Source organism: Arachis hypogaea, chromosome 6, assembly GCF_003086295.3.
Source record: "Arachis hypogaea cultivar Tifrunner chromosome 6, arahy.Tifrunner.gnm2.J5K5, whole genome shotgun sequence".
Taxonomy (NCBI): domain Eukaryota; kingdom Viridiplantae; phylum Streptophyta; class Magnoliopsida; order Fabales; family Fabaceae; genus Arachis; species Arachis hypogaea.
In genome coordinates this window covers 104,019,034-104,090,193 of record NC_092041.1, presented here as the reverse complement: position 1 = coordinate 104,090,193, position 71,160 = coordinate 104,019,034, and the positions used below count along the sequence as shown (strand labels likewise).

General features: G+C 34.0%; 5 protein-coding genes and 2 pseudogenes across 5 annotated transcripts; 5 read left to right on the top strand and 2 right to left on the bottom strand.

Annotated features, from left to right (window-relative positions):
* The first annotated feature begins 10,770 nt into the window (after positions 1 to 10,770).
* Positions 10,771 to 17,617, top strand: LOC112697262 (uncharacterized membrane protein At3g27390). Its single transcript, XM_025750363.2, has 10 exons — positions 10,771 to 11,401; positions 11,981 to 12,089; positions 12,189 to 12,384; positions 12,475 to 12,611; positions 15,012 to 15,300; positions 15,822 to 15,928; positions 16,021 to 16,162; positions 16,256 to 16,451; positions 16,532 to 16,772; positions 16,871 to 17,617. The coding sequence occupies exons 1-10, from the start codon at positions 11,308 to 11,310 to the stop codon at positions 17,103 to 17,105; spliced, it is 1,746 nt and encodes a 581-aa protein (XP_025606148.1). The 5' UTR covers positions 10,771 to 11,307; the 3' UTR covers positions 17,106 to 17,617.
* Positions 17,618 to 19,296: 1,679 nt separating this feature from the next.
* On the top strand, positions 19,297 to 20,283 carry LOC112697261 (ubiquitin-like protein 5). Its single transcript, XM_025750362.2, has 3 exons — positions 19,297 to 19,443; positions 19,525 to 19,844; positions 20,086 to 20,283. Exon 2 carries the CDS (start codon positions 19,608 to 19,610, stop codon positions 19,827 to 19,829), a length of 222 nt encoding a protein of 73 aa, XP_025606147.1. The 5' UTR covers positions 19,297 to 19,443; positions 19,525 to 19,607; the 3' UTR covers positions 19,830 to 19,844; positions 20,086 to 20,283.
* Positions 20,284 to 21,249: 966 nt separating this feature from the next.
* LOC140173504 (uncharacterized membrane protein At3g27390-like) lies at positions 21,250 to 22,927 on the top strand (annotated as a pseudogene).
* A 711-nt stretch (positions 22,928 to 23,638) lies between these two features.
* LOC112697260 (uncharacterized) lies at positions 23,639 to 26,418 on the bottom strand. Its single transcript, XM_025750360.2, has one exon. It carries the CDS (start codon positions 26,194 to 26,196, stop codon positions 23,869 to 23,871), a length of 2,328 nt encoding a protein of 775 aa, XP_025606145.1. The 5' UTR covers positions 26,197 to 26,418; the 3' UTR covers positions 23,639 to 23,868.
* A 968-nt stretch (positions 26,419 to 27,386) lies between these two features.
* Positions 27,387 to 34,155, bottom strand: LOC112697259 (NAD kinase 2, chloroplastic-like; annotated as a pseudogene).
* A 23,545-nt stretch (positions 34,156 to 57,700) lies between these two features.
* On the top strand, positions 57,701 to 61,165 carry LOC112697258 (succinate dehydrogenase [ubiquinone] iron-sulfur subunit 2, mitochondrial). The gene is made up of 2 exons (XM_025750359.3): positions 57,701 to 59,131; positions 60,655 to 61,165. The coding sequence occupies exons 1-2, from the start codon at positions 58,470 to 58,472 to the stop codon at positions 60,824 to 60,826; spliced, it is 834 nt and encodes a 277-aa protein (XP_025606144.1). The 5' UTR covers positions 57,701 to 58,469; the 3' UTR covers positions 60,827 to 61,165.
* A 1,026-nt stretch (positions 61,166 to 62,191) lies between these two features.
* On the top strand, positions 62,192 to 66,549 carry LOC112697257 (cystinosin homolog). Its single transcript, XM_025750358.2, has 8 exons — positions 62,192 to 62,701; positions 62,783 to 62,915; positions 63,388 to 63,477; positions 63,590 to 63,714; positions 64,720 to 64,762; positions 65,025 to 65,142; positions 65,228 to 65,277; positions 66,159 to 66,549. Exons 1-8 carry the CDS (start codon positions 62,583 to 62,585, stop codon positions 66,312 to 66,314), a joined length of 834 nt encoding a protein of 277 aa, XP_025606143.1. The 5' UTR covers positions 62,192 to 62,582; the 3' UTR covers positions 66,315 to 66,549.
* Positions 66,550 to 71,160: the final 4,611 nt, after the last annotated feature.

The window sequence follows — 71,160 nt, the reverse complement described above, 5'->3', positions numbered from 1 at the left end:
CAAGCATAGAATTTCTTTGAACAATCATCAATCCTATTTTTTAGGTCAAAATTCATAAACACATCAGCACCTTGTATACCAATGCATGAGTCTTCTCTTCAATTATAGAATCCTCCCTTAAACTTGTAACAACCCAAATTCTAGCCCGTCATGACCAAGGCTAGTAGCTAGGCGCTACTATTCAGTTGACTTTAGGGACTCTAGATCATATATTAAGTACATACATATGAGTCCATTGCGTTACTCGAGAATGTCGTATCAAGTCAAGCATGTGGAAATAATTGTAAGTTAAGTAGATAACACAAGGAAGAGATAAGCATCGCAAAGCATAATCATATCATACATAAAATGCCCGTAGGCTTAGTTGATTATATAACCCAAGTTCATACTAAACTGCTTATTATAATATGTACATACTCCATTATTTATACTTACAAGTCCCGGCTCACAAGAGCCACCCTAGTCCGAGACCCGCTCTACTTATTAAATATATATAAAAGAGCTAGCCCTCCAAAAATTCTATCCATAGCGAGGGCAATGACCACTACTAATATGACTACTACCACTACCACTACCACTACCACTACTACTGATATTGGATATCTGGAGGTTGCTAACACATTATGCTGAAACGAGAGAATCACTCTGACGTGTCCGTGATGTTGTTGCTGCTCACATCCTCAGTAGAGTCCTCCTTCCCGGTCTCGAAAGAACTAGAGTATAGGTCCACCATCAGCTGATCGATCCACGCCTCTGAGCTATACTCTGATGAAGGTATGGACCTAGAGCTCTCGAGAATCCTTGGCCCATTAAACCCTAGCTCGGCTGTGGGGGATGGTGGTAGAGCGTTGGGCATAGGTATATCGGAGACCACTTGATCCTCATTAGGGTTAAACCATGGTTGGTACTTGGGTATATCAACGATCGGGGACTCCGGTATCAGCTCTGCCACGTTCAGAGGATAAGGCGAGAAAGGTTACTAGCTTCTGCCGGGGTGAAGCTTGGATAGCAGTGTGTCATAGGGCCTATCAGGATCAAAACTCCTGCCTTAGCAAAAGGTGAGAGAAAGAATGGTCGGGAAGATAGTAGTTATGTGTACGCGAACTATCCCAAAATACCACGGTCCCCGTTTTGGGATCCACGTAGTTGCTGTACGTTGGGTACTCAAAGAAGATCATGCCGGTCCCCATCTGCGGAAATGAGAAAGGGGGTGAAAACTTAAAGTTTCCAGCAAGGTACTATACGAAAAACCTGAGGGGTCTGTAGTCCAAGTCTAATCTTTTACAAGGTCACAGCAGTAATCAGTCATACAAACAAATGCAACCACAAGTATTTAACAATATAACATTCACATATACAAGTAAACAATCACAAGCAGATATATGCAGCAACTAATTATGATGCATGTCTTGTCCTACGCAGGTCATGAGCTCATGCGTCGGTTGGCTACTCGCAACTCGACGTTACCCGGACCAAGTCCGGATATGGCTACTCCACTGGGTCGGTCGCGCACCGGTGCCTGAAATACAGTCGCGGTACTAGTAAAGAATGGCCCAAAAAATACAAGGTGTTCCTGTAAGTAACAGTTCGTATGGCAGACGTTTCCACGTTCATATAGTCTCTGGCCATGCAGGATGGAAGTTCGCTCTGCCAGGTATCTCTTAGCACCTTGGAGTTTACAGTTTCTTTTTTCGCGGCACATCTCAACAAAATTTATTTCTAAGGGAATTCTCTACCCTTATTTTATAAAAACTTGTGCATGGTTCTTTCTTAATGTATCTCAACCTTGTCATATTTTAACATTTTGTCCTTTTTACTTAATTTCTCTTTTACCGTTTTTGTTAGGTTTCTAATGACGCTTTTACCACTAATGTTATTATTTTACCATTATATCTTCATATTTTTCTCATAGACCTTATATCCTTCGTTAAGTTGATTAATTATTTTTATTTTGTGCTTTATACCTAAAAATTTTCATTTTTGTCTTAAGTGTTCTAGTTTTACCGTTTAACCTTTTTAGCATCAAAATTTTACCGAATTAATTTTAATAATTTTCTATAACCAAAATTACTCCTAAAAAGGCAATTTTTACCATTTAGGAACCTAAAAACTAATTTACCCTTTATTAATTTATTTACTGGCTCTAATTATCGTTTTTTATCGTTTTAATCCTAACTTTTACTAAAACTTTTATTTAGGTCTAAAACTTTTATTTTAAATATAATTTTAACCCAAATAATTTATACAATTATTATTTGATTCCTAAACCTATTAAATTTAGAATTTTACTTATATCTTGTCTATATTATATTTTTAACCTCCTTTTTACTCGAAAGTGACCATAACACTCGTTTTATTTGTACCTACTTGTTCCATAGGATTAAAAATATTTTTCTAACTACTTTTAAACTCTTTTTTACTATAATTTTCGTACTCTTAGTGATTAAAATTTTCAGAGGTACAATTTTTGCATTTTTCTTTACTTTTGTGACATTTAAAGCTTGAAACGTAAACCTCAAGTGCTTCCATATTTTTTGCTGTTACCATACAAAATATTGAGGTAATTATATAATATATTACACATGTTTAGCAAGACAAAATAGCGGTAACTCACAGAATTTTTAAAATTTTAAAATAAGCACAAATTCCTTTCAAAATGGCTCACATAAATGCCGAAAATAAGTACAAACATATTCTAACTAATCTTAACCCTTAAGTTTTATTTAATTCAGTTATTAAACATTTCAAATGCTAGAAAATGTGCACACAAAGGCAAAAACACAGCTAGTCGTAGTGCAGTTTTGTTTTTTTGGCTGAAAGTGTCGCAAAAACGTTAAAATTCAACCACTTTGAGCTCAAATTTTTTTAACTCCTTAGGTGTGCTTTAAGAGGAGTTTTCTATACATGGAGGAGAGTAAGAATTTATCATGGCCATTGTTGAAAAAAATAGAAAATGAAAGGAGAAGGAACAAGAATCTACTTGCTGAAATTTCGGTATAAACACAAGAATTAGCGAAAATGGGCAAAGGTTTGTATTTGTATGGCTTGAGTCTTTGAAGAACACTTGAAGAACAATGTAAGAACAGTGAGAAATAAGGGCTGGGATGTGGAGGAGAGGTGCAGAATTTACTCTCTCTTTCTTACTCTAAAACATGGTAAAATGGTAACAAAATGCATAAAGTGTTTTTGAATTTTGTGACTAATGCTTCCTTAAATAAAAAATCAAAGTCTTGATGAATTTATAATGGTAAAAGAGGCTGAAGTTTTTGTGGTCAAGGGTTCGGATTTAATGAATAAGGGGCATGAAAACGAGGAAACTTGGTTAGCATTTGCGGATCGAGCTTATATGCAATGAACCGAAGTTAGTTACTCGGGGTTAAAAACACAACAGGGAGGAGTGAGAGGCTGAGATAATCTCGTTCTAGAGGCTAAGAGAGAGGAGAGTATTTTTTGGAAAACAAGTAAGAGGATTCGAAGTCTCTAGGAGTCGTTTGCAGAATACTAGCCATAAATTTGGTTCGGGTAACTTTTATCATACGGTAAAATAATTAATGACTAATATTTATTCTTAAAGAAGTAAATCATGGATGAATGATTAATATAAGTTTAGAGACACATTTACATGGGTAGAAATTATTTTTACCACTGGTTCAAAGGTTTTCAATTACTAGAGTTCTTCTCGATGTACGCAAAACCGTCACTAAAAGTGTTTTCTCAACTCAAAAAGCCTCTATGAGAAAAACATGCCAATTGTAAGCTAATATTTAATACCAAATAGTCATATTTGACTTAGAGAGATTAATTGTCGTCATAAAGGTAATTCTGACCTTATTAATGGTCTTTTTTATTTAATTTTTTATTTTTTTTTCACTTTTTAATCTTCGTTTTTTTACCATTGGATCTGCCTCACTATTTTTTACTGAACCGCGGTTCAGGATTTTGCAGGATAAATTTTAAAATAATCAGAAAAGTCTATTTACCAAAAATTAGGTTCTTACAAAATCAGCTCATACACAAAGAGCCTAAAAGATATGCTGAGGCCATCTGTGATTAAAATTGGCAAGAAGCAATTAATGTGAAACTTGCTGCTTTGAAGTAGAATAATACTTGGACTTTAACATCATTCCCTGTTGTCAAAAGAGTATTAGGCTGCAAATGGGTATTTGATAAACCACTATTTTATGGTTTATATTGTATTTAATTGAGTGGTTTTATCAAGCTTTTCACCCACTTATTCATAGGATTTGCATGATTTTATAATTCCTTCCTAGTTTAGTTCTATGATCGAAAACATGCTTCTTTAGTCTTAATTTAGCTAATCTTAATCCTCTCTTATTACTATTCGATGCCTTGATCTGTGTGTTAAGTGTTTCAGGCTTCATAGGGCACGAATGACTTGGAGATTGGAAAGGAAGTTTTCAAAAATGGAAGGAAACGCGGACGCGTGACGTGCGCGATCTGCAGAATTATAAAAGTCGCTGGCAGAGATTCTGGGCTGCATTTCAACCCAGTTTTTGGCCCAGAAACACAGATTAAAGTCAGGGAACATGCAGAGACTCAGGAGTTTTTTTGATAATTCATAATTTTTAGTTTTAGATGTAGTTTTTAGAGGGAGAGGTTCTCTCCTCTCTCTTAGGATTTAGGATTAGAATTAGGATTAGGATTTCTTTTCACTTCAAGATTATTTCATCTTCATCTCAGGTTCAATGTTCTTCTATTTATTGTCTCTTTTATTTATTTAATGACATCCATGTTATGATTTTCTTATTTAAATATAATTTGAGGTATTTTCAGATCTATGATTTGTTTCTTTTATTTATATAAATAATTTAGATTTTTCTCTTTTGGCTTTGGTTGATTAATTGGTAACCCTTGAGTTGTCAAACTCATTGTTGACTGAAAATTGGAATTCTTCTAGAATTAATTCAAGTTCCAATAACTCTAGCCTTTCCCAAGGAAAGACTAGGACCTGAGGAATCAAAAATTAATTCATCACTTAACTTACCTTCATAGTTAGAGGTTAACAAAGTGGGAGAAAAATCCAATTCTCATCACAATTGATAAGGATAACCGGGATAGGACCTCCAGTTCTCATACCTTGCCAAAAGCTTTATTAGTTATTATTTTAACGACTTGTTATTTTACATTACTTGTTCAACCATTTTTAAAACCCCGATTTACAATCTTCATAACCAATAATAAGAACATACCTCCCTGCAATTCCTTGAGAAGACGACCCGAGGTTTAAATACTTCGGTTATCAATTTATTTAGGGATTTGTTACTTGTGACAACCAAAACGTTTGTAAGAAAGGTTGATTGCTTGGTTTAGTAACTATACTTACAACGAGAGTTTACTATAACTTCTAAACCATCAATCTTCAGTTCTTCAGTATTCAAGTTGAAATTGAGAGCTGATGGTTCCATAGAAGGATACAAAACGAGGCTTGTTGCTCAAGGCTTTACCCAAACGGTTAGTATTGACTACTTTAAAACTTTTAGTCCATTCATAAAAATGAATACACTAGGCATTATTTTGTCCATTGCTACTGTAAGAAACTGGTTTGTGGACCAGATAGATGTTAACACAGTTTTCTAACATGGATATTTAGTTGAAAAGGTCTACATGAGCCCCCTCCCCCTAGGCTCCCTCTTCCAACACCAAACATGGTTTGCAGATTAGATCATTCGCTTTATGGGCTGAAACAGGCAAGCAGGCAATAGAACACTAAACTCATCTCTACGTTACTGAAGGCTGGTTATGCTCAATCCAAACATGATTACAGTTTATTCACCAAATTTTTTAGTTCTGGTTTGATTGCAATTTTAGTGTATGTCAATTATCTCCTCTTAGTAGGGGATGACATGAATGAAATTACAGCTTTAAAATAGCATCTCCATAACTTGTTCAAAATCAAGGACATTGGAGAATTGAAGTTCTTCTTGGGATTAAAGGTGGATCAATGTAAGAGGGGGATTCGGCTATGTTAAAGGAAGTACTGCCTCAATCTAATCAAGGAATATAGCTTGCTGGACACTAAAGCCGCCTCAACTCCTATGGACTACACTAAAAGTTGGCAAAGACCTCAGGAACACCACTCACATTAACTATTGAATATAGAAGATTGGTTGAAAAATTGATTTATCTAACCAACACTAGACCAAAAATTAGTTATGCGGCAAGATAGTTGAGCCAATTTTGAGGCAGCCCTTTGAGCATTGAAATACCTTAAAGGGACACCATCCTTGGGGTTAATATTTTCTGCTCAAACTGACATGGAACCAACATGTTTTTCTGACAGTGACTAGAGAATCTGTCCCGACCATGAAGATCGATATCTGGCTATTGTTTTTTTTATAAGAACCTCAATAATCTCTTGAAAAAGTAAGAAGCAAGGGATAGTGGTAAGCTCATCATGTGAAGCTGAGCATAAAGCACTTATCATGACAATTAGAGAAGTCCAGTGGATCACATACATACTAAATGATTTGCAAATTGAACTAAGAAAGTCGATTGCAATGACAGCCAATCGGCCCTTCATGTTGCAGCCAATCTAACATTTCATGAGAAGACCAAGCACATAAAAATGGATTGCCATGTTGTAAGAGACAAATGGCAAGAGCAAGTGACCAAATTACAACTGATTTTGACTACAAATCAGACAACAAATATTGGGTAAGATAAACCTTCTATTATAGTAGCTGAGTTGTTGTATAGTAGTTAAGTAGTTGTATAATTAGTTGGTTAGAAAAACTGATGTGGCAAGTTAGTTATTGTACCAAAATAGGGAGAGTTAGTTAGAGTTCTTCTTCTAGAAGGTTAGTAAGCACTGAACACTATTTATATCAGAATGTGTAAACAAACTCAGTTAAAAAAAGATTCATAGAAATGAAGTATAGTGATTTAAACCTTCTCTCTTTAGTCATGGTTCTTCACAGCAATATTTTTCATGAAGTTTTTTTTCACTAACTCTATGGAGTTCACCAATTTTAACACATGATACAAGTATTTTAGATATTAAATTGACACTACTAGAAATGCAGTTTTTATTGTGAGATTTTTTGTCAAAAAATTTTTTTCTATTACAATAGAAATTACTGTTAGAATTTCTTATGATAATAATAAAATTTAGAAAGTAAGAGAAATTATCACTGAAATTAAAAATTTGACATTAAATCCAACAAAATTTTAGCACCAAAATGCTTCCACTTAATTTGATGCGAGTATTACCATCAGAGTTTTAGTCAAATTTCTGACAATAATAATGAGACAAATTTTTTCGGGCTGTCTAATTTTATGCGATGTTAAGATAAAATGATAAATTTCATTTGATAAAGCAATTATCGTCATATTTTTTTATTAGGGTAAATGATCAAATTAGTCCCTGAAAGATCACTTGTTCTTTAAATTGATCCCTGAAATATTTTTTTAATCAAATTTATTTTTTAAAGATTTTAAATTAGTCATATTAGTCCTTCCATCATTTTGTTTGTTGATGGTGTCAAAATTTGTTAATGTGTCATATTAAGTGACACCCCAACACAAATCTAGGAGTTTTAATTGATTATTAATATGATTAGTTTATGAAATTAGATCAAATCAAAACCTAATTGAGAAGAGAACTTGAAGCATTTGAATCCCTCAATTTGAGGTTATTTTGATCTAATTATAAACTAATCATGTTAATAGTCAATTAAGACTTCTAAGTGTGTGTTAGAGTGTCACTTAATGTGTGACATCATTAGTAAATTTTGACACTATCAACAAACAAAATGACAAAAAGACTAATATGAGTAATTTAAAATCTTTAAAGAACGAATTTGATTAAAAAAAAATTTTTAGGGACCAATTTAAAAAACAAATGATTTTGTAAAGACTAATTTAACAATTTACTCCATTAAAAAATTACAATAACAATCATAAACTTAAAAGAAGCACACTTCCTCTTCATTCTTGAACCCTCGCTTCTCAAGCCGCCTCACTTCATTGTTGAAATTTCCACTTCTTCCCAAAATAAATTACTTCCAGTCCCACTGCCATTGCGTCGTTGAAAACCTCCTCTTTTTTTTGCCCCCTCTCTTTCCTCTCTTCAAAATAATATTATTACATATTATATTTATAATATTATCGATTAATTTATTAATAAAAAGCTTAGTATTTAAAATTCAAGATTTATGATTAGATACTTAAGATATATATTTATTTTTTTTATAATTTTTATATTTATAAAATTTAATGTAATATTAGTGCATATTATATCTTTAATATTATTAATTAATTTACTTATCTAAATTTTAGGATTTAGAGTGGTATATTATTTAAGACTTAGGGTATAGATTTTTTTTTTAAATTCATAAGATTAATGTAATATTAGTACATATTATATCTATAATATTATCGACTAATTCATTTATCAAAATGTTATTGTTTCACTCGATTTTTAGTAAACTCGACAGGGTGTCGAATCGAGCATGTATCAGGATCTCAATTTGAAGAGCAGATACGACTCCTTTAAAAAGAGAAAGCTCAACCCAAGAATTATTTAGTGTTTGTATCGAGACGAACTGCGTCAAACTATTAGTGGCAAGTTATAACAAATAAAATGAAAATGTGTGAAATAAATAAAAGAGAACTTTGAATAAATAATGTAAGTGAAATGGAAATTAACAGAACAACGAATAACAATGAAATATTTAATGATAATAAAATAAAACGGGTTCCTAACACTTACATGCACTTGCACTCCATGGTCTTCCATTGCGTCAGTGAGACTAAGAATTTTGACAGAGTTTTGTGTAACGATCTAGTATTTTTTTTATTAAAGTCCCTGAACTCTTCTGGATTCTTCCTATTTATAGATCATAAGGATAAACTTACTTCTGAAGGATCTTGACCACAACCTAGTTCCTCATTTTTCTTAGATCATGACTTTGTCTTGACCCTGAAAAACCTTCATAGTGGCTTCCCCATGTTCTGACTTGCCTTCGCCTCTAAACCCCACATTCTTACATCATGTCCACTTTTAACCACGTGGTGTATCTGGTTTCAACCCCATTGCTCGACTTTTCTCAAATCATCAAATCCTCGACTTCGATTAATTTCCATCGTAGTCAAAGGTGGATCTAGCTATAGCCAAATATTCGAGTCATTAATTGTATTTTGACCTCTTATGAATCGTAGTCGAATTTTTTCATAAGTCAAAATTCGTACTAATAGTTATAATTTAGGGTTCGATAATAACAAGAATTTGTTATTTGGTATCTAGGATATATAGATTTGTTATGAAAGTTTAATTTTTAAAGTTTATTTGATATTTTTCTAAAGTTTAAAATAATATTAAGGGCAGGTGTGTGGCCGAAGTGGCCGACTATTCAGGAGGGAAGGGACAGGCAGGCAGCTGAGGGTGCCCTGCGTCCAGGGAGTTCGGGGGCTGCCGTGGTTTTTGGAGGCCGTCTGTCAGGAAAAAAGGATGGGTGGGCTGCCAAGAGAGCCGATTGTTCCATGGATAGGAAAAGGACGGGTGTGTGACCAAGGTTGTCGTTCGTATGAGGAAAAGGGGGGTGGGCGGGTGGTTGAAGGGGCCGTTTGTCTGGGAGGAAGGGACAGGTGGGCTGTCAAGGGGGCCGAATGTCTCGGGGAGGGGCGAGGTGGCAAGGCGGGCAGGCATGCAGCCGAGTTTGCCGTCCATTCGGAGGTGGGAGAAGGAGCGACTTGACAGACAAGTGAGTTGTCCGTTCGGAGGGGAGGGGACATGAGGAAGATCTTCATTTTAAAGTCTTTAACGAGATGTTTGAATTTTTGGAAAATGAGGAGAAAGAAAATATAAAGAAAAAAAAAGAGTAAAAAAGTAAAATTTTTGTTGTGTTGGACAAGGAGTAAAAATCGGGTGAAAAAAATATAGTGTGAGTTTTAAATCTCTTCTCTCCGAAAATGAGATGAAAATAAAAAAAATAGATAAATATTAATAAAATTACAAATTTACCTTTTGATTAATAAAAAAATAAATTATTTAAACATATTAATGTAATTTTATTCTTTTATGATTTTCTCTCTTTTAATTTTTTTCTTCATCTAAATAAAAAAATCACTCTAATTTTTTCTTTTAATTTTTTTTTATCCACACAATACATAAAAAATATATTTTTCATCTTATTTTTTATTTTTTTATTTTCTTTTTTTTTATTTTCTATCATTAATCCAAAAAAATGTATAAATATCACATTTCTACCCTTTAGACGAATATTATTGTGGTGCTATCTGATATATATATATATATATATATATATATATATATATATATATTGTAATTTATTTATTTATAAAATTAAAATTTAAATGATGTAAAATATCATTTTTACTATTCAACAATAATATTATTTTTATTTTATGTTCAATGATTTTGTAAATACAATTTTTAATTAATTATTCATATTATCAACAAGAATTTAATACGGTTGAACTTTTATTTATTTTTTATTTAGGTCATAGTAAATGTTAAGAATTAGAACATTTTTTGTTGAACATTTTAAAATTTCTTAGATCTTATGTATATATTTATTATTCTATTTGTTATAAATTTAATTATTAATATTGTCGACAGTTTTAAGTTTATTAACATTTTTTATATTATCTTTTATATTTTTCATTTTATTATAATTTTCTATATATTTACTTAATTATTACTTGATCAAACAATTTGACCAATAATCTGACAGTTGAACCTCTAATCTAAATATATAATAAATTTAACTTTTAAAATTTTTAACAAATGGCTCACACGTGACTGGAAATTCCGGACAGCGCAACTCCCTTCTTTTTCTTCAACTCTTATTTGCTTTCGCTCTAAGCACAAAAAGAATAATAATTATGGTTTTTTTTTTTTTCCTTTTAATAAGTCCCTGAAGCAATGGCTAGGAGTTCGTTAGGAGGATTAGGCTAAGCATATTATGAGATACTGATTCCTACAATAAATTTTCTGTTCATATTCCTCTTGTACTTTTCAGGTCCAAACCGCTATTTCCAGAGTACCAGAATAACTACAATAATAGTATAATAATACAACTCCTTTGTGCACCCTTCAAGTTATAATAAAGATTGCAGATTCAACTACACGCCTGTTGTTCTATCTTTACTGCAAAAGAGTGGTTTCTTGATTCTCAGTTTTCAGTTTTCAACTTCTTTTACTGCCACTGAAGGGAAATAGTTCGGAGTTTTGGATTTCCTTTTAGCAGAGTTGAATAACAAATTAGCAAGATGAGGGGCAGTTTGTGAGTGTTCTGGTTTTTCCTTTTCGAGATCTGGGTTAAAATGGAACCTCCTACGGGATTCTGTGCTACTTTGTGGAGCTTCATTCGGTTTCTTCCTTTCTTCATTGGGCTTTTGCTTCTTGGCACCATCAAAGGTGAATCAGTCTTATCACACTTGTTCTTGTCTTCTTACTTTTCTATTTTTAATGGGTTATGTTTGTTCCCTTAATCCCTTTTGTCTTTTTGTTTTATGACAAATTGTTATTAAATTAATGGGAATCAAGCATAATACTGTGAATGAGCACAAGAGATAATTGAATAGAAACACATTGTTTTACTAGAAGAGTAATTTCGTCATAGTAGAAGTGAAATTAGGGGTTCAAATCTTAATCTTAGTAAAAGACTAAGAATAATGATTGACAAACATGTATCTAATGTTTCTGGATCAAATTATTTAATATTTCAGGGTTAGTTTTTACATTCTCTGTTGAGCAAAGCTAAGGAATCTTAATGAGTTTAATTTCTATGTAGTGTTACATTGACGTCCTGTTAAGTGCTGCCATGAATGCAAAAGTAGTTTTGTTTTTATATCTTAACATCTTGTTTGCTTGATTCATTCCACAAGTAACTGAATGTGCAAAAAGCTACTTCCATGATGTATTAGGAAAGAATCGAGTGAAGAATATGATTGTAAGTTGTAAGCCTTACTTACCAATGCTTGAACTGAACTTCAGGAATCCTTCTCTGCCCATTGATATGTCTACTAATGACAGTTGGGAACTCAGCTATCATTCTTGGACTCTGGCCAGCACATCTTGTTTGGACATATTACTGTGTTGTGAGGTGCTTTTCTTGGTTGCCACTTTTTCAAACTCTTTCCATTGATAAACCTATTATATGTAATTTTAATAATTTTCTGATACTGATTTCCCTGATGGACAGTGCTAAACAATTAGGGGCTGTTCTGAAGCTTGTTATTTGTATATCTGTGCTACCGGTGCTGCTTATTTCATGGCCAATTGTTGGAATTGTTGGAAGTTTTGTAGCTGGAACAGCCTATGGATTTCTTTCACCAATATTCGCTACCTTTGAAGCTGTAGATGAAGGAAAAGAGGACAAACTTTTCCATTGTTTTGTTGTATGTTTTGTCCTTTCCCTGTAAAAGCTGTTTTGTTGTGAAGACTGTGATCTTGTTATCAATTATGAATACTTCATGCTACGTTCCCAGGATGGCACTTGGAGCACTATTACAAGAAGTTGCATGGTTGTCAAGGATGTAAAAGATGTTTGTTTCCATTCTTATTTCTCGGTTATGGACGACCTACAACAAAAGGGACCACCAGATGTAAAATACTATGAGATCAGGTTTGGTCATTGTATCCACTCTATCTGTTTACATTTTTGTTATTATGTCTCAGATTTTTTCTGAATCATTGTACTTCTACACACATCTGAGTCCTGCTCTTGGCTGCATGATGAATGTAAGACATCTTGATATAGATCTGTTTTTAGTTTATAGAGAAATCTTTTGCATTTAACTAGTTTATTTAATGTTATTACTACCAGTGTTCGGTATTTAGCTTAATCTAGCCTAGAGGTAGCCCTTTCCATGGCACCGACAACCAGGCTCTTATACCATTGTTAAGTATCAAAGGAAAGTGGGAAACCACACCTTAAAAGCTAGCTGTTAAGGAGGAAGAAGAAGTGAAGAACCACTCTCTTTAAATACAACATTAAGCATCCCGTACCACCCGATGTGGTACTTTGCACACCCCATAATACCCAAATCCCTAACACTCTTGAAGGGAGATTTTGCTTGTAGGCCGCTCCTAAAACTTCCCAGTATCTTATATTTTCAAATTTAGTATTGTTTGGGACTTGGGTATTATGGGGTGCCCAAAGTCCCACATCAAGTACTATGGGATGCTTAATGTTGTATTTAAGAGTGGTCTGTCCCCTTTAAAGGCTAGTTTTTAAGGTGTGGTCTCCACTTTTCTTAGATTCTTAATAAGGGTACCATAGCTAGGTTGTTGGCAGCACAGAAAAGACTACCTGTAGACTGGATTAAGGTAAATAATGAATATTGATAACCAATAGGTGATTGTGATCACCATATGGTGTGATCAACATTAAGTGTGATCTCCGTCCCACCTATGGTGATCACTCTCTCAAGTGAAATCCAAAATTTAGAGGATCCAAATCCCTCTAGGCCAAAGTCGACAGAATGAAGCCACCATGGACGTCGGCTCTCTAGGGCCAGTGTCTTCTTAGGGACTTGTGGTATTAAGGGACGCCCAAAATCCTATGCTTGATATTGAATTTAGGAAGAGTGGTTCTTCCTCCTTAATAGCTAGCTTTTGAGGTGTAATTCCCACTTTTCTTACGTACTTAAAAATGAAAATAGAGTGGGACCAGCTGATGTAACAAATAGGACAGCTGGAAAAGTTAGCGGGAACAGCCTGAGTGAGAGATGAATTCTCTTATAAGAGAGAGGATTGTAAATGTATATTCTCCAATGCTACCTTGTTCTCTACCTCAGTATTTGGTCCTTAAATTAATTCATCAAAGACTTGGAAGAGTATCACCCTAATATCTTCGAGCTCCTCTGTTTCTCATCCACTCTCTCTTCTATAATTCTTCTTAAATTTCCTATTCTTACTCTTTTGTTACTGCCTAGTCTTACATGTAGATATAAGCAACTGGTGTCCAATAGGTATAAGAATATGTGTAAAATCGATGTAGGATTAGAAAGAATGCCAATGTAGTGCTTTTCCTCTTGCTGTATGTGTATTTCTGCATAAACTGTTTGAAAAATGAAAGAATAACACTTTGAATAGTTGAGGTACCCACAACCCTCTCCTAATTTGGTTCTATTCCAACTCCCTGAGATGTTCCTCTCACTATCTGTTCCAGTACCCTTTATAATTCCCAGCTCCTCTGGTCACAGAATTCTCTCTCACTTGCCAGCTGGATAGGCTAGTTACAGAACCCATCCTAGCCTATGATTCATTCAGCTACAATTAAGTCCCCTTGTTATTATAGTTGAATAAGTTCCTAACAGCACACAAGTTGATTTTGAGTTAAAAAGGCTGTAAATTAAATTTAAAACCAACTAAAATTGCTTTCACTCGATCCTCGAAAGGAACAACTACCTTATCCACTATCTTGTTCTTGAAATATACGTTATCCCTTATCCACTATCTACCTTGAAAAGACACAGTAGTTTGCCCTTAGTTTAGCTGCACTGGTCTGGTGATATTTTAATATGGATCATTTGCATGCCAAAATTATAACAAAGCTGCAGCAGATTTTCAAAGAAGATACCCATATAGGACATGGTTCGCAAATGGCAGATTTTGGGTGTAGGATACCTTCTGTTTCAGTTGAAGTTCCAATAAGCAAGAAAAAACCAAAGTATTGAAACTTTTACAGCCAAAATTATTCTTTCAATTAATTATTACCATTTTTACTCAACATGGCAAACCAGTGAGACTTCATTCTCCACTATTCTTTGCATTTTGTGTGTTAGTCATATCTTTAGTATATGATATATTTTACATGAGGTTATTTGACGATACAAGATTTAACATGAGCTTTTTGACCATCCCTCTTCAAAAGCAAATAAGTTATCTGTATTGGTGGATTCTAGGCACTTATTAAAGCATAACAAACTTGTGAATTCTATTGAAAACAGGTAGAACGAATCTAGTATTGTTCCACACAGACTAGTATGTCTTCTTTATTTTGAAATTTCATGTTGTGCAGGCTGCTTTATCTTCCTGGTGCTGCAGTAGCTGCAGCTATTGGAATCATAGTTGATGTGCCAGTTATATCGTTTGTTGCTCTATGCAAAGGCCCTTTCATGCTTGTTAAGGGTTGGCACCGATTGTTTCATGACCTCGTTGGCCGTGAAGGTCCTTTTTTGGAGACAATATGTGTACCTTTTGCTGGCCTTGCTATCCTTCTATGGCCATTGGCAGTTGCTGGGGCAGTTCTGGCATCCATGATGGCAAGTTTCTTTCTTGGTGCATATGCAGGTGTTATTGCATATCAGGTGAATGTTCATATCCACTTCCTGTGTACTATAGGCATAAACAATTATGTTATACTTGAGTCAAAATTACAACTTTGTAGCAATTTAGTGGTAACCTTATTTAGTTGGTTCTGGACTGATAAGCTAGTGTTGTGATTGTACGGTAAAAACTAAATTGTGGAAGCAAAAATTGTGGATTGGAAGGCATAGCATTTGTTGTTTTATACATCACAGCGTCTAATTTTGAGACTGTGTTGTTCCCCTTCCCTTATATAGTACATGATAAAAATAACTTGCAAACCCAAGATGCTTAAATATGTTAGCTATGGCGGGTTGTCTTTTGTACCATCACATGATAAAAACAAAACTAACATAGCAATATTTTAAACCTTGGTGCAATGAAGCTTTACAAATTCCTTCCAAAATTGTATCTTTAAGATGATAATGCCTAGTGATGAAGTTTCATTTATGTTGAGATGTTGTATCATAAAGTTTCATTTATGTTGAGATGAAGTACATTCATTTGTTCTTTGACAAAACAGGAGTCTTCTTTCGTGTTGGGCCTTCGATTCATCATTGCAGCTATGGCCCTTTATGATGAATACAGCAATGATATTCTTGACATGCCAGAAGGATCCTGCTTTCCTAGGTTTTATTCCACTCCCCTTCTATTTGTCAATGTGACTAGCTTGCTAAAGCTCTTGTCTTGAGTTTTTCCACAAGTGATACTTGATTTGATAGGCCTCAATATCGGAAAATGGTTGACTCATCAAAGAGAACTGCACATTCAAATTCATTCTCAAGACACAGTGGCTCCTTACGAAGGGCGCCTTCTCGTTCATCATCAATAAAAAATAATATTGTTGAGTTGAAATCACTTGAGGTACGCTTTGTATTATTTCGTATCCTTTCCAACGATGCACAAATTAAGTATTCGCCTGTTTGAGGGTCTCTACTAATGAATCGTCATGTGTAGCTGTTGGATGGCTTATTTAAGGAATGTCGCCATGTTGGAGAAAAATTGGTTTCCGAAGGTCTAATAACACCTAAAGACATTGAAGAAGCTAAGACTAGTAAAGGGAGTCGAGTTATAAGTATCGGTTTACCTGCATATTGCCTTCTCCAGGGGCTGTTGCGCTCTGCAAAAGCTAATGCCACGGGTATATTGATAAGTAAGTGGAAATCTGAACTCATGCGAAGATTATTTTGTTATAACCAAGTTGAAGAAATTTTGTTTGCTTCCTCATTGTAGATGATAGTACCGAACTGACTACCACAAACAGACCAAGGGAGAAATTTTTTGAATGGTTTCTTAATCCTCTTTTGATAATTAAAGAACAAATCAGAGCGGAACAACTTTCTCCCCCAGAAGAGGATTACCTATGCAAACTAGTACTTCTGAGTGGGGATTCAGAGAGGTTGAAAAATTCCAGTACTGCTCCAGCCCCTGAATCTGAGGTCAAACGTGCTGAGCTTGATGCATTGGCTAGAAGGTACTTATCACGCAAAAGATCAGTTAGTTTTATTTTCCTGATGATCCATTAAACAAGGCTTTGTTTATTTGTTTCTTTTTCTTTTTTCACATATTTAGACTTCAAGGGATCACCAAATCTATGACAAGGTTTCCAACCTACAAGCGCCGCTTCGATGATCTTGTAAAACAATTGTCGGATGACTTTGCTGAGAAGCATGGAGTGAAAACAATGTCCAGATCAAAGAGCGCATTTGCTCGGATGGTTAGCTTCAAATCCTTAAAGGGACCAAGAAATAATGGTTCCAATCAAGGTTCGGAAGATGTAAAAGATGTAGAAATAGAAGGCCCTTGATTGAGAATTTCATGCTATTATCATTAACCCAAAGAAACAAATTAGGTTATTGCTCACTTTAGTCCCTGTAGGTACATGATTGTATTATTTTGGTTCCTGTAGGATTTAACGAGTCAAGATAGTTCTGTTAGATAGCAAACATGAGTGAAGTTAGTGTCATTAAAGGACTAATTTAAATCATGTTTGTTCCACAATTACTATTTTGATTCATTAAAATCTATAGAAACCAAATGAGTCACATGTGTATTTGTAGAGACCAAAGTGAACACAAACTCAAACAAAATATCATGCCGCAGGTGTACAGTAGTCTTCAACTCCATTTTGGATAGAAGACTGAAGTGTAATTGATACACTTGTTCATGTTACTGAAACGTATTTCAGCATGAGTGATGATGCTTTCATATTGAAAAAATGAAAAGTATAGGAATGTACCAATTGATTGATAATGTATTCATGTTTTTTTAGACCATATGGCTGTGATCCAAAAGTCAATGTATAACAGTTTTGTAGCATATGTTGTCGCTAGTAGGATAATGCAAACTGAATCACACGAGTCCCTTTAGCAGCGTAATCATTTTTCATTATGTCTGCCCATGAACTGCTTGCGGTGAAAGCTAAGGGAGCGTTCTATAATAGTTTTTTCCTTTTCTTTCTTCTCCTTTATTTATTTATTTTTTGTGGACTGGTATGTTCCAGTTGTGTTACATTGTTTCTAGCTCATGCTTGGAAATTTTTTATTTTTTTCATAAGTAGATGCAGCCATTCTTCAATGTGTATGTTGTGTATGTTTATAGGGTTTTGATTTCCAAGTAAATAATAATAATAATAATAATAATAATAATAATAATAATAATAATGATTTTTGAATTAATTTTACAGGGGGAAAAAAGAAAACTACCATCACATCATACATGGTCTTTAAATATATAGTTCACTGATAAATTCACAACATTAATTTTAGAATATTTGGTTTCTATTCCTTACCATATCTTCATTTTCTTTCTTAAGTGATGGGAGAATAAGATTCTTAGGCACAGTGAGATCTTTGAAGATATCAAGGTTATTCTTTGATATTTTAATCATGACAAGTGTACTACTCAAGGATAACGAGTTTTGGCAGCATATTTAAACAATCATTTTTATAATTTGATTATAATGGCAACTAAAAGAAACACTAGGACAGAAACAAAAATATCTCTGAAGGAATGCACTTATCTTGCAACTAAATATTTGATTATGATTTGAGCCATAATTTCAGAGAATGTGCTGCCTCTGGATTTTGCTCACATATGGGGAAGAAATATTACAACAATTCTTTCACTTATACCGTCTGAGAATAGAAAAAGCTCAAGCAACAACAATGCTGAATATAAATCAAGAAATTCTAAACAGAATTAAAAACAATGAAATCTTGTCCCGATATCTTTTTACTTATAAAATGGAGTACATGGTATTTAAACCTAAAATTACAGTATTAAAAAGATTAATTTTTTTCATAACCAATACACTCATAAAAATTTAAAAATTTTTATTATTATATTTTTAAATGTATTCTTAATCTTGACTAAATTTTAAAATGGGCCTGTGAAATCTAAATAATGTATTGACTTGATCTTTAAAATTTTAATTACATTATTATGATTTTTAAGATTGATCTTCAGTCTTGCAATATTTTTTTAGCTAGTACAACATGTTCGATAAGTAACACTAAAAAAATATTGTCTTTACTAATTAAAGACAACACTTAATATTTGTTATACAGAGACAAGGCTGTTATAATTTTTTTAATAACACACTATAAATGTTTTCTTTGATCAATTAAAGTACATATAAAAAACGTTGCTTTTGTAAATTAAACAAGCAACATTTGTGATGTTTATATATTGTTCTTAAATTTTTAATAAATTTTTTATTATAAATATTATCAAAAATAAATTAAAATCTTTTTTCTAAAATTTTGACCTTCCCTCCAAATACTTTAACAAAAAATACTTTTTCATTCTTTTAAGTTAGCACAAAATACATTTTTATAGTTTATATATAATTTACTGATTCAAATCTTTATTGAGTTCAAAACAAAATTTCAAACCTTATTTTCAATTAGAAACCTTAATAGTCACCCAAAAAAAAAATTAGAAACCCTAATTCCAACCATTTCGAAATTTTATTGATGCGCGATTTACCCTTGTTTGTTCGATTTCCTCATCGTTGCTTGTGAAGTTGTGTTCCACTCTGCTCGCGTCGCCGTCGTGCTTGTCGCTGCACGCATCGACTCATCGTTGCTTCTGAATTTGTGCTCCTCTCTGCTCGCGTCGCCGTCGTGCTCGTCTCTTCCAGAGTAAGAAGTTTAAAAATTTTATCTTTTAAAATAACTTTTCAATCAAAGCTATAATCAACCCTTTTTTCTCCCTACTCGCAGACTCAAACACATAGGCGTGGAAGAAGGCATTGGGGATTAGGGTTTCTTCCGAGTTCCTGGGAACGATTAACCAAGAGAAGAAGATGATCGAGGTGGTTCTGAACGATCGATTGGGGAAGAAGGTCCGCGTGAAATGCAACGATGACGACACCATCGGAGACCTGAAGAAGCTGGTTGCAGCTCAGACAGGAACGAGGGCCGACAAGATTCGCATCCAGAAATGGTACACCATCTACAAGGATCACATCACCCTCAAAGATTACGAGATCCACGACGGCATGGGCCTCGAGCTCTACTACAACTAAAATCCCTCTTCAAAGGTCTCTTCTTTCTTCCCTGCTATTGTTTATTTTAGGTTCCCCATGATTTTGCGTTTATTTAACAATTGGCTTGTTAGAATTTACCTTTGTTGAACATTGTGGATTCATAATTTTGTTCATCACCAGTAAAGGCTATTTCTTTGAGGAATTGCCCAATTTATGTGCTCATGTTATTGTTTCTGTGCATGCTGCTTCCTTGAACGGTATAATAGTACTGATCTTTTGCTGTTGTTTGTTTCAGGTGCTATTAATGGCGTAATATATAGTATGTGCTGGGAACTGGATAAATGTGTCAAATGTAATTTTTGACTTGCAAAAGACCCCTTTGATTGGAATAATGTACATACCCCAATGATATTGGATTTAATTTGCTGTTGGAACAATCTGTTACTTTGTTATATAATATATATTTGACGTGTTCTTGTTTGATTCGTATTAATTGAAACCTCCCCTTTTTGTCTTCCCTGCATAGTGTGCTTAATTACAATTTGTTTGTTTGAGATATTGTTCTTCTAACATTTATCTAGAACAAGAACATACTTAATAACTAAGAAAGAAATGATGGTTCTGTGGCCTGTAAATAATCTGTAGTTTCTTATTCAATGGTTGCTTCCCGATATATGGTTCTGTTGTGCATGCTTTAAATTGTTATGTTGTAAGGTTTTCTGTTGATGCTGCTGTGGGGTTCGTTGCTGAGCATGTATGTCTGAGATTTTGTTGGCCTTGCTATCCTTCTATGGCCATTGGTAGTTGCTGTGGCAGTTCTGGCATCCATGATGGCAAGTTACTTTCTTGGTGCATATGTAGGTGTTATTGCTTATCAGGTGAATGTTCATATCCACTTCCTGTGTACTATAGGCATAAACAATTATGTTATACTTGAGTCAAAATTACAACTTTGTAGCAATTTAGTGGTACACTTAATTTAGTTGGTTCCGGACTGATAAACTAGTGTTGTGATTGTATGGTAAAACTAAACTGTGGAAGCAAAAATTGTGAATAGGAAGGCATAGCATTTGTTGTTTTGTACATCACATTGTCCAATTTTGAGACTCTGTTGTTCCCCTTCCCTTTTATAGCACATGATAAAAATAACTTGCAGACCCAAAATGCTTAAATATGTTAGCTATGGCGGGTTGTCTTTTGTACCCATCACATGATAAAAACAAAACTAATATAGCAATATTTTAAACCTTGGTGCAATGAACCTTTACAAATTCCTTCCAAAATTGTACCTTTATGGTGATAATGGCAAGTGAAACATCCTCAAGGCATACATAAAAATCATCAAAAAGTTTCATTTATGTTGAGATGAAGTACATTCATTTGTTCTTTGGAAAAACAGGAGTCTTCTTTCGTGTTAGGCCTTCGATTCATCATTGCAGCTTTGGCCTTCTATGATGAATACAGCAATGATATTCTTGACATGCCAGAAGGATCCTGCTTTCCTAGCTTTTATTCTACTCCCCTTCTATTTGTCAATGTGACTAGCTTGCTAAAGCTCGTCTTGAGTTTTTCCACAAGTGATACTTGATTTGATAGGCCTCAATATTGGAAAATGGTAGACTCATCAAAGAAAACTCCACATTCAAATTCCTTCTCAAGACACAGTGGTTCCTTACGAAGGGTGCCTTCTCGTTCATCATCAATAAAAAATAATATTGTTGAGTTGAAATCACTTGAGGTAAGCTTTGTATTATTTCGTATCTTTTCCAAGGATGCACAAATTAAATATTCCCCTGTTTGAGGGTCTCTACTAATGAATCGTCATGTGTGTAGCTGTTGGATGGCTTATTTAGGGAATGTCGCCATGTTGGAGAAAAAATGGTTTCCAAAGGTCTAATAACACCTAAAGACATTAAAGAAGCTAAGTCTAGTAAAGGGAGTCGAGTTATAAGTATCAGTTTACCTGCATGCATATTGCCTTCTCCAGGGGTTGTTGCGCCCTGCAAAAGCTAATGCCACGCGTATATTGATAAGTAAGTGGAAATCTGAACTCTTGGTTGCCTTTGGTTTTCTCTTCTCTCTCTTCCAACCTTTGTTTTAACTCGTGAAGATTATTTTGCTATAACCAAGTTGAAGAAATTTTGTTTGCTTCGTCATTGTAGATGATAATACCGAACTGACTACCTCAAACAGACCAAGGAGAAATTTTTTGAATGGATTCTTAATCCTCTTTTGATAATTAAAGAACAAATCAGAGCGGAACAACTTTCTCCCCCAAAAGAGGATTACCTATGCAAACTAGTACTTCTGAGTAGGGATTCAGAGAGGTTGAAAAATTCCAGTACTGCGCCAGCCCCTGTATCTGAGGTCAAACGTGCCGAGCTTGATGCATTGGCTAGAAGTTACTTATCACGCAAAAGATAGTTACTTATTTTCCTGATGATCCATTAAACAAGGCTTTGTTTATTTGTTTCTTTTTCTTTTTTCACATATTTAAACTTCAAGGGATCACCAAATCTATGACAAGGTTTCCAACCTACAAGCTTCAATGATCTTGTAAAATAATTGTCGGATGACTTTGCTGAGAAGCATGGAGTGAAAACAATGACCAGATCAAAGAGCGCATTTGCTCGGATGGTTAACTTCAAATCCTTAAAGGGACCAAGAAATAATGGTTCCAATCAAGGTTCGGAAGATGTAAAAGATGTAGAAATAGAAGGCCCTTGATTGAGAATTCCATGCTATTATCAGAATATCGGTAACCCAAAGAAACAAATTAGGTTATTTTGGTTCCTGTAGGATTTAACGAGTCAAGATAGTTCTTTTAGATAGCAAACATGAGTGAAGTTAGTTCCATTAAAGGACTAATTGAAGTCATGTTTGTTCCACAATTACTCTTTCGATTCATTAAAATCTATAGAAATCACAACAATTCACACGTGTATTTGTAGAGACCCAAGTGAACACAAACTCAGAAACCAAATATCACGCTGCAGGTGTACGGTAGTCTTCAACTCCATTTTGGATAGAAGACTGTAGTGTAATTGATACACTTGTTCATGTTACTGAAACGTATTTCAGCGTGAGGGATGATGCTTGGAATGTACCAATTGATTTATCATGTATTCATGTGTTTTTAGACCATATGGTTGTGATCCGAAAGTCAATATATAGCAGTTTTGTAGCATATATTGTCGCTAGTAGGATAGCAAACTGATTCACACGAGTCTCTTTAGCAGCTTAATCGTTTTTCATTATGTCTGCCTATGAACTGTGCGGTGAAAGCAAATGGAGCGTTCTATAATAGCTTTTTTCTTTTCTTTCTTCTTTATTTGTTTATTTTTTTTGTGGACTGGTATGTTCCAATTGTGTTCCATTGTTTTTAACTCATGCTAGGAAATTTTTATTTTATTCGTAAGTAGATGCAGTCATTCTTCAATGTGTATGTTGTGTATGTTTGTAGGGTTTTGATTTTGAAATAATAATAATAATAATAATAATAATAATAATAATAATAATAATAATAATAATAATAATATCTGAATTAAATTTTGGGGGGAAAAAAGAAAACTACCATCACATCATACATGGTCTTTAAATATATAGTTTAACTGATAAATTCACAACATTAGTTTTAGAATATTTGGTTTCTATTCCTTACCATATCTTAAATTTTCTTAAGTGAGGGAGAATAAGATTCTTAGTCACAGTGAGATCAGTGAAGATATCAATGTTATTCTTTTTATATTTTAATCATGACAAGTGTACTACTCAAGGATAACGAGTTTTGGCAGCATATTTAAATAATCATTTTGATTATAATGCCAACTAAAAGAAACACTAGGACAGAAACAAAAATTTCCCTAAGGAATGTACTTATCTTGCAACTAAACATTTGATTATGTTTTGAGCCATAATTTCAGAGATTGCGCTGACCTCTGGATTTTGCTCACATATGGAGAAGAAATATTACAACAATTCTTTCACTTTTACCGTCTGAGAATAGAAAAAGCTCAAACAACAACAAAGCCGAATATACAAAGGTAGTAAAATATCTGATTATCCTATTCTGTACTAACTAATTCAATTCTTGTGACTGTGCGTAACAAATTTCACTTTTATCAAATGGTTTACTTCTCCCGGAAACATCAGCCAAGTTGTAGAATTCTTTCATTGCTTTTCTAATTTGCACCTTCCTTTTTTTATTGAGCGGACGTGGTCCTAAAGAACTTAGATTGATGGTAGCACCATAAGCCTCAGAGGATTGCACAACCAAGTCATAAGCTTTTGAAGAAAGGATAAGGCCTTCACTTTGAGCTCTCATATACAACTCATATGCCAGCCTAGGCTTTCCATCATTCGAAAGTGCCTCAATCAACATTTCATAAGTGATCTCATTGGGAGAGATGTTTTGAACTTTCATCCGGTGAAACCATTCATATGCTGCACTACTCATACCATTTCGTGCGCAACCACTAATAATTGCATTATATGTAACTACTGTTATCTCAATTCCCAATGTTACCATTTCTCGGATGATTGCATCTACTCTACTAAAATTTCCTTGTGCAGTATAAATTGATGCCATGATTGTGTAGGCATATGCATTTGGTTCAACCCTAACTTTGATCATATGGTCCCACACACGGAGGGCCTCGTCGTAGAGTTTTCCTTTCTCAAGAGCACTCAACAAAGCCCCGTATGAAATCACAGTTGGTTTTTCACCATTTTCCACCATCCTCTTAAATATTTGCACAGCAGCAGTAGTTTCTGCAGCCTTCGAACAGGCCATAAGAACTGAATTCCATTCCCTACTTCCCGGTTTTAGGCCTTTATCTTCCATCTTGTTAATCAGCCTCACACCCCATCTCCAAATTCCTTTTTTCTTGGCTGCACTGAGAAGGACATTAAAGTGAGAGGTTATCAGTTCATATGACAAGTTATTTGGCTTTGGCCCTTTGTCCAATAAGTCTTCATATATCTCCAAAGCAGCCCACCACTTTTTTGCCTTCCCCATCAACCAAATTACATGATTGCAGACAGACAAGCTGATCTTATCATACCTTTCCCTTATCCTTGTGTATACCTCTCTGATAACAATATAGTGGTCTTCACGAGTACAAGCCCATGCAAGTCGCTCAAGGTCAGCACGCCCCAGTGGAATTCCAGCATTGTCCATATCAATAAGAAGCTTCAATACATTGTTGCTCGAATTATCATGACTGACAAGCCAACGACGCATTACTTGATAGCAAACACGGATTGTAAACTTCTCAAGCTTTATTAACTCACTCTCCCAATCTTCACCATCGTCATCTCTCCCTATTCCACCTTGTCGATACTTTTCTCTGAAGTCAACAAAAAAGTTTAGAGCTCCATTCCCATCTTCCATTCTTCGATATGCCAGCAAAGCTTGAGAATAGGATACTGGAGACGGGATAAGGCCATTTCTATGAATTTCCTCAAGCATATCGAGCGCTTTGCCAGCTTCCCCTTTCTCAATGTAAATAGCCATCAAGGTATTATATGTCACAACATTATAGGCGATTCCATCTCGTGCCATTTCATTTAAAATGGTCTCCATTTCATCAAATTGTTCAGACTGTTTAACAACACCTAACACGGCATTATATATGTAAAGATTGGGGCCAAAAGAACCATTAGTTTCTATCTTCCTCCTCTTCATCCAATAAAAAAGAATCAACGCAGAATTCATTTTCTTGTCTTGACCAAATCCCTTTATTATGGTTGAATACACCTGAAGGGGCAACTCCCCCTTGTCCTTAAGAATATCTTCCACGTCCTCAACCGTCTTAGCGGACTGCAAGGTTGTTGCAAGTGCTCTCACATCAACCTTAACATCACTCTCTTCTCTTCCATCCTCCCCAGCATTGTTATCACTCTGAATCTCTTGTTCATAGTTGATACCTTCGGTTTGATCCGAATTCGAAGAGTACACACCCTCTGACTCACTGCTAACTGAGGAACCATCAGCAGAAACTGCCTCCTCCTCAAACAACTCAGTCCCACTGCATTCACCACCATGCATCTCTTGCTGACAGTTAATACCTTCACTTTGATCCTCCACCAATTCATTACCAATAATACCCTGATCCTCCAGCGTCCGCGCCATAGGTGTAACAAAATTCACTTTAGAGTATCCAAACAAAAACCCTAATCTAAAATCAAAATTTGGGTTCCCAACACATGATACAATACTGTAACCACTTGAAAAGCTTCTTGAGCATCGAATATCACCAATACATGTTCTACGAGACAGAGAAAACACAAAACCAAGCTTCACCTTTCTTCTCCTATTGGGAGAAGGACTAGATTCAAATCCCGCAAAAGGAGAAGGAACCAACGAGTGGTTACCCTTAGAAGGAAAAGGGCTTAAAGCGTGCATATTCTAGGTGAAATTTAGAGGTTGAAACAAAGGATTATGAAATGAAATTGATTGAGGAAGCAGCATTAGATGATGGTTTCGTAGTCGTACCTTCAAATGAGGCTGGTCCGAATCAAAGGAAGAATTGCAGTGTTTCCAGCAATGCTGGCTGCTTCTTAGCCATTTGTTTCAAAGGGATAAATTCGAATAGAGAAAGCCGCAGCAAATGGAATTTAAGCAGGTATGGACTATTTTCTAGGTTCTTGTAAATTGTAAATAGAACCAAATTCCATCCGTCAAATTTATGAAAAAGAAATTACCATCCTTAATGTTGTATATTAAAATTAACTAACAGTATAAAATAAATATTAAAATATAATTATATAAATATATAATAAAAATAAATTAAATCACATATATATTTATAAATAAATATATTAATAATTAATTTTAGTATATAAATAACATTTTTAATAAAAAATATATTTATATTTTATTTTAAGTTTTAATAATTAATAAAAAATATAATTTAAAAATTCTATTAATTTATTTTAATAATGTTCTAAAATTTTAAAGCATTAGAAAATGTTTTTCTAAATCATTTATTATAAACTTCAATTATTAAGACTTGAGAACAGTGTATTTATTACGGAAACACTTTAAAATAAAATTTTAAATTAAAAAAGTATGAAAAGTCAATAAATTTAGTATATAATGTGTACAATAAATTTGAAAAGAAAAGTATTTTAAAAATTAAAAATTAAATTCTTAATTAACTATTTAATAATTATTTGAATTCAGATTTTGAAATTAAAAAAATTAGAATTAATAGTTAAATTCATTCATACTGCATATAATAACTCTAAAAAATATAAAAATTATGGTACAATATTATTATTATAATAATAATAATAATAATAATAATAATAATAATAATAATAATAATAATAATAAAATTATTATTATTATTATTATTATTTTATTTATTTTATTTTGATGAAAAATTGTTATGTTTGTTGGAATAAAATCTTGAGAGATATTTTTGTATATTAATTTTTTTTGAATTAAAATATTCACTTCTAAAATTTGTTAAGACCAATTTGGATAATTATTCTTTAAAATATGTACAAAAGGACAAATGTAACATTTTAAACCAATAATCGACACAGAACCAAAACATGACATCTCCTTCCACTTACACAGATGAAGTATAGCAAAAAGTTATAAACATTCAGATGGGTTAAAGAGCCCCTTATAAGATTAGCAATTTAATGTACCGCATTTCTCTAAAGTGTATGTATACACCAGTATCTAGCAATTATCACATGTGAAAATCATTGGCTAAACCCTACCTTAACAATGAATGCCAATGGAAGCAAGTGGACGTATATGCTATATTTATGTTCTATAATCTAAATGTACACAATCTGTACAGTAATTACACAACCCTGTCAGTGCATGACTGCTCGTGACTTTTTCACACGCATCATAGGGCCTTCTGATCGAGCCTTTCGTTCCAGTTCAGGCACCGAACGAGGCTGCTGAACCAATCACCTGTTTGGTCAAACTTATTAACAGTTGGAAGCGGATGCTCACTCATAGCTATTCGGACAGAATCTCCCCTTGAAAGTTGCTGCCTTCTCTTTCCATCAAATGAAACCCAGGCATTACTTCTTGCATCTTCTGGAATCTGTGTTATTAATAAAACCTATGTAAGGTACATACCAAATTCTCAATTATAAAATACTAAATTATTTACCACAAATGCCAAACAAGTAATTAGCATATCCCACAGTAATAAATAAGCATATCTACTAAGTACCACAAAAAAGACAAACAACCATGATGAACACCATTCACCAATCAACTACACGTATAATAACCCACACATATGCATTTATAATAAATTTTATAAAAAAAATCACAAAATATAATCAAAGTTCATAAATAATATAGTCACAATAGCTTTATATTTATAATAAAAAACGAAATAAAGTACAAAAATAGTGATGGTTGATTTGTTGTGTTTATGAAATATTTGATTATTTTTAAAGTTGATTATTTTGTTAAAAAAATAAATGAGCAATGATAAACAATCATCAGAATTTATTATTTTTTGCTATCGGTTAATTATAAAGTATATTATTGAATTACTACACTAAAGAAATTGAGTTGATAACTAAGTCATGACTAAAACCAATAAATTCTGATTGCCTAGTATTTCTTAAAATAAAAAATAATTTATAAGACAATACATATAATTATAGATAAAGACGTGGTGGCTGAATTTTAGTGTTGCATTTGGTGTCTTTCGACCCCCTTCCCCATTTTTCGGTATCCTTGCGTTAGGATTGACTTTCATAGATACCTTATTATTATTCTTGTTATTATTATTATTTAGAAAAAAAAAAATACTTTCCCTAGAATCGTTAGTAAATAAGCTGTTCTAGCAAAAACCGATCTACTTCTTTTAAGAAAAAGTACCTCCATAATATTGTGTGTATATTTGGATACAACTTTTATAAGAAACACCTTTTTTATTTTTATTTTTTTCTAAAAAAAACTAATTTATCCGTTCTTTTAGATGAACAATACTCAGCTTTCAAAAAATGCAGAAGCGAAATCTGTTTTCACTTTTTAATAAAAATATTTTCCAAAAATATGCTGACCTTTAGTTCAAGTCGAGCAGAATCTGGAAGTACAACCGGTCTAAATGAGAGCGAGTGTGGACAGATCGGGGTAAACAGCATGCAAGGAACGTTTGGATGGACCTGCAGTTTTCTTATCACATGATTCACGTCAGATCAGTTAAATTCACAGTGCAAAAAGCAATGAATTATAATGTCATGCTGACAATGTACAGCTCAAAATTTTATAATTCTAACATGAAACTAGAACATGAAGGAATGATCGTCTGGGGTCTTGAAACCATATTAAATGAACATAACTAAACTCCAACAACTAGCTCAAGAAGTAAGTGATGTCACTTATAAACTATCTAAAAATCTTAACCCTGAGAGATATAGGACTGGTAATAATTTAAATAACTCAATAATGAGTCAAACACTAGCTCAAGCTTACCATGGAACCTCCAGCAGCTGTAGAATAGGCTGTGCTTCCCGTTGGAGTGGCTACAATGACTCCATCACCTTGTACCTGAAAGACACGACACTTGTCTCAATATATTCCACTGCCTCATGAAAATGTTAAATATGGAATACAATGAATGCATATATCTGTTGACAGTAACTCAGTTAGAGAACAAACATCAAGACATAATAAACTTACTTTGGTTATAAGACGATTATGTTCATAACATTCGATCTTTGAAAGATATGGATTTGAACCCCGGTCGACAACAACTTCGTTGAGAATATCAAATACCTTCCCTGGCATTGCTTTACCCTTACGAAAAATTTCACATCTCAGACGCATTCTAAGAGTAATGTATACACCGTCCCGCATATTATTTCCATGGATGACTTGTCGAAGGTCGCGCTTATAGTCCTCGAACTACATACAGATAACAGAATGAAATCAAACAATAAGAAAGAAGCTATTCATATCCTTTTACAATAAAATAATGGAGTTGGTTAGCTTACACTATGAGAAGTCAGAAAGCCAAGGGAGCCAAGGTTAAAGGACACAATCGGGGGAACAGCTCCTCCGAACAGATTTGAAGCATGCAGTATGACACCATCTCCACCCAAGCAAGCCACAAAATCTACTTGATCATGTAGATCACTGGATCAAAGGCATTGAAATATTAAGATATCGTTAAATGAAAGGACAGGTTTATGCAAATGAAGGGGGAAAAAATTCAATTCAATTCATATAGATATAGAAAGTCAAGATACCTGGTGTCCTGATTATAAAATGTCTGAACAAAGCCAAAGCCTGGAATTCTAGCAAATATATCATGTACATCTGGTTCGACAAGAACATTCATTTTCTCTTGGTGATACAAGAAAGAAGCAACCTGCAGAATAGATTGTAAATTAGTTATGCACTTCACAACAATGACAGCCATGATTTCCTTAAGAACAAAAAATTGTGCAAAGTTCTCTTAGTATAACATTCAAAACCCAAAAAAGTTTTGATCCCTAAATTCAACTCCTTTATTAAACAGGGACATTCAGATGTCATTGTTCCATTCTCAGTACTGATAATCTAGATTCAACCGTCCATATATCAACTTTTCTGTACTATAGTTTCAGCATTTGCTATCTAAATGTAAGACATCTTGCTACAACAATATTTATTTGGCCATCCAGGTTCCATATTAGAAAAACATTAAAGTACTAGAAGAAATACAACCACTAGCATAAAATGAGAAGCTCAGTGTCAATGCTTGACATAGTTTATAAAGTGTTTAGCAAATAACTTTTTCTTAGATGCCAAGTTTATAATGATTTATGGAGTAAAAAAGAAAATCAAGGAAGTAAAATACGTCTTTTGCTTCTTCCATTAGTTCTTCCCCCAGCTTTTTCAACAATAGCACTGTCTTTGGCATTGATTTCCACATAAGCATCTGTTGTTGGGTGCTAGGATGAGAGAAGGCCAAAGAAGATTCAGTCACTTTTTCCCTGGTACAAGAAAACCCATCTGTTCGAACAAGAAACATCTCTGCTTTCTTTCTTGATTGCAGTCTTACAACTCCTGTCGAAGACGCACACATATCTCCCTCGATGGATCCTAAGTCTTCATAATCTGATGCTGACCCAGGCTTAACCACACGATCTTTAACCCTTTGAGAGTTGGTTGTTCCATTATCCAAGTCATTGTTCGCAATGGAAGAGACATTGGCATTAGACATGTATTGCCTTTTTCCTTCACTAATTCCATGCACAGTTTTCCTCGAAGAATGAGATGTACTCCCATTAACTAACTTCCAGTTGTCACCAAGTGTATTCTGGGGCTCTCCAGTTGGATAATCTAGATGAGCTGAACCGTTGGAACTTTCTGGACCCACAGTTTTAGGAGCAGGATTATCACCATTGGTGTTAACCACATCCCGAGATAGTCCTCCGACATGCTTGTTCCCTGATTCGGGTAAGCATTCCAACCTTTCAATCTGATAATTCATGTAATAGGGAGGTGTTACCTTCTTGCTTCTGAAAAATTCGGACATTTTCCTTCTGGAAAAGACATCACAAGGAGGAACTTGAGCTTCTAAAGGATTTATTTTGCCAAAGAAACTTGGATAAGATCTGTCCGCAATAGTCCCGTTGTATTCTGAAATTTTCTTATTCTCAGGAGTACTTCCACTTGTAGCCCCAGCTTGTGATTTCTCATAACTAGAGTCACTTTTGTCAAATGTTCCAAAAGAACTATGTGTTGCCCCCAAACACTCTTGTAATGAATTGATATCTTTTCCCCTGGACAATTGCTCTGCAGTCATTAAAGAGTCCTGCAGTTTCTCAGATCCATTTGAATAATATGGTAACATGTCATTCGAAGCAAGTGATTGATTAGAAACAATCTGTGATGCAGAGCGAGTCATGTACTGCTTCCATCGCGAAACCATGGCAGATGTTCGCCAAACTCCTTCTTTGCTGTGAAGATAGATAGGCCTTTTCCTGCAATCTGAGACATAGGATGCAAATCTTACAACTTGTTCCATTGTAGGAGCTGTCCTAACTTCAACTGGGATTTTACCAAATCAACTCTTCCAGATGAAATAGCTTCATTGACAGCCAATTCATAGAGGTTATCTTTCACGGTTTCTGCTCTGAGATCTATAATAGTCTTATAACCTCTATCCAGTAACCACTTCAGGCCCTCTTCTGTTACGTGACCACCTGCCCAAAAAGCAGCATCTGAGTCTTTGGACTCTGTGTTGCCTTTAGAAGTAGATAAATACACAGGAGTCCAATTTGCAAATAGTGTATGACAAGGATAACCCTCCTCACGAGGAAAACCAGGATCGTAGCAAACATTCTTTAATCTCTGAAGTTTTCTCCAAACATTTAAGATTCTATCATCACCAGGTATTAAATAGTTTTCAAGAGCAACATGCAAGCTTTCACAACACCTTTTCATCTCACTCCTAAAAACAGCAAGTGGGGGTTCGTCCATTGCACTAACATCTCCACCACGAAAAGAATTCATGATCGAGGATCTTCCGGAAATAACATCCTCCCTGCCTTTGTTGACAAGGGATACCATACATCCAAGAACAGAAACTATTTTATCTTCAAGATGAGGTTTCTCATCTGGTGGAACCTCATACGAGACACTACATTCCCCAGTAAAAGGGTTACATAAAGCATCCATTAACGCAGAATGAAGCCTTTCAGAATTCCTGAAGATCCTACAATATGCCTCAACTTCTGCAATATCACCTGGGACAGGACCCATCCATGACGAAGTTGTTTGATCATTGAATTGGAAGGAACTTGGGTTCTAAAACGTACAAAGGAAAAAGAACATTGAAAATGAATGTCAATAGATGACATGAAACTTTGCTATTCGTTAATCCATTTAAACCAAATTTTAAAAAATTATTATCTATTATGTAAACAGAGAAAGAAGCTGAGCAAATTATATGTATATCACAAATGAAATTCATTCAAAGTTAATTCAGTTTTGCATTGTGCATCAGCATAAAACAAGAACACAACCAGAATTCACTAAGATGTAACATAGAAATATAGAATCAAAATTTGGGAAAATGTTATTTCTACATATTTGTATAACTATATAGTGAGTTAGACAAGACACCCTATCAAGATCTAGTTAATGCCATTCAAATAAACGTGGACTTCATTATATAGGTGTTGAAGGTGATGATAATTAAAAATGGGATTTACACTATCCATGACCACAAGTGAATATATCCCAAAAGCATAACCATACTAGTGACAATGGTTTCATAGCCATATCACAGTACACCCTAGCAACAAATAAAGAGATTCAATTTTTATTTTACTGCATCAGTTTTACAGTATTTGACTAGTGCATTCAAATTTTTTATAATATTATTATGCAAAGAATTTCAAGCTTTGAGCAACCACTAAAGTTTTCTCTCTAACTTCAGAGTCACAGTCCAAACTTTACAGTTAGCCATCGACGCTTCTGTCAGCCTACAATCCACAAACTGCTGCCATTACTCAGACCCTCCTCGGTAAAGTGCAAGCTTGTAGATTGAACTACCCTTTCTATTATTTGCAAAACATTTCATATTGGATTTAAATTCTATGTATGGTCACTATTCTAGTAAGAAAGGTTTTGATATAAAAATCTAATTATGTATTACCATATCAGTAATAGTAACTATTTCTTGCATTTACTTGATGAAGGTCATAGAAACAATGTCAGACATGAAAACTAAACGCTCTCATTTCTCTTTAAGAATAAAAAATAAAAAAACATATATATAAAAAGAAAAAAAAAACTGTGTTTTTTCTGCTAACTAGAAAGATGAACTATTGACTTCCTTACTTGTACACGGCACATATTTGAACTTCAAGTTAGGACATATAGATGTGTATAACAGATGATAAGAAGACGAGATATATAGGTACCGAAGAGTCGAGTCCAAAATTGAAGGAGAAGGAGTTGGAAAGTTGGGCGCTAACGAAAAAGTTGAAGGGTCTACGGAGCCGTCCACTCTTATTCTTCCTTTGAAAGACGAAGTCGAAGCGGAAGATTCCAGCATTGGCCAGTGGCGGAGGAGAAGGCTTGAAGAAGCACAGATACGAAGGCCAGAAGGCTCCGGCCGCCAGACGCGGGTTCATCACGACGAAGAACACCACGTGTCACTTGTAGATACATTACAAGTTACCATAATACGAAACGAACGATCCCCTAAGATATAATTTTCATTGATTATTTGTTTTATGTTTTATATTTATATTTTTATGTGCTTTAACCTGTTCAGTTATACGTTGTTGGTGTTTGCCTGTCTGTTTGGGATGGATTTAGACAAAAGATGTGTGGTTGGATGATGGCGGGGAATATCGTATTGCAGTCAATAACAACAATAATAATAACAATAAAAATGATTTTTGTGGTGGAGGCAAACTGTCCTGCCTGCTAGTGGATATTTCATATTTCATATTTATATTTGTTGCTATTATTTTGTGATGTGATACTTATGGATTTTCTTTTATTTTTCTTCGCATTATCCGATCCTTTTTTTTATAATGTGATTGGGCCATGACAACATTATATATTCTAGGATATTACAAGACACAATCCTTTAAGTTAAAGGGCAAACTAGTATAGTCACAAAAAAAAAAAAAGGGCAAACTAGTATTCATTGGGTGCTTGTGGAATAAATACTAGATAAGTAATGTAAATAGTGTGTATGACCAAAAAAAAAAAGTAATATAAATAGTGTGGGAAAATAGAAATTACATGCGCGGGAATGAAATGAGATCATTGTAATTGTGGCCTCATGCTTAATTTATGGTGGATGGCTGGATGCAATGGAGTAAGTAGTAACTTCACATAAGCGAGGAGCATGTAAGGTGTTTACTGTGCAAGTTGAATTGTATAAAAATTAAAAGTAGGTGTATTGTGTGATGCTTTTTACTGTTTTATTTTGAACTTTGGCTGTTTTGTATTCTGAGCTTTGATTTATCTTTAATGGCAATATTGAAGGTGTATTGAAAATCTTCTGAAACTTTTTGCTCTCCTTTTTGGGTCAAATTATAAATCAACGATCTAAAAAAATTGAACGGGTTTACAGTAAGTCTATAAAACTAAAAATGAAAGTTAAAACTCTAAAGCTCATAAAAGATAAAAACAATTGTGAATTATGATAATGTATTTATAAAAATTATTTTGTCACTATACTATATTTTTTAATTCAATAAATCAATCATGTATATATTTTTTAGTGTTTAATTTTGATGCATTAATAGCGTAAAATTTACACAATCATCCAATTACGCTGTCAATAAAAATAAGAGTTACTTTGGATGATGTGGCGTTACGTGATTAGATGTATGTATAAAATTGTTTTACACTGACCGTGCATCAAAATTAAATTTATATTTTTTATTGCAAATTATATAAAAATATTAATATTAATTAAAAAAAATTCGTGTATATATGATACCAATTATTACACGTATTATTTGAAAGAAAGAAAGAAAAGAGTAAAATCTATCAGTTTGCGTGGAAAAGGACTAATTTTAAGAATCAGTTTGCATAGTCCATGGAAAAAAATTGATCTATATAAAATTTGAACTATTATATCAAATGTTTAGTATGTTATTATAATATATATCAAATGTTTAGTTTGTTAGTATGATAAATTTGATAAATTGATCGATTGATGAAGGTGAGAGTGAACATGACGTGACAAAACAGCTGAAGCAAACAATCAAAATAGCATGCCCAGGTGAAAGTGTTGCGGAGGTGCTTTTGAAGTATGAACGTTTAGGATTATATTGCTGTTTTTGTGGATTCATAGATCATGATTCCAAAAACTGCAGCATAATCATGGAAGGCACACATGAAGATTAAAACTTGGAGGCAAGATGGAGGGCAAATCTAAATGCGAGCTTTGTAGGGTGGAAAATAGAAGAGATGAAGGAGAATCAGCACCCAAATAAAAGAAGATAGGAATATGGTTTGGCACAGGTAGCAAGACGACCAACACCAGTTAGTCTCATTAAAAGTTTTGAGAAAAACTGTTTCAAATAGAAACAGCAACGAAGATAATGGGGATTTGGATGAAAATAGAAGTCCAGGGATACAGCAAATCTCTCAATTCAATACAACAGTGGCGAGGCAAAGTGAAGATATCGAAGATATCAGAATGATGAAAGAGAACTCAGCTCAGGGAATTGAGGGAGAACTTGAGAATTCGGGTTCATTCCAAGTTGGGACAAACTCAAAAATTCTGATGAGTAGAAATAAGAAGCTGAAACTGAAGCACTTAGCTCGAAAAGCATCGTTCGGAGAGCTTAATCCAATTATTGGGTTGAAGAGGGGAGCAGTGGAGGTAGAGGAGAATGCTGAGATGGTAGGTCATTAGAATGGAGGAGAGAAGGAATTCTGAAGGGGAGGAGGGTGCCTACCCAAAAATATTTAAACAATTCACGAAGATGAAGAAAATATTAGAAAAAGGAATGAACCAATTGAGAGTTGAGACTAACACAAAGCATATAGGAATATTAGCTAATAAATTATCATTTTTTAACATAGGTTTAGATGATGTACTGAACTGATATAAAAAGGTGAGAGTGAAAATAAAACAAATAAATTTATAGCAGTGAAACTTTTCAATTGCAAAAACTTACACAAAATAGGTTGACTTTTTATTTGGGATGATTTTGAAAGTGAAAATAAAACAAATAAATAAAAAAAAGAGAGAGCGCAATCTAAATCAAACATTGGCCAAAGATTGACAATAGAGAAGGATAGAGTATCATACTCACACATGATCTTAACACAAAACTCACAAAAATCCATTTACATCAAGATGTAGCAGTTTGCAACAAAGACAAAGACAAAAATATTTTAATTTTATGGTAAAAAATGTTGGAAAAAAAAGAAAAAACAATAAAAAATTGGTCTTACAAACAACTATAGATTAAATATTTGTTCATAATAAAAAAATGACGGACAGAAATATTTTAATTTTAAACTTTGATATATTTTTAAATCCAAGTGCATTCTTAACCCTTGATTCAAGGATCATTGGCAATTGAACATGAAATTCATGTCTCAATCTTGATCCATTTTTATTTCATTTTTCCAATTCCATCACCATTTGTTCCAAATTTTACATCTTTTCAAACAACAAATACAACTAATGTTAAAAAGACATATACAAATATTTTTTTAATGCCACATAAGTGTTCCAAATTGAATTTGAGCACTTATGCTCTAAATATTACTATCTCAACACATATTTTAAGCATTGATAACAGTTAAAAAGACAAATATCAATAATAAATGAAACCTTCTAAGTCCTTGACCCTTGCTGCGGCTGCAGTCAATCTAACATGAATTTGCTATAGCAGGCCATTCCTTCGGTCAACTCTCCAAATCATCACCTACAGTAAACAAAGGAACATACTTCTCAGTCTTTGAAAAGTATTGCAACTCCAAAGAAAACCATAATTCATTAATTACTCATAATTCATTGTCAAACAAACAACACAATGCAACAACATCTTTATTCACCTAGGAATGAAAACTAATACAACTGTTTTCAGTTTCAACAAAAATCAAATTTACAAAAGCCAGTGTGACAAATCAAAGAAAAGAAAATAGTGGAAGAAAAAGAAATAATTAACATAATTATTCCTCAGTTACTCTTCATTGATATAGACAAACAACAAAATGCAACAACAAAATTCAGATACTTATGAAAGCTAATAGCACACTAATAAAAAAAGTGTTAAGAGCAACATAAAAGATACTGCTTCATTGTTTTGTACATTTTCAAGCAGAAAAGTAATGCTTATATCAATCTTTTTGGAGAGAAGTTGGAAAGGACAAAACAAAAACAAAAAACTTACTAAATAAATAAAAAGAATAATGTAAGAATATCAAAGGTTAAAGAGTATTGGAGATAAAATAATAATAATGAAAAAACACCTTTTACTTCTCATGGGTTGGCACTTTACAGCAAAGTGGAATCATCTCAGGATATCTATAAGAATTGCACCCACCATTTCCATAAGTCATCCATTATCTTTCTATGCTCTCTCCATTAATCCATACCTGACCCTTCCCCATGCTTCCCATGTCCAAAGCCAATGGTTCATTCCCATCCAGTGCATTGGGATAAACCTGAAGTGTTTATTTATCATTGTATTGGTAAGCTTATATATAATTGTTAAAATTCAAATTCCTAATCCACATTAAAAGAAATTATTGTTACCTTGTGACATTTCAATTAGCCAGAGAATATAAGTGTTTTTATGAAATCAAGTTCTAGTGGGTTCAGTTTGAAAATTTATACACCTTATATAAACAACTATCGCTAGATATATATACTATATAAAACAGTTCTTGCTATGGCAACCTCCAGTATGCACCACTATTACATCATCCATTTCTAGTATCTATAAAAAAATTGCCATTAGATAAAGCAATTTACTATTGATCACTATCTCTGTATATTTTCTTTGAATTTAAGAAATTATGTAAGAAAAATTATGGCTACAATCATGTAAGAAATTATGATTTTAGTAACAAATATATTCTAGAGCAAAAATGTTAAAATGATGATGCAAAAGTTTTTACTCCTCTCTAGATGTTTTGCCCATGTACCACCAAAAGTGTTAGATATTTTTCATTCTTGTAACATCTTCAATAGATATAGCAAATTATGCGTTATGAATTTTTTTTTCACATCAATCATAAGTGTCATAGTTCATTAAGGAGAAACCAAGAGCTTTCCGATTTGATTAAGTAATGACATCAAAAGTGATTAAAAGCAAGAAATGGCTAAGACTAACCAAATGCTATACCACAAAGCAAAAATCAATATTTGAAGTGGAACAACTGCACATGTGACTTGATTCTTGAATTAGAGAAAGTTCCTTTTGCAATATGACTTGATTCTTGAATTAGAGAAAATTCCTTTTGCAATATCAAAAGTGTACCAATAACGAAGAGATCAATTTGATTCACAATAAATTATTTAAATATTATTTCTTATTGTTGGTGAGTTCCCAACTAAGTGGGACCCACAATTTTAAAAGAAAAAAAAGGAAAAACAAATAATAAATAAATAAAATAAGTGGCTAAAAAGGCCACGGGAGAGAGAAGCTTTCTTTATGTTTTGAAAAGAAAGCAACGAAGCTTCATTCTTTTGAATGAAAGGAAAAACAACCTGGAAGGAGAAGAGAAATTTGGGGAAAAGGGTAAGTCAACTTTAATCATATTGACTTGGTAAATTTGTTCCATTTTTTATGAAATTTTAGTATGTTATTTCTGGTGTAGAGATGAATATTAGGATATAACTTGCTAGTTGTATTGTCTTCTGTTTTTTTTTTATTTGAGATACCCACTTTTCTGGAGGGTTTATGTTGATTTCATCAGTTTTGATTATGTATTTTGTTGATTGTTGAGATGTCCTAGTGTCACTAGGAAGATTGTTTGTGTACCCATTATTCTGATAGTGAAAAATTTTTCTAGACTAGGTCCCGTGAGTTTTTTGTCACTCTTTTGGAGGGTTTTCCCACGTTAAAATTCTGGTGTCTGATTATTTAATTTCTGTTATTATAATTGCTGCTTGGAGTATCTTTGGTATTACCCATTTAATTACACAGGTTGTGGGAAAAATTACTTTTGGTGCTTCCAAGTTCTTGTTTTGAACCTTTTGTTGAGGTTTTACCAACAAAGTGGTATCTAGAGCTTTGGTTGTTTATCTCTGTGTTGATTAAATGGAGAAAAATACTCATGGACCGAATACGGTCAAATTGAATTCCTAAAATTATTCAATTTGGAAGACCCTCGTGAAAGATATGTTGTATAGCAAGGACTTGTATGATCCTGTGGAGGGGGATAAATCCAAAGGTACCAAATTCGATGCTGAATAGAAGAAGCTGAATCAGAAGGCAGTTGCTTTGATTAGGCAATAGCTTGATCTTAGCGTGTATTCACATGTTGACACTGAAACCAATGTCAAGAAGATGTGGAAGAAATTGAAGGAGTTATATGAGAGAAAGAATGTGCAAAATAAAGCATTCTTGATTAAGAAGCTTGTCAATATGAAATATGTTGAAGGTAAATCAATACTGGAGTACTTGAGTATTTTTCAGGAGACGGTGAACCAACTGACAAATAATGAAATCACTTTGAATGATGAGTTGCAAGCCTTGTTGTTGTTGAGCTCTTTGCTTGATAGTTGGGAAGTTCTGGTTGTGACACTGACTAACTCAGCTCCAAATGGGAAGTTGACGTTAGCAATGGTTAAAGAGAGCATGTTGAATGAAGAAGTCAGAAGAAAAGAGCGAGGTTTGACGAATGCCTCCTCCCAGTCAGAAGCACTTGTTTCAGAGTTACAGGGGAGAAGTCAAAGTAGAAAACCTCACAGTTCTGACAGGTCAGAGAGTCGAAGCAAGTCAAGAGGAAAGTACAAGTCAAGAAAGAAGTTCATTTGTCACCATTGTGGCAAGCCGTAGCATATCAAGAGGTATTGTAGATTCTTGAAAAGAGAACAATCAAGTGGAAGAAACGAAGAAAGGTAAAGATATTGATAAAGAGACTGCTGCTATTGTTTATAAAGATGTTCTTATCACATATGATGAAAATTATGTGAATCTTGTCCGTGATGATTCCACTTGGATTATGGATTCTGGTGACTCATGTCATGTCACTCCGAGGCATGAATTTTTCACTTCCTATACTGTTAGAAATTTTGGCAAGATCGAATTGGGAGATAAAGGAGTGTGTGATATCATTGGTATGGGTAATTTGTGGCTTAAAACCAACATGGGATGCAAGTTACAGTTGGAGAATGTTAGGCATGCGCTAGATATGTGGTTCAATCTCATTTCAGTGAAGGCATTGGATCAAGAGGGCTATTGTACTTCCTTTGATAGTGGAAAATGCAAAATTACCAAAGGGGCTCTCATTGTTGCTAGAGAAGACAATAGTCTCTCTACTCTCTACCGGTTGCAAGCAAAGTTGTGCAAAAAAGACGTGAATGTAGCTGATGATTCCTCTTCTGATTTGTGGCATATACATCTTGGTCACTTGAGTGAGAAAGGACTAAGCGTCTTAGCCAAGAAGCACTCGCTTCCCATGAAAGGTACAACTTTAAATACTTGCACTCATTGTTTTGTTGGTAAGCATGCTAGAGTATCATTTCATAATTCTGGACCTCATAGGAGATCACATGTTCTAGATTTAGTTCACACTGATGTTTGCACTATGGATGCTAAGACACTAGGTGGTACTTCATATTTTGTTACTTTTATTGATGATTATTCTCGAAAAGTGTGGGCTTTTGTTTTGAAATCTAAAGACCAGATGCTCGAAATCTTCAAACACTTTCATGCAAGTGTTGAAAGAGAAACAGGAAGGAAATTGAAATGTGGTCGAGCAGATAATGGTAGTGAATACAAGGGTCCGTTTGAAGAGTATTGTAAAGGGCATGGGATCAAGCTTAAGAAGACAGTTCCTAACAGTCCTTAACATAATGGAGTTGCAAAGAGAATGAATCGCACTATCAATGATAGAGTCAGGTGTATGCTCTCTCATGCAAAGTTGCCTAAATCCTTTTGGGGTGAAGCGATGAGGACTGCAGTAGATCTGATCAACCTTTCTCCTTCAGTTCCACTTAATGGTGATGTTCCAAAGAAAGTTTGGAGAGGGAAAGATGTCTCCTATAGTCGCTTGAGAGTGTTCGGTTGCAGAGCTTTTGTTCACATTTCAAGAGATGAAAGGTCTAAACTTGATGGGAAGTCAAAGCAGTGTATCTTCATGGGTTATGGTCACGAAGACTTTGGTTACAGATTATGGGATCCGGTGAGCAAGAAGATAATTAGAAGTCGAGATGTGATTTTTCTTGAAGACCAAACTATTGAAGATCTTGAGAAGACAGATAAGCCAACAGTAACTGTTAGACGTTCTGCTGATGATGAACCTGGTCCTTCCACTAGACCTTCTGTTGATGGGAGAGATATACAAGTTGATAATGATGGTGATAATTTACATGATGAACCTACACCTTAACCAGAGGTTCCAGATGTTAAAGTTCCACCTGAACCACCAGTTGAGCCTGAATTGAGAAGATCTACTAGAGAGCGTCATCCTTCTCAAAAATACTCTCCTCATGAGTATGTGATAAACACTGAGACTGGGGAGTCAGAAAGCTACCAGGAAGCTATGTCTGATAAGCATAAGGAAGATTGGTTGAAGGCCATGCAAAAAGAAATAAAATCCTTGCATGAGAATCATACTTTTGAATTGGTGAAGTTACCGAAGGGTAAGAGAGCATTCAAGAATAAATGGGCGTTTAAGTTGAAAGAAGATGAAAATGTCTCACGGCTAAGGTACAAAGCTCGATTGGTTGTGAAAGGCTTTGAGAAAAAGAAAGGTATTGATTTTGAGGAGATTTTCTCTCCAGTTGTGAAGATGTCCTCTATTCGAGTTGTACTTGGATTGGCGGCTAGCTTGAATTCAGAGGTTGAGAAGCTTGACGTGAAGACTGCATTCTTTCACGGTGACATAGATAAAGAAATCTATATGAAGCAACCAGAGGGTTTCGAGGTTAAAGGAAGGGAGCACCTTGTATGCAAGTTGAAGAAGAGCTTATATGGGCTGAAGCAAGTGCCAAGGCAGTGGTACACGAAGTTTGATTCCTTCATGGAAGGTCATGGGTATAGTAAGACTTCTTCAGATCATTGTGTATATGTTAAGAAATTCTCTGATGGTGATTTTATAATTCTCTTGCTTTATGTTGATGACATGTTGATTGTTGGCATGACACTAAAAAGATTAAAAGTCTTAAGAAAGACTTGAATAGATCCTTTGCTATGAAGGATTTGGGTCCTGCAAAGAAAATTCTTGGCATGAGTATCACTCGTGACAGGAAGAATGGGAAACTGTGGTTGTCGCAGAAGAAGTACATTGTGAAGGTTTTAGAGAGGTTTAGCATAAGTAATTTCAAACCTGTTAGTACTCCACTTGCTAGTCATTTCAAGCTGAGTTCGTAGCAATGCCCTACAATTGAGAAAGAGAAAGCAGAAATGAAGAAGATTCTATATGCATCTGCAGTTGATAGTTTGATGTATGCTATAGTTTGCACCAGGCCGGACATTGCTCATGCTGTCGGAGTTGTTAGTCGGTTTCTCTCTAATCTTGGCAAGGAACACTAACAAGCAGTGAAGTGGATTCTCAGATACCTTAATGGTACTTCCAGAGTTTGTTTATGCTTTGGGAGTGGCTAACCTGTGTTAGATGGTTACACATATGCAGATATGGCTAGGGATCTTGATTCAAGAAAGTCTACTTCTGGTTATATGATGACTTTTGCAGGGGGAGCTGTGTCGTGGTAATCTCGACTTCAGAAATGTGTTGCTTTGTCTACTACAGAGGCAGAATACATTGTTGTTGTTGAAGCTTCTAAGGAACTCTTATGGATGAAGAAATTTCTACAAGAGTTAGGCATTAATCAAGAGAAGTTTGTGTTATTTTGTGACAGTCAGAGTGCTATCCATCTCAGCAAGAAGACGACATTTCATTCCAGATCGAAGCACATAGAGGTGAGGTATCATTGGATACGTCTAGCGCTTGAGATGAAGTCATATGCACTTAAGAAGATCCATACTGATGATAATGGTTCAGATATGATGACTAAGAGTTTACCTGCAGTGAAGTTTGATTCCTACAAAGAGAAAGCGGGTTTGGTGGAGCAGCCTATCTCCACTTGAGTTAGTGAAAAAAAGATTTGTTGGTGGGTCTCCAACTAAGTGGGGCCCATAGTTTTAAAAGAAAAAAATAAAAACAAATAATAAATAAATAAAAGAAGTGACTAAAAAGGTCACGGGAGAGAGAGAAGCTTTCTTTATGTTTTGAAAAGAAAGCAACGAAGCTTCATTCTTTTGAATGAAAGGAAAAACAACGTCGAAGGAGAAGAGAAATTTAGGGAAAAGGCAAGCCAACTTTGATCATATTGACTTGGTAAATTTGCTCTATTTCTTATAATATTTTAGTATGTTATTCCTGGTGTAGAGATGAACATTAGGATATAACTTGTTAGTTGTATTACCTTCTCTTTTGCCTGATTTGAGATACCCACTTTTGTGGAGGGTTTATGTTGATTCCATCAGTTTGATGATGTATTTTATTGATTGTTGAGATGCCCTAGTGTCACTAGGAAGACTATTTGTGTACCCATTATTCTGATAGTGGAAGATTTTTCTGGACTAGGTCCCGTGGGTTTTTTTGTCCCTCTTTTGGAGGTTTTCCCACGTTAAAATTCTGGTGTCTGATTATTTAATTTCTGTCATTATATTTGCTGCTTGGAGTATCTTTGGTATCGCCCATTTAATTGCATAGGTTATGAGAAAATTTACTTTTGGTGCTTCCGCTGTTAGACATGTTCTTGTTTTGAACCTTTTGTTGAGGTTTTCCCAACACTAATGCTAGTAATATGTGTTCTGTAGTTTCTTTTACTAATTTTTAGTTGTTCTGCCCATCAACCTTCCAAAAAATTTCCAAAAATATGCCAATTAGACAAAAGATATGATAACTCACAATGCTAAATTTCTATAGACCAAAGCTACAGATGAAACGATAAGGGACACTGAATACACCACTTAGTTTATTATAAGCTAAATACATATAAATTTTAAATGTTACCAAATTCATAGAAGCAGGTGAATAAGAATGGATGAGCTTTGTTCTTGGACCTTTGAATTCCATCACACTTTATCCTTTTAGTGTTGGATCTAATTTGTCAAAATGAAATGGATATAACATACAAAGATTTATTTTTTCTTCTCTATATGTCAGAATTTAAAATTATATCATTTCAAAACTCAAATCTATTTGTTTATTATTTTCTAGAGCAATTAATAAATAAAACATGTAACTTCTCAATTGAAAATCATGAATTTAGCACTCAAAAACCCAGTAAAGTGCCACTGGAAATAACAAATCAGGAAAAGATAATCCTACCGATATATCTGTTATCTGGACTCCAACCAAATTTCGGTAGTATGAGCACCCCAAAAGTTTCCATCATTAATACCAAACCTTGTGCAAACCTAAATTCAATGCACACATGTAAATGGATGCAATGTCAAATGCAGTCAGGAAAATGTCAAGCCAACCAATATGCCATGACATAATGAGTTTGAATAATTTCTAAATGAATATGAGCAAAAATCTAGCAACACATCATGTCTTCATTTTTACGAATAATTAACAAACCTATACGGTATAAAGAGTGTGGCTAAATCAATACGCTTTCCAGCATCATCAAACAAAACTTGCACCTGAAAGAACCAAATCAAAGATGTTAGAACAATACAGAGGCAACAAAGCATGGACGCACCTCAAAGCATTATTCATCAATGGAAGCAAAAAAGTGTGGATTACTACTACTAAAAGAAACACGTACGTTAAGGAAGCAAAAGCAATGGATACACAGTTAGGAAAGCTCCTTTGCCGACGACTTCTATATATTACTACAAATGCAAAATGGATTATTAGCTTGGTGCATCAATGTTATGCTTCTTTATTTGTCTCCAAAAAAGCACAAGTAAAAATAAAAAGAATAGAAACACCAAATTAAAGAACTGTATTACCTCATCTTTGAGCATTTGAATTGTTAACAGAACTTGTGCTACTGCAAAAACAAAGAGAATAATCTCATATAGTTACAACATTATTTATGAAATGAAACTTTTTCAATTTGCCTAGGTTTATATAGAATTTAGGCAAAATTTTCATCCCTAAAATGCTGCTGCTCCAGTATTACAGAGCAAGACTAAGGAAAAGAAAAAATCATTTTTTTTCAAATCAACTTTTAATTCAAAATTTAATGAAGATGAAAATGAATATTGATGTTGCGCATGTTTTTCCAAATCAAAGTAGATATTAGAAAAAAAAGTGATTTCACCTTTTAGAAAAAGAAAAAAAACCGATTCAAAGCAATGGGCAAAGCTGTCTGATTCAGAGCAGTGGGGGGTTGGATCGTCGCTGTTTAACACTTCCAGTGCCTCGCCGCGTGGTATCACCATCTTTGGCGTCAATTCCTCACGTTGACCAGCAGTTTATTATTGGCGCTCCAGAGTGTGTGAAGAAGCTGCAAGATTAAGCCATGTTCGGACCTTTGGATGTTATGGAGCAATTCAGTTGGCCATGTTCATTCTGTCTTTCTCTCTCTTTCTTTCTATCTCTCTCTCTCTCTCTCTCTCTCTCTCTCTCTCTCTCTCTCAACCCTTTATTCTCTACGACACCGCTGGAGGAAGTCTTCTCCCCTTCCGGCGCCACCTACTCCTCCCCACCGAGAATTACAGCTCTGTGTCTCACATTGGATGAGAAATATGAACATAGAAACAAAATCTTTCTTCTTTCTATATATAATAAGAAAGCATTACCTAGTTGGTTGGCTGACAAGGGTTGGGTTTCATTATGCGACAAGTGACCCTTTGACTTTGAATGAAAGTGTTTAGATAGATTGGTTGGGCGGGATATTTGAACTTTAAATTTATCATGTAATATATAACAAGCGTTGATATTCTGTGTTCTCTCTTTCTCCTCTCTCTTACTCACTCGCTCTTATTCTCTGATTGAGTAAGTAAACACAACAAAGATGAAGAATAATAATGGTAGCTGTTGATGCAGCAGTGAAGATGAAGAATATCGACAGTGGTAAGTGGTGTTACTACCGTCAGTGAAACAGCAGCAGCTGGCAGTAAGTTGACGACACCGGTGAATAGAATGGAGATCTCTTGCCATCGGCGCTGTCGCAGAGGTAATTTTTTTAAAATGTAGTTTTTTTAAAATCACAGAAAACATTTATTTGTCTTTAATCTGCTGCTTCTTTTCTTTTTGGCGATTGCAACGAAGATCTTAGGGCTGATTTCGAAGTTTCATGCGCCAGTGCACCGGTGCTGGAGCTTACTCGGGTTTTGACAGTGAGTGACGACGCTGGATGAAAGGATTTTGGCGGGAAAAGTGAATGAGACAGAGACACATGTGGTGGTCTCGCAAGACGGAAGCGGGTACTACACCCCCACCATAGCGGAGGGGAAGGCCTTGGAGAAGAAGTGCTTAAAGAGGACAAAATTGAAAAGATTGGAAGAAATTGTGGGATTGTACCTTCAGGAAACCTGCACAGCTTAAACATTTATGGAAGGCACCTCATAACTCAGGGTATGGCAAATATTTTCATTGATTTTTTGACATTATATTAGGGAAAATAATTTTAGTGTTATTTTTTAAAAGTTTGATTAGTTTAAAATCATATGCATCTTTTAAACCTGAAAATCATGTGTCTATTTGATTGTCCATTATATATTAAATTGCGGTGATATTAGGAAACTATTTTACAATAATTTTACTTGCATTTTTCAATAGATGTTGCATAAAAGGGCACTGTTTGGAGATTTATAAATCTGGATACAGTTATGTTAGTATGAAGCTTAAGTTATTACCTAAATTCCAACCTACAATTTAAACTAGGAATAAATTCAATTAAGGGGATTTGGATTTGTATAGACATGGACCAGTATTAGTTGCTACATTATTATTATTATTATTATTATTATTATTATTATTATTATTATTAACTGATTTAGAGTTTCCACTAGCATTGAAGTGAGAAGTGTAGAGTGAGAAATTTTGAATATTTGAGACTCAAAAGAAGTTGAAACTGTTGGCATCTTTTGTCTAAGGTTTTAGTATATAGTAAGTAGGTGCAAAATAGGACATGAGACAGTGCATTATTGGTTATACTTTTAGCTCAGAAGAGAAGCATTTTTCAAATAATTGATAGTTTGAATAATTACGTCAAATAAAAAGTTTTTGCTATACACAGAGTACTTTATGTATATATTATAAAAGATCAGTCTATCAATTTTGGAGTGGTAATATAGCTCAATCTAATAAATTTAAAATTATGATTTTGATTTTTTGATAGCCGTTTTTTTAACTTTTGTCTATTTGTTAGGAATCTCTTATCAAATCTAATGAAGATTATTGTTGATTTAGGATAGAATTTTAAATCAGTTGTTCATAGTTAATTTTGCACAACTAAGATTATTAGAGGTACAAAGGAAGGAAAAAGTGCAGGTTAGTGGGAGTGCATATGAATGACTTCTTAAAAATGTGTATGAAATTGTAAAATTCATTCATCATATCTCTAAAGCAATCAAAGTAGTTTTGCTCTCTTATGATCAAATATATGCTTCAAATGGATCCTTTGTTAAGTTACTGCAATATTTGAAACTGCTTTATTACAAATATCAAAATTTTGGTATTTACTTAATGGAAAAAAATGGTCTTCAAGTTGAATTTTAGTATTACGCACTATAACATCAATAAAATAGAAAGCAAACTATACATATAAAAGCCCCAACATGATCAATGTACAGTATTTGTAATACTGAAAAATTTGTAATGTTATTCTTAATAAAGTATCTTGTCTGATATAAAAGTCCCAACATGACATAAGAATAAAAATAATGTAAGAATAAAACTGTTGAATCTGCAGAACCATAAATTTCACTTTTTTTGTTATACTTTTTTTTGCATTTGGAGTTGAATGTTGCTGTTTTTTCTGTGGTCATGCATCATTCTAGGGGCTGATAAAAATTGATAAAATAAGACTGATACTATAGTTTGTAAAAAAACCAAATGGCCCGCAAATATGATTCCAGAACTGAAAATTTAGCTATTTTAGAGTGCTTAAATTGCAATGCAATGCCTAGTTGTTGGAGTCACACAATGATTGGCAAGAAATTCTTTTCTTGAATATGAGTTAAATACATCTATGGTGATTTTGCTGTATTAATAAAATTTATCATGAAAGCTATTTTGTAAATTTTCTCTGTTCTGGACATTTTTGGGTTTATTAAGATTTTTGTGCATTTGATAGTTGTTCATTTTTTCCTTATATGTTGTTGGATAGCTTATTGTGTTTGTCTCTTATTAACTATAGAGTACCTCCCAATTTTTTTGCTTTTTGCTTATTAGAACAAGTGTGTAGATGACTTTTTTCCGAGAGTAATATATTTTCATGGGTTTGCTTATTATTTCTATTGAGTCATGTGGGTAAATGTTGAAACTTTTTGGCTTTGCATTGCAAGCGTTACGTACATTCTTCTGTCAAAACTACTTCTTTGTTGTGCTTTTTCTCTTTGATCCATGAATGCAAGAGTAGTTCGTTTGCTCATTTTGATACCATTTCTTTTTGCATTGCATCTGTATTTTCAACGAGATGGGTAAATCAATATTTCTTTGTTAGTCAAGTGGAATTTCAGGCTCAATAAACACAGTGAGATGCGTTAAGTAAGTATTTTACGTCTTCTGTCGAGAATAGGATTCAGATGCTGAAATATGTTTCTCCATGTTTCCATATAAGAGTCTAATGGGAACTATGTTAGCATTGTTGGTGGGTCCCCAAACTAAGTGGGGCCCACAAGTTTAAAAAGAAAAAAAAAAGAAAAATAAATAATAAATAAATAAAAGAAGTGGCTAACAGCCACGGTGAGAGAGAAGATTTTCATTCTTTTGAATGAAAGGAAAAACAGCGCCGAAGGAGAAGAGAAATTTGGGGGAAAAGGGCAAGCCAACCTTGATCACATTGACTTGGTAAACTTGCTCCATTTCTTATGAAATTTTAGTATGTTATTCCTGGTGTAGAGATGAACATTAGGATATAACTTATTTGTTGTATTGCCTTCTCTTTTTGCTTGATTTGAGATACCTACTTTATGGAGGATTTATGTTGATTCCACCAGTTTTGGTGATGTATTTTGTTGATTGTTGAGATGCCTTAGTGTCACTAGGAAGACTATTTGTGTACCCATTATTCTGATAGTGGAAGATTTTTCTGGACTAGGTCCCATGGATTTTTTGTCCCTCTTTTGGAGGTTTTCCTACCTTAAAATTCTGGTGTCTGATTATTTAATTTTTTGCCATTATATTTGCTGCTTGGAGTATCTTTGGTATTGCCCATTAATCGTACAGGTTGTGGGAAAATTATTTTTGGTGCTTCTGCTGTTAGATAGGTTCTTGATTTAAACCTGTGTTGAGTTTTCCCAACAAAGTGGTATCTAGAGCTTTGGTTGTTTGTCTCTATGCTGATTAAATGGAGGAAAATACTCATGGACCGAATATGGTCAAATTGAATTCCCAAAATTATTCAATTTGGAAGACCCTCATGGAAGATATGCTGTATAGCAATGACTTGTATGATCATGTGGATGGGGATAAATCCAAAGGTACTAAATTCGATACTGAATGGAAGAAACTGAATCGGAAGGCAGTTGCTTTGATTAGGCAATGGCTTGATCTTAGTGTGTATCCACATGTTGACACCGAAACGAATGCCGAGAAGATGTGGAAGAAATTGAAGGAGTTATATGAGAGAAAGAATGTGCAAAACAAAGCATTCTTGATTAGGAAGCTTGTCAATAAGAAGTATGTTGAAGGTAAATCAATGCCGGAGCACTTAAGCATTTTTCAGGAGACAGTGAACCAACTGACAAATAATGAGATCACTTTGAATGATGAGTTGCAAGCCTTGTTGTTGTTGAGCTTTTTGCCTTATAGTTGGGAAGTTCTGGTTGTGACACTGACTAACTCAGCTCCAAAAGGAAAGTTGACGTTAGCAATGGTTAAAGAGAGCATGTTGAATGAAGAAGCCAGAAGAAGAGAGCGAGGTTTGACTAATGCCTCCTCCCAGTCAGAAGTACTTGTTTCAGAGTCACAGGGGAGAAGTCAAAGTAGAAAACCTCACAGTTCTGAGAGGTCAGAGAGTCGAAGCAAGTCAAGAGAAAAGTACAAGCCAAGAAAGGAGTTCATTTGTCACCTTTGTGGCAAGCCGGGGCATATCAAGAGGTATTGTAGGTTTTTGAAAAGAGAACAATCAAGGGGAAGAAACGAAGACAAAGGTAAAAATAGTGATAAAAAAACTACTGCTATTGTTTATGAAGATGTTCTTATCACATATGATGAAAATTATGTGAATCTTGTCTGTGATGATTCCACTTGGATTATGGACTCTGGTGCCTCATGTCATGTCACTCCAAAACATGAATTTTTCACTTCTTATACTGCTAGAAATTTTGGCAAGATCAAATTGAGAGATAAAGGAGTGTGTGATATCATTGGTATGGGTGATATGTGGCTTGAAACTAACATGGGATGCAAGTTGCAGTTGAAGAATGTTAGGCATGCGCCAGATATGCGGTTCAATCTCATTTCAGTGAAGGCATTGGATCAAGAGGGGTATTGCACTTCCTTTGGTAGTGGAAAATGTAAGATTACCAAAGGGGCTCTCATTGTTGCTAGAGAAGACAATAGTCTTACTACTCTCTACCGATTGCAAGCAAAGTTGTGCAAAGAAGAGATGAATGTAGCTGATGATTCCTCTTCTGATTTGTGGCATATACGTCTTGGTCACTTGAGCGAGAAAGGACTAAGCGTCTTGGCTAAGAAGCACTCACTTCCAGTGAAAGGTACAACTTTAAGTACTTGCACTCCTTGTTTTGTTGGAAAGCATGCTAGAGTATCATTTCATAATTCTGGACCTCATAGGAGATCACATGTTCTAGATTTAGTTCACACTGATGTTTGTACTATGGATGCTAAGACACTAGGTGGTGCATCATATTTTGTTACTTTTATTGATGATTATTCTCGAAAAGTGTGGGCTTTTGTTTTGAAATCTAAAGACCGGGTGCTCGGAATCTTCAAACACTTTCATGCAAGTGTTGAAAGAGAAACAGGAAGGAAATTGAAATGTGTTCGAGCAAATAATGGTGGTGAATACAGGGGTCCGTTTGAAGAGTATTGTAAAGGACATGGGATTAAGCTTGAGAAGACGGTTCCTAAGACTCCTCAACATAATGGAGTTGCTGAAAGAATGAATCGCACTATCAATGATAGAGTCAGATGTATGCTCTCTCATGCAAAGTTGCCTAAATCTTTTGGGGTGAAGCAATGAGGACTGCAGTAGATTTGATCAATCTTTCTTTTTCAGTTTCACTTAATGGTGATGTTCCCGAGAAAGTTTGGAGAGGGAAAGATGTCTCCTATAGTCACTTGCGAGTGTTTGGTTGTAGAGTTTTTGTTCACATTCCAAGAGATGAAAGGTCTAAACTTGATGGGAAGTCAAAGCAGTGTATCTTCATGGGTTATGGTCACGAAGACTTTAGTTACAGATTATGGGATCCGGAGAGCAAGAAGATAATTAGAAGCCGAGATGTGATTTTTCTTGAAGACCAAACTATTGAAGATCTTGAGAAGACAGATAAGCCAACAGTAACTGTTAGACGTTCTGTTGGTGATGAACCTAGTCCTTCCATTAGCCCTTCTGTTGATGGGGGAGATGTACAAGTTGATAATGTTGGTGATGATTTGCATGATGAACCTACACCTCAACCTGAGGTGCCAGATGTTGAAGTTCCACCTGAACCACCAGTTGAACCTGAACTGAGAAGATCTACTAGAGAGCGTCATCCTTCTCAGAAATACTCTCCTCATGAGTATGTGATGAACACTGAAACTGGGGAGCCAGAGAGGTACCAGGAAGCTATGTCTGACGAGCATAAAGAAGATTGGTTGAAGGCCATGCAGGAAGAAATGAAATCCTTGCATGAGAATCATACTTTTAAATTGGTGAAGTTGCCGAAGGGTAAGAGAGCATTCAAGAATAAATGGATGTTCAAATTGAAAGCTGATGAAAATGTCTCACGGCCAAGATACAAAGCTCGATTGGTTGTGAAAGATTTTGAGCAAAAGAAAGGTATTGATTTTGAGGAGATTTTCTCTCCAGTTGTGAATATGTCCTCTATTCGAGTTGTGCTTGGATTGGCGGCTAGCTTGAATTTAGAGGTTGAGCAGCTTGATGTGAAGACTGCATTCCTTCACGGTGACATAGATAAAGAAATCTATATGGAGCAACCAGAGGGTTTCGAGGTTAAAGGAAAGGAACACCTTGTATGCAAGTTGAGAAGAGCTTATATGGGTTGAAGCAAGCGCCAAGGCAATGGTACACAAAGTTTGATTCCTTCATGGAAGGTCATGGGTATAGTAAGACTTCTTCTGATCATTGTGTCTATGTTAAGAAATTCTCTGATGGTGATTTTATAATTCTCTTGCTTTATGTTGATGACATGTTGATTGTTGGTCATGACACTAAGAAGATTGAAAGTATTAAGAAAGACTTGAACAGATCCTTTGCTATGAAGGATTTGGGTCCTGCAAAGAAAATCCTTGACATGAGTATCACTCGTGACAGGAAGAATGGGAAACTGTGGTTGTCGCAATAGAAGTACATTGAGAAAGTTTTAGAGAGGTTTAGCATGAGTAATTCCAAACCTGTTAGTACTCCACTTGCTAGTCATTTCAAGCTGAGTTCGCAGCAATGTCCTACAAGTGAGAAAGAGAAAGTGGAAATGAAGAAGATTCCATATACATCTGCAGTTGGCAGTTTGATGTATGCTATGGTTTGCACCAGGCCAGATATTGCTCATGCTGTTGGAGTTGTTAGTCGGTTTCTCTCTAATCCTGGCAAGGAACACTGGCAAGTAGTGAAGTGGATTCTCAGATAACTTAATGGTACTTCCAGAGTTTGTTTATGCTTTGGGAGTGGCCAACCTGTGTTAGATGGTTACACAGATGCGGATATGGCTGGGGATCTTGATTCAAGAAAGTCTACTTTTGGATATATGATGACTTTTGCAGGGGGAGCTGTGTCGTGGCAATCCCGACTTCAGAAATGTGTTGCTTTGTCTACTACAGAGGCAGAATACATTACTGTTGTTGAAGCTTCTAAGGAACTCTTGTGGATGAAGAAATTCCTACAAGAGTTAGGCATCAATCAAGAGAAGTTTGTGTTATTTTGTGACAGTCAGAGTGCTATCCATCTCAGCAAGAATTCGACGTTTCATTCTAGATCGAAGCATATAGAGGTGAGGTATCATTGGATACGTCAAGCGCTTGAGATGAAGTCATATGCACTTGAGAAGATCCATACTGATGATAATGGTTCAGATATGATGACTAAGAGTTTACCTGCAGTGAAGTTTGATTCCTGCAAAGAAAAGGCAGACTTGGTAGAGCAGCCTATCCCCACTTAGTTAGTGAGAGGGAGATTTGTTGGTGGGTCCCCAAACTAAGTGGGGCCCACAAGTTTAAAAAGAAAAAAAAAACTAATAAATAAATAAAAGAAGTGGCTAACAGCCACGGTGAGAGAGAAGAGTTTTCATTCTCTTGAATGAAAGGAAAAACAGCGACGAAGGAGAAGAGAAATTTGGGGGAAAAGGGCAAGCCAACCTTGATCACATTGACTTGGTAAACTTGCTCCATTTTTTATGAAATTTTAGTATGTTATTCCTGGTGTAGAGATGAACATTAGGATATAACTTATTTGTTGTATTGCCTTCTCTTTTTGCTTGATTTGAGATACCCACTTTGTGGAGGAATATGTTGATTCCACCAGTTTTGGTGATGTATTTTGTTGATTGTTGAGATGCCCTAGTGTCACTAGGAAGACTATTTGTGTACCCATTATTCTGATAGTGGAAGATTTTTCTGGACTAGGTCCCGTGAGTTTTTTGTCCCTCTTTTGGGAGTTTTTCCACGTTAAAATTCTGGTGTCTGATTATTTAATTTTCTGCCATTATATTTGCTGCTTGGAGTATCTTTGGTATTGTCCATTAATCGTACAAGTTGTGGGAAAATTATTTTTGGTGCTTCTGCTGTTAGACAAATTCTTGATTTAAACCTGTGTTGAGTTTTTCCAACAAGCGTAATAATCCAAATTTTAATTGGCAGTTTTTTTCTATGTTTCCACATCAATAAATTTTGTAATATCCATTTCATTGTATTTCAGTGGTTGCATTGTCAATAATAAGAACTTGAGTTCATAATGAAGGTGGGCCGTTTCATTGTATAGTTTATTTATTCATTTAATTTTATTGGGTAAAAATTCAGCTTAATGTTAATGTTATATCCATTTCATTGTTAGTGAAGGTGTGTGAACAAAACTGTTTCTTGCTTTCTCCAACTATTATTATTAATATAAATAGAGACTTTGATTTAGAACACTTAATTCCTGTCAATTGTTTTTCTTGAAATTAATGATTGTGAAGGTTGGAATTACCAAATTTGATTATTTTGTGTATACTCCTGATTATGCTATGTCATTTAATTATGGTTTCTATTCCTGTCTCATCTCTTTTTTTTCTTTCGTCTTTTTGGCTAAGAATTTTTTTTTTGTTTTTAATGTGTAATTATGATTTGAAAGTAATGGTAAAAATTTGATAATTTAAAAACTATACATACTCTATTAAGTATGTATGATTTTGAATGATGATTATATTATTAGTCATTAAGTGGGAGCTTATAGTATTGGACAATAGTCTGTGTGTATTTGTGTGTTCATAGAGGATACAAGACATGTTTGGGACGAAAATTGGTAATTGTCATTTTTTTGCTGAGAAATTTTTTTAATTTTGTCATATTTTAAAGGAAAATTAGAACAAATGTAATGTTATATGTTACTTTTGTTATGCTTCTTTTGTAGGATCTGTTGACAGTAGAATAAGAGAATTTAGCACAAATATATTTCATGTTCTGCTTTTTTATTTTTTTATTTTTTGTTGGGAGTGGGGTTAATAAAAGAAAGATGGCACAGGATTCGGTGGTCCAGGAACCTTTGGACCACTTAGTGGTCCAAATAAAAAACATGTTTTTAGAGTTTTTTTATCAATTGCTACGTAGTTCTTGAACTAATTTTAATTACAAATCAACCCCATATATTTTATTTAATTATAAAAATAGTTTTTTATTTTATAAATTATTATTTTATCAATTATCTATTATATTTATTAACAATTAAATACAAAAATAACAACCAATTATATCCTCCATTCATCCTAATAATTCCAATTGATTAAATAATTAACTTTGATCTCGTTACGTTCGTCCATGGCTTCTAAATCGTGTTTCCTTGAAATTCAATCGATTGGTTTTTCAAAACAATCGATTGAATGATAACTCAATCGATTGGTTTACACTATATCACAAAACAATCGATTGAAAGTTGTAAGGTAGAATGGTAAAAAGCTTATACCAATCGATTGTTTATACTTTCCAATCGAATGAATGCCTCAAAACAATCGATTGTTGTTGTTACTCAATCGATTGAATTCACGAAAACAATATGGATTTGCCAAATACAATCGATTGGAAAGTGATGACATTGAAGTTTTAGCCAAATTCAATCGATTGGTAATGTAATCCAATCGATTGGAAGGTGATGAAGTTGAATATTTTGCCAATTTCAATCGATTGGTAATGGTACCCAATCGATTGAAATGAAATTGTACACTGAAAATTTATAAATTCACCTTTGCTTCGCATGCTGCAACTAATGCATGTTACATACAAGAAACTAAAAAGCACATAAAATAAAAACAGACAATTAATTATATGATTGTTCTATTTTAAATTTAATCTGTTTGTTCTCTGGTTTTGCCCCACTGAAATAAAATCAAGAAAATAATCCATGTTTAAATCAAATCAAACGCAGGACCAAGATGCTCAACATCCATAATGCCTAATGAAATAAATTATAATGCATGGAATATAATAAAATAGCAATAGTCCAAATAAAGTAGTATCAAATGAGTAGTAGCAGAATAAAAGAAAGAACCAAAACCAACATTAACAAAAATATAAATTTGATAATAAAAATAAAAAATTATAAAAAATATTTTATGGTTAATCTTATGTACTCCTTATGTATTTTTGTTATAATTAATTATCATCAATATTAAACTAATAAAAAAACAATCTAAATAACAAGCTCTTCCTTTCTCTTCTTTCAGTATTTTGTTTTGGACATCTTCCTTAAGAATGAATTAAATAATCAAGAGTTTCAAACCATATAATAAAACAAAATTGACATAATAAAACAAAAATTGAACTTGCAAGTAACCAACAACGTAATCAAAGAAAGAATCAAAGCAATTCCTCCTCATACAAGATTTAAACATGGATTATTTTCTTGATTTTATTTCAGTAGCGCAAAACCAGAGGACAAACAGATTAAATTTAAAATAGAACAATCATGTAATTAATTGTCTGTTTTTATTTTATGTGCTTTTTAGTTTCTTGTATGTAACATGCATTAGTTGCAGCATGCGAAGCAAAGGTGAATTTATAAATTTTCAGTGTACAGTTTCATTTCAATCGATTGGGTACCATTACCAATCGATTGAAATTGGCAAAACATTCAACTTCATCACCTTCCAATCGATTGGATTACATTACCAATCGATTGAATTTGGCTAAAACTTCAATGTCATCACTTTCCAATCGATTGTATTTGGCAAATCCATGTTGTTTTCGTGAATTCAATCGATTAAGTAACAACAACAATCGATTGTTTTGAGGCATTCATTCGATTGGAAAGTATAAACAATCGATTGGTATAAGCTTTTTACCATTCTACCTTACAACTTTCAATCGATTGTTTTGTGATATAGTGTAAACTAATCGATTGAGTTATCATTCAATCGATTGTTTTGAAAAACCAATCGATTGTATTTCAAGGAAACACGATTTGGAAGCCATGGACGAACGTAACGAGATCAAAGTTAATTATTTAATCAATTGGAATTATTAGGATGAATGGAGGATATAATTGGTTGTTATTTTTGTATTTGATTGTTAATAAATATAATAGATAATTGATAAAATAATAATTTATAAAATAAAAAACTATTTTTATAATTAAATAAAATATATGGGGTTGATTTGTAATTAAAATTAGTTCAAGAACTACGTAACAATTGATAAAAAAACTCTAAAAACATGTTTTCTACTTGGACCACTAAGTGGTCCAAAGGTTCCTGGACCACCGAATCTTGTGCCAAGAAAGATGTGATGAAGTTAATTGTGATGACAGTATGTTTAGTTTATTATTTTTATTTTTTACTGATAATCAAATGTTTTAATATAAACTATTTTAATATTATAATTAAATTTTTTACAACAATATCATTAATTTAAAAAAAAATCAAACACGTATTATCAAATTATACCTATTTTTTTATGTTCATATAGAATGGTTGAAAAAATTTAGTCGATTACAATTTTAAAACAACTTAAAATTTCATAAAATTTTCTAAAATTTGTATAATAAAAAAAATATGAGGCAATAATTTGATAATTAAAATATTTTAAAGATTAAAGTATAGGCTTAAAATTTTATTGAAAATTGTTTTCATATATTACTCTAGTTAATTCTTTTTTGAAAAAGAAAAAGCGGTGCTTATGGTGACCACGCGACACAGCTATTCACGACCATAAAATACACAACGAATGCAGCTTTCACCAGTCACCACGTCGCAACACCCTCTACAAACGCTCAACGTTAAGCCACGTCATCACCAAAATCCTTCTCGCCGCCCTTGCTCCCAAACATCATTCTCCACGGCACGAAAAATAATACCCGATTATCAAGCAATATAAATACACAAGAACCCAGACTATCAAAATCTGAGGCTCCTCTCACAAATATCCATTTTCACTAAGGGAAAAAGAAGTCCTACGTGGCATTTTCATTTCCCATTTCCCTTTCTCCTTGGTCCCTATTGTTCTGTTCTGGTCCTTTCTCAACTATGGCAACCGGGCTGTTGAGGAGGTCTCTGTCTAGGGTTCCATCGTCCCCGGCTTCTAAGCTGGCCCTAATCCGGGCCCACGCGTCGGAGCCTGAATCCCAGCAGGTCGATGCCAAGGCCCGCGGCACCTCCACGATGAAGACGTTCCAAATCTACCGTTGGAACCCGGACAGCCCGTCGAAGCCGGAGCTGAAGAACTACGAGATCAACCTCAAGGAGTGTGGGCCCATGGTCCTAGACGCCCTCATCAAGATCAAGAACGAGATCGACCCGTCGCTCACGTTCCGCAGGTCGTGCCGGGAGGGGATCTGTGGTTCTTGCGCGATGAACATCGACGGTTGCAACGGCCTCGCGTGCCTGACGAAGATCCCTTCGTCTAACGCATCGACGATCACACCGCTGCCGCATATGTTCGTGATAAAGGATTTGGTGGTAGATATGACTAATTTCTATAACCAGTACAAGAGCATCGAACCGTGGCTGAAGAGGAAGAACCCACCGTCGGTGCCAGGGAAGGAGATCCTTCAGAGCAAGAAGGACCGCTCCAAGCTTGATGGGATGTATGAGTGTATCCTGTGTGCCTGCTGTAGCACATCCTGCCCTAGTTACTGGTGGAACCCTGAATCTTATTTGGGCCCTGCCGCCTTGCTCCACGCTAATAGGTAACACCTTTTATTTTTTTAATATAAGTATGCTTTCTTGCATGTTATGTGTTTGTTGTTATGTCTGTATGGTGGTGGTGGTTGGTTTTATTTTTCTCTGGATTATGGTTTAGAAGTTTGTTCTGAAATATAGGAACTGTTAGGTAGTGTTTGTTTCTGGAACTGGAACTGGGGACTGGAACTCTGTTTGGTGGTCAGAATTTCAATCTTTAGTCTCAATCTCTTAGTTTCTGTCTCCCATTCTCAGTCTCCCTTTCAAATGCATGAGAGATGTGGTACTCTTAATTTGTTTGAGAGTTTAGAAATTAGAAAGTCTCTACTGTTGATATTAACTGTATTATTTTTTCTTTGGTTATATTATTTGATGATTGAGTAATTAGTATCAAACATCTCTCTATAGTTCCGGCAATATTGGATAACACTTTGAGCTCTTTCTTTGGCTGTTGTATTTCTTTGGATAACAATTTTTCTTTTGGCTGCATGGAAATGAAAACGCCTTTTTTTATGGATATCTTCCTGATTTCCTCTATGCTAATAGTGAAAAATTGGATCTTGCTTTCATGTTGCTTCATCTGTTTCCCTTGGCAAGGGATTAATCTCTGGTAATGTGTGCTATTTGCTCTAGTTTGTGATCTTGTTTGATTCACCCTTTTTGTCTTCCCTGCATAGTGTGCTTGATTAAAATTTTTGTTCGATTAGACAATCTTTTGAGGTATTGTTCTTCTAACATTTATCTAGAACAAGAACATACTTCATAATTGAGAAAGAAATGATGGTTCTGTGGCCTGTAAAATAATCAGTAGTTTCTTATTCAATGGTTGCTTCCCGATATATGGTTCTGTTGTGCATGCTTTAAAATCTGTGGGGTTTGTTATTGAGCATGTATGTCCAAGAGTTTGTTAGTTCTTGATGAAAATGATTGATGCGAAAGAGTTTGACGTTTTTGTAACTGAATATGATATTGCAGTTGTAGGTAGTTAATACCTACCTTCCCTTTGTTTCCCCTATATTCGTATTGTTTGCTTTCAAATATTTATGTGATCTTAGTTTGGTAGTTTAGCATACTGTTGCTCCTGTTTTAGTCACTCATGTTATGGTTGTGCAGATCACTGAGTGCAGTAGATATTGTCTTTCAGTACTTACTTTTTCTGCTTTATCATGAGTTTTTTATATGATAATTGTGCATAGTGCATGATGTACAAACTTATCGTCGTGCTCTATGAATTATTAGCTCCCTGCTTTTCTTCTTGTTTGTATCAGATGTATGGGTAGGTCTTACGGTAGTTCTAGCTAAGAAACAATGTCATAGATGAACAAAGATTTAAAAATAATTCATTCTCTATTAGGAATGGATAAATTTAAATTGCTTTTTTTACTTACTGAATCATAAGTGTTAGAAGGTGTTTATTTTCTTCTTTCCCATTTAATTTTTGTGCTATATCTTCTGTATTCTGTTAGCTTTTTTAACTAGTCACTTGTTTTGTTGTTTAAACCTAAAACATTGTCTCTGATGAAATTTGCAGGTGGATAAGTGACAGTCGCGACGAGTACACTAAGGAGAGATTGGAGGCCATTAATGATGAATTCAAGCTCTATCGCTGTCACACCATATTGAATTGTGCTCGTGCTTGCCCAAAGGGTTTGAACCCCGGAAAGCAAATCCAACATATCAAGTCACTTCAGCCCAAAGCTTGAAATTCTAATTTTAGAGGCATGATGACGTTTGCATTTCATCATTTATGCTGGGATTTTGTTTTTCCTTCATATGCGGGGGTAAAATAGCCAATAAAAAGCTGATCCCGCTTTTGTAAAACGTTCTTTTATTTAGAGTGGTCAGTGTTCATTGCTTTTGGAATAAATATTAATGGCCAATTGGATACCAAACTGATTGTAGCCTTTTATTTACACATGCTGCAGTGATTTTGTTTTGCCAAGATCATATTTTATTGTAGTAGGCACGGCTTCACCAATTTGTCTAAAGTTGACACACTTTCTTTTGAAGTTTTTTCATGTGAATATCCTCATTTGAAATAATCTGTTTTCTTCTCCATCTCCCCCTCAACTGAATACTCCATTATATTGAAGTCTAGCCACTTAGGTCTACAGATCTTGGAAATTGGAATACAAGACTATTTGTTCTGGCATTAATTTTAGGTCTGAGTTATTTGTGCTACTTATGTTTTAATTTTTATTGTTCATCAATGTGTAATATCATTGATTAAGTGCTCTTTCATGTGGCTGCTATAAGTGAAATTGTGCTATCAATGTTGTTGCTGATTGTTTATCAGTTTGCTTGCTAAATTGTTGATACAATAGCTTATCATATTTTTTTACCAGATTCGGTTAGCTTTTTGACTGATTAAATTGAGCTTTGGTTTCCTTGGTGGTTTTTGCTTGTTACGGAAAATGTTGAAGATCATTTCAATTCAAGGCTATTATAAAATTAAAGTATTTTTTTAATATTTGTAAACAATTTTTAATTTGAAAAGTATAAATAAAAAGTATGATATTAATTTTAATAATATTCTAAGTGTTGTCAAATTTAGATAACCAGTATAACTACTACAATGATAGACAAAATAAACTCTACATATAATCATAAATTCATAATCCTTAGGGACAAGTGAAAGAAAAAAAAATGAGGCTATTTTTATGTGGAAAAAAAACCCCCAAATAATGTCTTGTTTATAAATCATGATCATACACTACAACCTATCTTCATGGATTCATGGCAAAAAATATTGATTTTAGACTTGTCGGCGATGTAACTAAAACAAACTGTGACTATTAAATTATGATCAAGCTAAAAATGAAAAAGGTAATCATTAATTTATGGTCACAATTTTCTTTAGTTATAGTTATAGTTTTTAAACCTGAACAACCTGGCCTTTGATTTAAAAATTATTTAAATTATCAATATAAAATTATTTGTATTAATAATTTTATTAAATATTTAATTAAACTAATTCAATCCTGATCTTACTATATTCATTGGTCTATCCATAACTATATTCATTGGTCTATTTGTATTTAATAATTTTATCAATTATTAAGAAACATGAACCTGCCCTCAATAGCGTCTAACTACAACATGAGATTTTGAGTATGGGTATGGTCGAGCCATCCACCGATGAGACACAGTTACGTGATGAATCATTGCAACAAGAGCAATTCAATATCGTTGTTGAAATGTGTGCATTTTTTTTTCTGTTTTTATTTATCTGAAAATAAATGCAAAGTTTTAATATTACTGATTTTTCCTAATATCAATTTAATATATATTATTATTTTATTTAAAAATTTTAATTTAACAAAATTAAAAATTACTAAGTTCTAAGTTTATGAAGGGTCCACGGTCCCACTTATAAATAGAGTTTGAGAAGAAACTTTTTCATAGGAACTGAGAAACCGAAGGAACAGAAGAGAATCAAGAAGAAGAGAGTGAGAAACTATGGCTTCATGGAATTCATTTCCACTGCAAGTCACCTACGAAGCCCTGGGTTGGTTCGCTTTCTTTTCTTGGTCCATAAGCTTCTATCCTCAAGTCATCTTGAATTTTCGCAGGAAGAGGTTCCTCCTTTGACCTTTCCGCTTTTTTATTTTATTTTTTATTTCTATTTATTCTTATGTTCATTTTGTGTTGAATTTCAGTGTTGTGGGGCTGAACTTCGATTTCGTGCTGTTGAATCTGACAAAGCACAGTTCCTATCTCATATACAACGCTTCTCTGTACTTCAGCTCTGCTATTCAGAACCAATACTACAAGAAATACGGTTATGGCGAGGTTCGATTTTCCTCTTTTATTCACTAATCAAAGTAACCTCAATTTGTTTTCACTTTTCTTTGAAATGCACCAAAACTCGTTTAACTGATGTATATTCTAGTCCCCATGCATATCAAAAATGATATCTGCACACGAAATTATTATTTGTGTATAAATATATATATTGGTTAACTTATTTTGACTGTGAATTTCGGATTTCAATATATAGCTAACAAACATCAATCGGATTATTGCTTTAGTGCGGACTCATGTTTGTTATCTATAGGGAGTGTTTTAACTTGTTAAAATTTTCGAAAACAAAATGGCTTAAGCATATGGAATCAAAGTGAGCATTAACCTAAACTCGTTTCTTTTGTGCCATGCCATACTGTTAAGGATCTGGTTCTCATTTTCATGAAATCTTTGATGTGGGGGATCTTAAATCAGCAATCTTATTCTTACGACTTTGATTCTTTTTATTAATCTATTTCAGATGATACCTGTGGCTGCCAATGATGTTGCTTTCTCAATCCATGCTGTTGTACTAACAGCAATCACCCTATTCCAGATTGCAATCTATGATGTAAGATGAACATCTCCTCCATTTGAGATTATTATTTTGATTCTCCATTCTATTGCTTGAATTTTTTATTTTTCTGAACTTGGTACTTTTGTTTTTTTCCCCCTCATTGTAGCGCGGGGAACAGAAAGTCTCCAAAATTTCTATTGGAATTGTCTCTGTTGCTTGGCTTACTGCTGCAGTCTGTTTCTTTATTGCTTTGCCTACTCATTCCTGGCTCTGGCTTCTCTCCATCTTCAAGTATGATTGTGCTTTTATTTGCATCCCTTTCCTGCTTTCTAACCTTCAATTTAACTCCATAGAATATATGATTTGATGTGATCTTAGCGTTATACTGGATTTAGTGCATTGAGATTTGATATTGTTGAATTTAATTTTGTTTTATTATAAATTTGAGGAATCTGATGTGGTAGGTATTGGTATATATCTCAGTGCATTCTGAGACCATCATACTTCCACCTTTAACTGGAACTTTGGTTGCACATCAGGAGAAAGATTATTTCTTATTTTGAATAATGGCGGCTACTCACATGAATATGTTTTCATGTGAAGATGATAGTTAAGATATTAACAAGTATTATGTTAAGCAGTTTAGTCAAACATGTCAAACCATGTAGCCGTTCTTAGTTATCATCTTAACATGAAGACATCCTCATAAGTAGTCACTTTGAATAATTTAGGCAACAATGCAAATAAATTCTCTTCATCTATATAGTTAGTCAGCACTAATAAGTAATGAAGAGTGTTAAGAGATCGATGCTTTGAATGGGAGTATTTTGGTTCTAATTTGAGAGTCCTACAAAATTTTTAATCTTACATGATAAGCCTCCCAAAGAATCTTGATTTAACGTTGTGTCAGACAGGTTCATGAATAATTCTTTTGAGATGGTTCATATTTTGGTTATATGTAATATATTATAGGCTTATCTACAAAACATTTTCTATGTTAGGGGTCTAGGAGACATGATTTGAAGTACAACTCTTATTGTGTTCCTTTTTGTGTCCCAGTACCCAGTTCCTTCCATTAGACTTGTTGGTTATTTATTGTATTATCTTAGTGCAACAGCTTAGAGTTGTGTTCCTTTTTCCTGCTACTGTGTATGTTGGTATCTTAGTCAGATGATATCAGCTTTCATAAGTCTGTGGAGTTACATTTGTTCTCCTCTTTCAGCTTCACCATGCTTTGACATATAAATGGTGATTTAATTTCATTCTAAATTTTTTCTTAAATTGATTATATTGCAGTGGAATTCAAGTATTTATGACAGTTATAAAATATATTCCCCAGGTAAGGATTCTTTCAAATTTATTTCTGCTTCGAATTTATATGATTGTCGAAATCCCATTTTCATCTATTTTCTTTGTTTTTAAACTAAAACCTGTTAGCAGAGACTTTTTTTTATACATAATTTGTTATCAGAAACTAATTTGTTGGTTATGCTCCAAAGGCAGATGAATATTTTCATTATTTATTTATTTTTTGAAATCCCTATAATCATTGTCTCAAGACTAGATTTATTTCGCTTGAATAACTTGTGTTGTGAATTTAGGCAATCTTTAACTTCCTAAGAAAAAGCACTGATGGCTTTAGCATCGGTAACATTCTACTTGATTTTTCGGGAGGGGTCGGAAACTACTTACAAATGGTCGTGCAATCTGTAGATCAAGGTCTGTCATCTCTGCTATTGCTATAACTAGCCATTTGATTCTGTATTTTCGCATTTAACAAATTTTAAACATGTCAAATTTCCAGATTCATGGGTTAACTTTTATGGGAACATAGGCAAAGTGCTGCTATCTCTGGTATGGAAAACTCTGTTTGAGGAGCATTTCACTCTCACTCAACTCTTGAGTTTTACTTATTTGTTATGTCTATTTCTTCTCCTTCAATTTTTCATGCAGTGGTGGTTCAAGTTCTCATTCTGATTGTGATATCGAATAATCTTTAGATTCATATTTCATAATTCTATTCTAAGTCGGTTAAGGAAAAAATTGATGGTATAACAGCAACAGATCTTATCACTCAAACAGAATAGTAGATTATGTGTTTCTATTCCAAACCGTCACAACATGGCTAGAGAGTGATGCAACTAAAACATTGAAAAAAGTATTCAATGTATTGGATACACCACCATTTTCTATTATTAAAAAAAATTGGAAAACCTTCTGAAGTTGGGAAGGAGAATTTTTCTTTTTGAAAAGATTAATTTCAAAAGTCTCTTTATGTTAGAGAAGGGTGGACGCTTAATTCTGCTGCAACCCTAAACTATCTATTTTAATTTTTAAAACCATTGCTCTAGGTTCATTATGCAAATTTATTTATAACTTAGAGGATACAATTATAAGAATTTAATTTTGATGCACGGTGTAGTAAAGTAGTTTTATATGTGCATTCAATTATGTAATGCTACATCAACAAAAATACTTACTTTTTAAATTGACCGTGTGAATGGTAATACAAAAAAAATGAATGTGATTAGATGAGTAAATGACTCTATAAAATGTTTTACACTGTTAGTGTATCAAAATTAAATTCAAATTATAATCCAAAAAGATGAAAATAAAAATAAAAAGATAAAAATATCAGTAAACATAAGTCATTCTTACATTGGTCAGTCAATAATTAAAGCTTTTATATTACTGTTTTAAAGTTCTTGTCTTTTTGATGGACTACACCACTGCAGGTATCAGTATTGTTTGATATTCTTTTCATCATACAACATTATGTGTTGTATCCAACTGCTAAAAAAGGCTCCAAGTGGGTAGACTCTTCCGAACAAGATGAACAAGTGAGAGAGCACCTTGTCACTCCTGATCAAACAGCACAAGAGAATGTGTAAGACACATTATCTGTTTCATAGTGTGTATATTAGTCCCTTCCCATTTTCATATCAGTAGCAAAACAACCAAAGGATATGTTTTATAGTGCCATACTCCCGGGGAGCCGTTTAGATTTCTGAAGCACCAATGGTATTATTTGTTGTATAATTTAAGCTTCACATTCTTTATGGTAATTCACTAATTTGTATCCTGAATACATATATAATCAAGTGCTTGGCTTTTATTTTGTCACAAGAAGCTGATTCCTCTGTAGATATCGCAAGATCAAATTCGAAATTAGAAATGTATCTAATCAAAGCCATAAATAAATCATCATTTGAAAAAAAAAAAAAAAAAGCTGTATCCAAATCATGATTGTAACACACAAGCTATATCTATCTTATAGGAGCTTAGCCTGAAGTGCAAATTAGCGGCCTGAGTGTAGGTCTATTATTCATAAACATACCCGTAAAACACCAATTTTTTTTTCCCTAAAAAATACACTAGATTTGCTATTATAATTTGCATCCACAACAGACTTTTCCTTTAAAGGTTAACTCTAGCTTGAATAACAACCCGTTTGAATCATGACCCTATTTTAAGCAAAACTGAAGAGGTACGCTGTACACATGACCCTAAATGTAACGATAGAATTCGTAAGTTTATCGAACCAAAAAAAGAAAAAAAATTGGTAGGTTCACACTCCTTAAAATAATATTCGAACCACGAGTTATAGCTTTAAATCATAACTGTAAAATAAATCCAATACACTAATGTTTAAATCACGTATAATAGAAACCAGGATATATGTATTTGGTAACTCAAACAAAACTGGCCATTTAGCTTAAACCTAAGGTGAATGCTATGGTGCCTAAGTTATGATGCCTAACTTACTAAAAAAAGTAAAAAAATAATATTTAATATTTAACTATTTTATTTTTACTTTATACATTTTATTTTTTACCTATAAAAGTAAGTTAGGCAATTTAGGCACAACAATAAAAGGCATCATAGAATCCAGCACGTATATATAACAATAAAAAATATATAGAGAATAGCTTTTTTCAAAAATAAAATTGTACATATAATATTCGATCATTATAATAATATTTACTATTTTGTCTTATAGAATCATGTAAAGCTAATTGAGTGCAATGAACCACTTTATTCTTGAACGTGGTTGTCATAGATGCCACAATTCATGTTGTGAGTGCGTGATTCTCAAGACGCTCTGATTTGAAGGATTCAAACTCGATAGTAGTCTTCTTGGCTTCTTCAGCAATGTATTGAAGAGAAATCTTGGAACAGTTTGGATGATTTTCTATAAGAGTATGAATTTTGAACAAGACAAAATGTTTTTACGCTGAGTAGTTATTTTTGTTGAGTTTACCATCAATAGAAAATAATGTTTTCTTGCAGTTAGAATAAGAGAGAAAGAGAGAGATTTCCATGATAACAAAGAGTAAGCAAGAAAAATGGCTCCAAATACCATGAAAGGACCCAGAGTGAAGTGCTAATAGAGTAAGCAAGAACAGAGAGTATAGGGTTTGTTACTTGGGAAAGAATTAAGGATTAATTTATTACGATTTTTATATCCATATACTTAATATACGCATCAACAGTATTGGATAATAAGTAGGTAGTTACTCTTTTTAACTGCATAACTAACCTAGCTAACAAACTAATCCCTTAACATTACTAAAGTTGAATTCTTAAAAACTCATAAACTTAATATTATCTTAGAAATTGGGATAAAAAAATCTATGTTATTTATTGTCTTTTTTTTTTTTGTTGGTGGGTACCCAACTCAAGTGGAACCCACAACTTTAAAACAAAAATTTCCGGTGTTTTAATTATTTAATTTCTATCAATATATTTAATTTGTTGTTTGGAGTATTTTTAGAGTTGCCTATTTAACTGCATAGGTTGTAAAAAATTATTTTTTGTGCTTTTGCGGTTAGACAGGTTCTTATTTGAATCTCAATTTTTTCAACAAAGTGGTATCTAAAATTTTGGTTGTTTATTTCTGTGTTGATTAAATGGAAGAAAATATTATAAGCTAAATATGGTCAAATTGAATTCCAAAAATTACTCAATTTGAAAAACCCTCATGAAAGATATACTATACAGCAAGAACTTGTATGATCTTGTGGAGGAGGATAAATCCAAAGGTACTAAATCTAATGCTGAATGGAAAAAGAATTAGAAGATATTTGCTTTGATTAGGCAATGACTCGATCTTAGTGTGTATTCATATGTTGACATCGAAACTAATGTTGAGAAAATGTGGAAGAAATTGAAGGAGTTATATGAGAGAAAAAATGTGTAAAATAAAGCATTCTTGATTCGAAAGCTAGTCAATATAAAATATATTGAAAGTAAATCAATACTGGAATACTTGAGCATATTGCAGGAGACTGTGAACCAACTGACAAATAATGACATTACTTTAAATGATGAGTTGCAAGCCTTATTGTTGCTAAATTCTTTACCTGATAGTTGGAAAGTTTTGGTTGTGACATTGACTAACTCAACTATAAAAGAAAAGTTGATGTTAGCAATGGGTAAAGAGAGCATGTTGAATGAAAAAAATTAGAAGAAAAGAGTGGGGTTTGATTAATCTCTCCTCCTAGTCAGAAGCACTTGTTTCAAAGTCACGGGAGATAAGCCACAATAGAAAACCTCACAGTTCTAACAGGTCAGAAAGTTGAAGCAAGTCAAGAGAAAAATACAAGTTAAGAAAGGAGTTCATTTGTCACCATTGTGGCAAGCTGGAGCATATCAAGAGGTATTGTAGGTTCTTGAAAAGAGAACAATCAAGGGAAAGAAATGAAGACAAAGGTAAAGATAGTCATAAAAAACTGTTGCTATTATTTATAAAGATATTCTTATTACATATGATAAAAATTATGTTAATCTTGTCAGTAATAATTCTACTTGGATTATGGATTCTGGTGTCTCATGTCATGTTACTCCGAGGCATGAATTTTTTACTTTTTATACTGCTGAAAATTTTGGCAAGATCAAATTGAGAGATAAAGAGGTGTGTGATATCATTGGTATGGGTGATGTGTGACTTGAAACCAGCATGATATGCAAGTTTCAATCGAAGAATGTTAGGCATGAGCCAGATATGTGGTTCGATCTGATTTCAATGAAGGCTTAGATCAAGAGGGATATTCCACTTCTTTTGGTAGTGAAAAATGCAAAAAAAATGCCCTCGTTGTTGTTAAAGAAGACAATAGTCCCACTACTTTCTACTGATTACAAGCAAAGTTGTGCAAAGAAGAGGCGAATGTAGCTGATGATTCCTCCTTTGATTTGTGGCATATGCATCTTAGTCACTTGAGCGATAAAGGACTAAGCGTCTTAGCCAAGAAGTACTCACTTCCCGTGAAAGGTACAACTTTAAATACTTATACTCATTGTTTTATTGGAAAGCATGCTAGAGTATCATTTCATAGTTCTGGACCTCATAGGAGATCACATATTCTAGATGTAGTTCACACTGATATTTGCACTATGGATGCTAAGACACTAGGCGTTGCATCATACTTTGTTACTTTTATTAATGATTATTCTAGAAAAACACGGACTTTTATTTTAAAATCTAAAGATCAGGTACTCGGTATCTTCAAACACTTTCATGCAAGTGTTGAAAGAGAAACAAGAAAGAAATTGAAATGTGTTTGAGAAGATAACAGTGGTGAATATAGCGGTCCGTTTGAAGAGTATTGTAAAGAACATGGGATCAACTTTAAGAAGATGGATCCTAAGACTCCTCAACATAATGGAGTTACAGAGAGAATGAATCGCACTATCAATGACCGAGTTAGGTGTATGCTCTTTCATGAAAAGTTGCCTAAATCCTTTTGAGGTGAAGCAATGAGAACTGTAGTAGATTTGATCAACCTTTCTCCTTCAATTTCACTAAATAGTGATGTTCCAGAAAAAGTTTAAAGAGAAAAAAATGTCTCCTATAGTCACTTGCGAGTGTTCAGCTGCAGGATTTTTATTCATATTCCAAGAGATGAAAGGTCTAAATTTAATGGAAAGTCAAAGCAGTGTATCTTCAAAGTTATGGTCATAAAGACTTTAGTTACAGATTATGGGATTCGGTGAGCAAAAAAAAATAATTAGAAGCTGAGATGTAGTTTTTCTTAAAGACCAAACTATTGAAGACATTGAGAAGATAGATAAGCCAACAATAAGTGTTAGACATTCTGCTAATGATGAACCTGGTCCTTCCGCTAGACCTCTTGTTGATGGAAGAGATGTACAAGTTGATAATGATGGTGATGATTTGCACGATGAACCTACATCTCAACCTGAGGTGCCAAATGCAAAAGTTTCACCAGATGTTGAAGTTTCACTTGAACCACTAATTGAGACTAAATTGAGAAGATCTACTAGAGAGTGTCATTCTTCTCAGAGATACTCTCCTCATGAGTATGTAATGAACATTGAGATTGGAGAGTCAAAGAGCTATCCGGAAGCTATGTCTGATGAGCATAAAGAAGATTGGTTGAAGGCCATACAAGAAGAAATAAAATCTTTGCATGAGAATCATAGGTTTGAATTGGTGATGCTACCGAAGTGTAAGAGAGCATTTAAGAATAAATGGATGTTCAAACTGAAAGCAAATAAAAATGTCTCACGGCTAAGGTACAAAGCTCAATTGATTGTGAAAAGATTTGAGTAGAAGAAAGGTATTGATTTTGAAGATATTTTCTCTCCAGTTGTAAATATATCCTATATTCGAGTTGTGCTTTGATTTTCATCTAGCTTGAATTTAGAAATTGAGCAGCTTGATGTGAAGACTGCATTCCTTCACGGTGACATAGATAAAGAAATTTATATGAAACA

Bases quoted from the DNA above. Each gene is read 5' to 3' on its own strand.
- LOC112697262 (XM_025750363.2), top strand. From the start codon at position 11,308: ATGGAACCTCCTACGGGATTCTGTGCTACTTTGTGGAGCTTCATTCGG. The intron at 12,612-15,011 runs GTTTGGTCATTG...CATGTTGTGCAG, and splicing joins GTAAAATACTATGAGATCAG to GCTGCTTTATCTTCCTGGTG. The intron at 16,163-16,255 runs GTACGCTTTGTA...CGTCATGTGTAG, and splicing joins TTGAGTTGAAATCACTTGAG to CTGTTGGATGGCTTATTTAA.
- LOC112697261 (XM_025750362.2), top strand. From the start codon at position 19,608: ATGATCGAGGTGGTTCTGAACGATCGATTGGGGAAGAAGGTCCGCGTG.
- LOC112697260 (XM_025750360.2), bottom strand. From the start codon at position 26,196: ATGCACGCTTTAAGCCCTTTTCCTTCTAAGGGTAACCACTCGTTGGTT.
- LOC112697258 (XM_025750359.3), top strand. From the start codon at position 58,470: ATGGCAACCGGGCTGTTGAGGAGGTCTCTGTCTAGGGTTCCATCGTCC. The intron at 59,132-60,654 runs GTAACACCTTTT...TGAAATTTGCAG, and splicing joins GCCTTGCTCCACGCTAATAG to GTGGATAAGTGACAGTCGCG.
- LOC112697257 (XM_025750358.2), top strand. From the start codon at position 62,583: ATGGCTTCATGGAATTCATTTCCACTGCAAGTCACCTACGAAGCCCTG. The intron at 63,478-63,589 runs GTAAGATGAACA...CCCTCATTGTAG, and splicing joins TCCAGATTGCAATCTATGAT to CGCGGGGAACAGAAAGTCTC. The intron at 65,278-66,158 runs GTATGGAAAACT...ACACCACTGCAG, and splicing joins GCAAAGTGCTGCTATCTCTG to GTATCAGTATTGTTTGATAT.